This window comes from Gossypium raimondii, unplaced genomic scaffold (genome assembly GCF_025698545.1).
Source record: "Gossypium raimondii isolate GPD5lz unplaced genomic scaffold, ASM2569854v1 Contig00284, whole genome shotgun sequence".
NCBI lineage: Eukaryota > Viridiplantae > Streptophyta > Magnoliopsida > Malvales > Malvaceae > Gossypium > Gossypium raimondii.
The window spans coordinates 1-65,025 of NW_026291384.1; the positions used below are offsets into that span (position 1 = coordinate 1).

Sequence of the window (65,025 nt, forward strand, 5' to 3'; positions counted from 1 at the left end):
CATTCATATAAGTCAATTTCAGACATACATATATATAAAGCGTATAACCAATTAACTCAACAGCATTATTTTTCATATTACAAATACGAACCATGCATCAAATTCATACAACACATGCTTTATAAATCCAACAGCCGAATCATGTGATCAACTATCAAGGCATTCGAATTATAAAATTATAAATAGGCTTATTACATTGTGTTTTCATATACCAAGTATAAATATATATCGCAACGCTTAATCTAAGTCAAGCTGTCCCAAACGACTTAATAGGCATACGTATATTAAACATTTTAAATGGCAATTTCGAACAACAACATTTCCATTTAATTAACTTATTAATGCAGCACATATTAAATTTCCAATTACCTTCTTGCTAAATTGTCAATCAATCAAATTCAAGTGCATCATTTATACAATATCCAATTTTACGAAATTCAATACTCAAGTTAATGCCAAATACCTATTCAAAACTTATATCATTAAGCATCTATTCACAAGAGCATGGCTTCTCTAATTACCAACTTCAGTCACACCATATAGATCATTTACCAAACTCAAAATATAACCATTTGAACAACTATAATACCTTAGCCACATTTATACCAAAACATACCAAAATAAGCCATCATTCATGGCTATATCTATACTAAGCAAACATATTCGTTTACAAGCTAATTCTCATGACTATATTCACAACCAAAGTACTACAACTAGTCTATACATGCCATATACCATATACCATATATACATGATTCAAATGTACCAACTTAGATGTCTGATAGTGTGATGATATTCCTGACGACTATTGGATCAGAGATAGCCTTAATTCTCTATAAAATATAAGAAAATAACACAAAGTAAGCTTCATAGCTTAGTAAGCTCGTAAGTGAATAATTTAATACATCACATAAATACAATTCAACTAATTATACATAACATCACCATATATACTATTACAATAAACCTTTCTCATGTCTTAAAACATGATCAAATACCATTTCATCATCTTTCTTTATTAAATACTTGAATAGGTCCTGTTCGTACCTGTATCGTCTCGTACTAACCTCTTTCTAAATCATCTCATGCATTTACCCGTTGAACCATTCGGAACAAAATTTGGATATTCGAATATCTCAATCGATAAGTACCTATACCATGGCCTGTAGCCAAATCAAGGTATTACTCGCACTCGTAGTGCCGATATCATTGCCCGAAGCCAACACATAACGTAATGACATGTCACTATTATCCTAAACTATTCCTAAGGTTCAACTGGAAAGTTACACTTGTCGATTTCATCGTCGAACACATTCATAGAGTCATATTCACAATTCAAACAATATCCATAATCTCTTAATCACAGTTTATGCAATATCAAAGCATTTAACATGCATTTATAATGAAATTACCACATGCGAACTTACCATGAGTCGCTCGGATAGAAATTATCGCCTATTCGTCAACTTTACGTTTTCCCCGATCCAATTTCGGTATTTGCTTATCTTGATCTATATAATATCAATTTAACACATTCAATCTTCTATTCAATTCAATTAAGCTCAATTTCATAATTTTGGCAAATTACAGATTTCCCCTAGACTTTTGACTACTTTTCAATTTAGTCCTTATCACATAAAATGACAAATTTATGCAATTAGACCTTAACCCATGCCTAGCCAAATTTATCACACACTACTAGCAGCCCGTAATTTCTCTTTATTCACACTTTTAACCACAACATTTCACAATTTCTCAATTTAATCCCTAATTGACATTTTTGCCAAAATGGAAAGAAGCAATTGAGGTGGAATTAAAATCTCTTACGAAGAGACAAGTATTTGGACATGTAGTTCGTACACCTAAAGGTGTAAAACCTGTGGGATATAAATGAGTTTTTGTGAGAAAGATAAATGAAAAGGAGAAACTATGAGATATAAAGTGCACTTAGTTGCATAAAGATTTTCAAAAATACCTGATATTTATTATGAAGAGACATACTTTCTTGTGGTAAATGTAACTACTTTAGGTTCTTGATTAGATTGGCAATAAGAGAAGGGCTTGATGATGCGATCCCAGCCGCATCATGTTTCGATACAACTCGACGACCTCAAAATTGGCCTAAGCTCGAGGGGCCCAAGTGCAAAATGAAGCTTAATTTTAGCTCAATGAGCTCAATTCTAGCTTTTTCAAGCTTGTCTAGTTCAACCCAAGCTCATTTAGCTTAACTTCAACACATTTTTAATTTGCTGGAATAAGTATTTAGCTATTGGAATAAATTACTCATCTTAGTTAATTGAGTTTATCTTAGTTAATTAAGTTGCTGGTAGTTAATTAAGTTGCTGGAATAAATTACTCATACTAGTTAATTAAGTTCATCTTAGTTAATTTAGTTGCTGGAATAATTTATTATTGCATGTGTTTTTAGTTTATTAAATTAAGTTAAGTGTTAAATGTGTTTATTTACAGTTTATTGATTAAACTTATTAAGTCTAATATGTGTTTAAATGTGTTTAATGTGTTTAAATGTGTTTGTTAATAAATGCTTACAGGTGACTATTTAGTTGCTTATTAAGTTTAGTGTGTTTAAATGTGTTTGTTAATAAATGTTTGGAGGTGACTTTTTAGTTGGAATCAGTTAAGTACAAGGGTTGTTACAAAGTGTTAATTGTGACTATTCAGTTAGAATCGATTACATACAAGGGGCTGTTACATCAATTAAAGGAGAGCATTATACATTATTCAAATGTGTTGTTACATTATTTAAAGGAAAGCATTATACATCCTTTAAATTTTGCAGCCTATTCTTCTTCTCCATGGTGTCTATTTGGCTATCCAAGGGAGAATTTAAAGCTCTTCCTAAACTCTTTGGCTGCTCAAGAATGAAACCTAAGCATTCAAGATCATTTAATCAGCTGAATTGGAATATTAAAGTTGTTGTTAGTTAGGCCTGGAACTTCAAGAGTTTGTGTTTAATCATTAAGTTAATTTCAGCTCATTATTAGCTCATTTAAGCTGAATAACTGTGACTTTTTAGCTAGGCCTTATTTAGCATTATAAATTCTTGTAATTAGCTCATTGTAAGGCACTTTTGCTGAATTTATGTTAAAATTGAAACTTGTGAGATTTCCAATTCTCCTTGTTCTTTTCGGGACTGAATTGACTTATCAAGTTATCTTGTGGCATCATTCCTTCCTTTGCTAAACTGAACTTTTCACCTTTTGTGTGGCGTTCATTATACCTTTGGTTCCTATCACATTTAATAGTGGGTCAAGGTTCCTTACTAATTTTTTCTAAACCAACATTCACCTAAGAGCTAATTTGAGATTCGGGTCAACAATCTCTACTTTTGGTTCATTCTCTGCCCTTAGCCGATCTTTCCATTCATTGTTAATCCTTCTTCCTTTTAAAACCTTTGTTTAGAGCCTTTCATCTATTCTGTTGAAATGAACTTAGCTTTACTCAAATTCATGATTGGGCACACACATACGACTTGAATCATTTCGTAATGAGTTTGTATTTGATTTACACCTAATGGATGTAGTTAGAACCTATTGATATGACCCACTTGATAATGACATTTACATGAAACTCCCAGAAGTTTTTAAATTTCCAAAAGAAACTAATTAATGTTCTCGAGAAAATTACTCAATCAAATTAAAGAAATCTCTTTATGGATTGTAACTATTTGGGTGGACATGGTATCACCTTAGTGAGTACTTATTGAGAGAAGGCTATAAGAATGATCTTATTTCCCAATGCATTTTTATAAAGAGGTTTGACTTAGGATTTTTCATAATTGTTGTGTATATTGATGATTTAACTATCATTGGGACTATTGAAGAGATTTTAGTGACAATGGAGTCTTTAAAGAAAGAATTTGAAATGGAAGACATTAGAAAGACAATATTTTGTCTAAGGTTAGAAGTTGAGCATCTAAAGAATAGAATCTTTGTGCATCAAACAACATATATAGAAAAAGTGCTAAGAAAATTTTTCATGCATAAAGTACATCCGTTGAGCACTCTAATTGTTGTTAGATCACTTGATGTAAATAAAGGCCCTTTCCGTCCTCGAGAAAGTGATGAAGATTTTCTTGGTCCTAAAGTACCATATTTAAGTGTTATTGGTGCATTGATGTATCTTGCTAGTCATACACGACCTGATATATCATTTGTTATCAACTTATTAGCAAGATTTAGCTCTTGTCCAACCTGAAGACATTGGAATGAGGTTAATCATGTTCTTCGTTATCTTTAAGGTAAGAGAGATATGTGTTTGTTCTTCTTTAACCTACCCAAAATGGAATTGGTTGGTTTTGTAGATGCAGGGTACTTATTTGATCCTCACAATGCTCCATCACAAACTGGTTATGTTTTCACATATGGTGGTGCTACAATTTCTTGGTGCTATATGAAACAAACAATTGTTGCTACTTCTTTTAATCATGCTAACATTTTGGCAATCCATGATGATAGTCATGAACGTGTGTGGCTAAGGTCTGTAATTCATCATATACGAGAAGATTTTGGTTTATGCTCTGAAAAAGAAGTTCCAATAGTCTTATATGAAGATAATACAACTTGCATTGCACAACTTAAAGAATGATATATTAATGGTGATAAAATAAAACATATCTCACCAAAAGTGTTCTTCATTCATGATCTACAAAAGAATGGAGATATAAATGTTCAACATATTCGTTCAAGTGAGAATTTGACAAATGTTTTGACTAAGACACTCTATGCTGCTACATTTGAGAAGTTAATTTTCAGCATTGGATTGTGTCGTTTCAAAGATCTGAAGTGATGCTTAAATGAGGAGGAGTATATTCGCACTACATGTTTCTTTTAAGATTGTGACATATTGTGTATTAAAAATTATGTACTCTTTTTTCCTTCACTAGATTTTTGTCCCATAAGGTTTTTCCTAATTTGGTTTTGAATGAGGCATATCTTTTATAGGATGAACATCCAAGGGGGAGTTTTATGAATGTTGTTAAGTGGATTTCATTCTAATCAACCTTTCACCTTTCATCTTCCTTAACTTTTCACCTTTCATCTCCTTGTAACTCATTTTCTATTTATGTGTTAGAAAATAAGGAGCCTAATCTTCCTATATATATAGGAGTATACTACTTGTAATAATGATGAAAAAGTAGAGAAAGACAATAGAAACCTCTCTTTATTCTATTCTATTATATTTGTGTTATTTGCATTATTATTATTTTATAACAAAAATAACTTTTTATTTTTAAACTAATAGGATACAAATACTAAATCAATCTACAAATAATTCTATAAATCAATTTATTAAAAAATAAAGTTATTATTATTTAAAATAACTTTTATTTTTAAAATAATAGGATACAAATACTAAATCGATCTACAAATAATTCTATAAATCAATTTATTAAAATAATAGTTATTATTATTTAAAATAATAATTATTTAACTAAAATAAAAAATTAATAATATATTCAATAAGTTTAACAATTATTTAAATGCTTTTAATATATATTCTGTTTCAAATTTCTGTTGATACCGATCATATCAGTGTGCACGAATTAATTTAAATTATTTTTGTGATAATACTAGTAAAATTTAAAAAAGCTAACGTGAAAGGGCAGGGATTTCTATTCGTGTGATATCCAATATTTTATTAAAAGAGTAGAAATATGTGATAGAAACGTTTGTTTTCTCTTTATTAGGTTTTGTTGCATGAACTTAGAAAATTTAGATAATAAGGAGGTACTATCACACTTTCTATTCGTTTTGTAATATTATTAAACTTTTGTAGAGGTACCCTTCAACCAATAAAAACAAAGTTTTAATTTAATCTGAATTACATATTTATTTTGATGTAATAATTGAAAAATAATGTAAAACGTAAAACATATAAATTTAATAATTTATTACATCACATCCTTTATTTCCATTGTAAATTTTTATTTATTGTTACATACTTCTTAATATTTTTTTTCTGAAGACGCAGGACGCAATTTTAACATTATCATAAGTACCAATTATTTTCTTTTCTATATTATTATTACAGTACAATCATTAATATTTGATGTAAAGTGTAAACCACTCTGATAACAGTCCCATAAATTGAAAAAGGCATACGGATAAACAAGTAGGTTTGGTGCTTACTACAAATATGTTTTCTTATTATTAAAAAGGGTTAATGACATTAATTAAACGATTAAAAGCAATCTTGTCAAGTGCACTAATTCAATCAAAATGCGTATCAGATTAATTTGTTTAAAATTATGATAATTTTATTAATAAATTATTGATTTATTGACAAACGTTTTTCTTTTGAAAATTTCAAGTCAAATTGTTGGGACCGACTCGTATAAATAACCAAATAAAAAAGGTTGAGAAAATCGAACACAAATTTTTCATGAAAAACTTCTCCGAAGAGGATAAAAACCACGAGAAAAAAATTCACTAAAAACGACAACAACTAAAAGGGGAGTATAAGATGGAGAAATAAACAAACCCAAACCTGATATAATACAAAATTTTCTCAAATTTCCCTCCAACTCTCTTACTTTCTAGGGTTGCTAAAAGGCCTATTTATAGGTTGAAATTTGTGTGAAAATATAACTAAAATATCCCTAAAATAATCAAAGTTAGATTGGGAAAAGATAACAAAGTTTAACTAGGAGAAAAAAACGTGGTTGAGTAGGGAACACGTCGCCACGTCGTGACATCTTGTTTGGCTGGTTGGGACGCCATGCATCGTATCATCGGGATGACGGGTTCTTCTCGTCAGGACGCCTACTCTTCGTTGTCATGACATCAACTCTGTATCATTCTAAATGAGAGCACACTCCACTAATCTCCATATTGACTCGTATTTTTGAAATGCCTTCTTTGTCGAGCCCCATTAGGAGCCTAACTCGATTATTGTCAAATAGTTACCAAGTCTAAGCAATGCTTGAACTTGGAAATTGGAAGACTTTTTGTCATAATGTCTGTTGGGTTGTTTTCTTTGCTGATTTTATGAATCTAAACATCTCCTTGACTAATCACCTCTCAAAGAAAGTGGTACTGGATATCTATATGCTTTGTTCTTTCATGATGCATCTAATCTTTCGTGAGATTATTACAATATACAATAGTCTTGTCATTTTTATCAATCAGCTCCCCAAATAGACCTCTAAAGTAAATGATCTCTTTCACAGCCTCTATGATAGCCATATATTTCACCTTTGTAGTTGATAATGCCACAGTGGCCTGAAGGGTGGCATTCCAACTAATTGTAAAATTACTGAAAGCGAACAGATAACCTATGAGAGATCTTCTTTTGTCCAAGTCTTTGGCATAATCTGAGTCAACATAATCGACTAAACCTTCTAAACATCTTCCGAATTCTAAACAAGTGTTGGATGTCTCCTTCAAATATATCTTAACAACTTGCCAGTGTAATTTGTTGAGTTTGGCCATATATCTACTTACTACACAAACATCACGTGAAATATTGGGATGAGTGTATACCATTGCATACATTAAACTTCTAACTGCACTAGAATAAAGAATCGAGGACATGTACATGAATCTAAAGCCAAAAGTCTGAAGTGTGTAACTAAAGGGGTACTAACTGGTTTAGAATCTTGCATTCCAAACTACTTGAGTATCATTTGATGTATCTCTGTTGTGATAGAAATAACTTCCCAGAGTGTCTTATCTTTCGAAATTTCCATCCTTAAAATTTTCTTTGCTGCACCAAGATCCTTTATCTTGAACTTAGATTTAAGCATGGTTTTAAGTTGATTTATTTATGATGGATCCTTAGTCATAATTAACATATCATCAACATAAATCACCAAGTAAATGAATGACCCATCATCGAATATTGTAGATACACACAACTATCGTACTTTCTCTGAATGAAATGATACTTACCATGAAAGAATCGAACTTCTTGTACCTCTAACAAGGGGACTACTTCAAGCCAAATAAAGATTTTTGTAGAAGGCAAACATGGTCTTTCTTGCCTTCTTTTCTAAAGCCTTCAGGTTGTTACATGTAAATGTTCTCCTCTAGGTTGCCAAGAAGGAATGCAATTTTCACATCTAACTACTCTAATTCAAGATTGTGTAATGCACCAAGAGCTAATAGTGCCTGAACGGATATATTTTTCACAATTAGAGAGAAAACATCATGAAAATTGACTCCCACCACTTGAATATAACCAGTTGCAACCAACCTCGCCTTATATCTCATGTCATCTCAACCCAATCCTTACTTCTTTTTGAACACTCACTTACAACCAATTATTTTATTTCTAGTGGGTGGTTTAACGAGTTGCCACGTCTCATTCTTTTGAAGAGACTCCATTTCTTCTTCTATAGTGACAACCCACTTGCTGGAATTAGAAGCCCAAACTACCTCTAAATTATTTGTAGCGTCGGCTGAGTCGATGCTTTTCACAGTATTTTTGTGATAGTTTGATCTCTCGCCTTTATCTGTCTCAGGCTAACTTATAATCTTGAATGGTATCTGATTGGGATGGAATGGCTTTAGAAAACTTCTATTGCATTGAAAAGACATCGGTTTCATGATTTTACGTGATGTCGTGATGTGGCGATTCTCTTTGTCAGTACGTTGCCCCTATTTGTCGTGAAGTTGTGACATCGTGACGTCATTCTCTATTTTCATTTTTGGCTCCACCTTACTTAAAACACTTGGCTTTTCGGTGTTATTTTGACTCGATGACCCCCTCTTTGATAGAATTATTGATGTTTCATCAAATGTAACATATCTATTGACGATGATCTTACTCATTTTTGGTAAAACTTATAGCCTTTTATCTTGACTACAAAACCCAGAAAAATACACTTCACCACCATTGGTTCAAGCTTTTCTGATTGACTCGAGCATAAGCAGGACAACCAAATACTCTAAGGTTAGATTAATTAGGAGGATTACATGACCAAATCTCTTCAGGAACATTTCCATCTAATGCTCATTGTGGAGACTAAATCACCAAATAGCTTGCTGGATTAACTGTTTTGGCCCAAAACTCCTTTTCAAAACCTGTGTTGGAAAGCGTGCATCAAACTTTCACAAGTAATGTTCTGTTCATTTGTTTGGCAACACCATTCTGCTATGGGTTACCAACAACTGTGAGATGTCTTTCAATTCTTTCAAATTTATAGAAATCATTAAATTCAGTTGAACAAAACTTGAGCCCATTATTCATTCTCAATCGCTTTACGGACTTCCCAATACGTTTCTCTATAGGGTCTTCCATTGCTTAGAGATCCAAAAGACTAACTCTTGTGCTTCAGAAGTATACCTAAACTTTTCTAGAGTGATCATCAATAAAAGCTAGAAGATAAATTTTTGGAGTGATCATCAATAAAAGCTAGAAGATATCTGCTACCTCATTTGGAGACAACTAGAGCCGGACCCTAGAAATTGAAATGAATGTAGTTAAGGGTCCCTTTAGTCATATGAAATTTGAAATTGAAGCTAACTAGAGTCTACTTCCCATAAATGCGATGCTCGCAGAAATCTAACTTACCAACTTTGGTGCCTGTGAGAAGACCTTGTAATAGCCCATTTTTAATGAAATTGGAATAGTGATTTTGGGACCATAAATTCAAAAAGTAAATTACTATTTTAGTATTATTTTCATGTTTATGAGATGTTAGTACAGTCGTATTAAAATTTTGTTAAGAAATTTTGATGTTTACATGATTAATTAAATGAAAAGGACTAAATCGTAAAAGGTGAGAAAGTGGAGTTGTATTTGTTAAAAGGGTCAAATGAAAACAAAAATTTAAAGTGAGTCGACTTAGATGATAATTAGATCATTTCTATACTTAGTGGATATTCATGACAAGGTTTTATTGTAAATTTTAGTAAGTAATAAGGCTAAATTAGTAAATTAATAATTAAATTGAAAATAAACAAAAGAAAAGATGAACATCGTCTTCCTTATTTCTTACTGGACACTGAAAATCACTATTAAAGAGGGGTTAGAACATTCGGCCAAGCTCTCCCATTGCATGTAAGTGATTTTTAGCCCATTTTAATATTTTTATGTTTTTGAAGTCGTTTTAGCTTAACTAGCTAGCCCGGGGATCAATTGTAAAATTGTTAAAGCTTGAGGGTTATGCCATGAATGATTTTTATGATTCTTGATGTTTAAAGAAAGATTATGAGTCCTTGTTGATAAATAAACAAGTTTTGTAAAGTGATATTTGATGAAAATGACATTTAGGGACTTGTTTGTAAAAATGGTAAAAGCTCATGGTAAATTTATGAAATGATGGTTTCTATGGATTGATTTAAGTCCCTGGAGAATTCAACTAGCTTGAGTAGAGGATTAAAATGTTTAGATTTCAATTTATGAGCTTAAAGACTAAATTCTGAAAAGTTAAAATGTTAGGGGAAAATAGTAACTTTGCATAAATATGCAATATAGACTAAATTGAATACTATGGGTATTAAATGGATTGAGTTTGTCTATTTAGATCAAGATAGACCACGTACAGATTTAGATCGGTGAAAAGCTAAAGCTCGGATTAGTCAACTTTGTTTCTCGCTTTAGTGGTCGAGGTAAGTTCGTGAGAATGATTATCGTTTTAATGTTATTTCAAATTATATGCTATTTATCATGCAAATTAATGATGTATATTCAAAACAATGATATGACGGTTAATGAGTCTCGGTTGAACCTTAGGAATTCGTAGGATACAAATGACATGTCATTAGAGATTTAATGTTTCAGGTGTTGATCTTGAATCTCCTACCGATGGCTGAGGTCATGCATTTGTTGTGGATACTCCACAGTTCGTGTGAGCAACATTGTGTAGCTTACATTCCAACTTGTGTGCAGTCCCATTTCACAATTCGTGTGAGCAATGATGTAAAGGAAAGATTACTATTATATGTTTAAGCACACTTCTTGTGAGCTTTCCTAAGTATCCGATGATATTCTAGTTAGTTCAATGGGCATAAGAAGGAATTGAAAAGGTAAGTTTCCAAATGTAATAATGCATATGTACATGAAAAGGTGAATGAATCAAATGAAGTATGTTGATGTAGAAACAACTTATCTTATGCTTAATTCATGTAAGTTATGTAATAATGCACTAACTTGTGTATTATTGATGATGATTCTTAGGCTTCTACCAAGCTTGTGGTTGGATTACATTACACTTATGCTTAATGTTATTTAGATGAAATGGTAAGTTATGTTTCATGTTCTACGAAATTTCTAAGCATTATGTGCTTACATAGTTTTCTTTCCTGTATTTTATAGATTATCGGAAGCTCGATCGGTTTGGAAGCTCGTCCAAGATCTATCACACTATCTAGCATAAATATCGCTAGTTTTTTATGTTTCACCAATGTTATAATGACATGTATAGGTGGACTTATGATGATGTTTAGTTCAATGCTTAGATGAAGATTTGGTATGTATAAGTAGTTTGGTTTGGTACATTTGATGCCTTGCTAGTTTATGTCAATGTGGTATGTTGTTGCATGTTTGAATGGCTCAAATGGTGTGTGTTAAGTTGGTTTGATTATGGATAAGATATGGCATGTTTTGAGAATGTATTAAGCTAGATGTTGATGATTAAAATATGGTAACATATACATGTTTAGATAAGTTGTGGATGAATGCATTTGAGGTGCCTTGTATGGCATATTGGTTGATTCGTTTTGGACTATTGAATTGGTCATTATATGTAACTTTTGGTCATGTTTTGATGTTCTGATTATGTTTACAAAAGACCTTTAGGTGTGTGCATGGTTTGGTGTTGGAAATGGCTTGATTTTGGGCAAATTAATGTCCACACGACTGGAGACATGGGCTTGTGACTTAGCCATGTGTAACACAAGGTCGGGCACACGGGCATAGGACACAACTGTGTGGCCCTCTTAGAGAGTTAGACGAGTGAGGACACAAGTGAGAGACGATCGTGTGTCCCTAGTTCGAACATTACATGACCTAAGACATGGGCAAGTGTCTCAGACGTATGAGGTACACGACCTAGCCTTACATCCGTTTGACCACGGTAGTTAAAATTTTCTAACTTTTTCTTAGACTTTCCAAATGTTTCCAATTTAGTCCCGAATTGTTTCTAAAGTGATTCTATGGCCTTGGGGGCTTGATTTAGGGACAATATGTATGTGAATGAATGTTTTATAATAGGTTTTAGATGATGTATGAAATGTATGTTTAATGTTCCATTTATATGGTAATGCTCCGTAACCTTATTCGATAGGTTAGGGGGTGTTACAGACCTCTTTTGCTCAAAATGGTCATACCTTTTTCATTAATATGATCGAGTAACATGTGCCACAATTGGGTTGACTAGAGTCTAAAAAGAGTAGATTTTGTCATGTCATCACGACGTCAGGAGAATCCTCATCGTGACGTAGTGACGGTTTTGCCTCTACTTCCATAATTGTTGTCAAACTAGTCACTGTTAAACCTTTCAGAATGTATAGGCTGCTGACTTTTTTCCTTTCATCAATACAAGAGCTCCACGAGATACCTTTAAGTTGTTTGACTCAATGACGATCTTTTAACCATTCGAGCCTAGAATACCCAAAGAGACGAGATTCGTTTTTAAATCAAGTACATGCTTGACATTTGACAATGTTCTGATTATCTCGTCATGCATCCTAATCCGAATGGTACCAATGCCGATTATTTTGTAGGGTGAGTTATTTCCCATAAGTACAACTCAACCTTCAATCGAACTGTATGTGGAGAACCAATCCTTATTAGGACACATATAGTAGGAACACACTGAATCAGATATCCACTTGGATGTGAACTTAGTGTTAGAGTATACCCAAATACCAATCATAAGATGATTGTAATCACATACTTGTTTTACCTTGTTTGTTAATAGAAGACATTGCCATTTTATTTCAGTTTCTTTTTCTATTTGTGTAAATAAATTGATTAATAATAAAGTTTTAAGAATAATATGATTATTTTTAAGAGGTCCTTTGTCAATTATTATTGTGGGCTTGGACAATAATAATGAATTGAGACTAATGTGTAGTTGATTGATAACAAAGTGTTGTCATTGACATAGGGATGTCAAAACCAATACATGAGTATGTGTTAGAGAACAACATATTGAACTGACCCATTGTGTGTAATACCCCGGAAATTGCTACAGTAAGAAAGTGAGATAATATCCTTGATATAGTAAAATAAGGAAATAAAGGGATAAAAAGGGTAATATTGAGCTATGTCAACATTGAGAAGTACATTATGACATATTAATTTAAGAAAGGATTAAATTGAAAAAGTGAGAAAAGTTTTGTTGCCCAAGAGTAAATACTCAAAATTTGAGGGGTTAAAGTGTATATATAAAAAATTTGAAGGACCAATGGTGTAAATATTTTAAGGGTGGAATAATCTAGAAACTAAGGAAAATGGATGAATTAGGACCAAATTGAAAAGGTCAAGAACTTTGAGGGATTAAATTGCAATTTTACCAAATTAAGTGATGACTCAAGGATGAAATTTCAAAATATTATAAAGGGCAAAATGGTCAAATAGAGAGAGAATTCCAGAAGGTAATGATGATGTTTGTGATATTTTAATTAATTAATTAATTGGATAAATGTTATTTAATTAATATCTTATTAAGATTTTAGTATTATTTTATTATTAAATGATTAATTTAAAATGGAGGAAAGATGATGATTATTATTAAATGATTAATATAAAATGGAGGAAAGATGATGAAAAAATCATCATCTTTCCATGCAACCAACGTTAGAAGAGAAGAGAAGAAAGAAAGTTTTGCTTTCTTTACAATTTGGTCCTTTCACCAGAAATTCACTATTTTCACCTAGAAATCAAAAGAATTTCCATAGCTTCCAAGAGAGAAAAAAAAATAAGGAGACAATAGGGAGCTAGAATGTCAAGTTAGATTCAAGAAATAGAAGTTGGAGGAGAGAGAAAATCAAGTTAAAGATTGAAATCAATAGCACAAGATAAAAACATCAAGATTTCAATATATTTTTAAGTTTGTTATTGTTGAAAAAGCATGGAAATGATGTTATAGTAGAGTTTTATTAAATAAAGTCTTATGTTCTTGATATATTAGTGAAGGAAATAAGTGAAAATGATGGGACATATTATAGAAAGGGAATTAGGAGTTATAAACTTAGTAATCAACATCTTACACTAAAACAGTTTTGGACAAAAAGATGAGGTTAACTTTGAAAAATCACCATAAATTGTGGAAATCAAATTAGAGGATGAAAAAAGATGGAATCAGATCTTATTAAGTGTATTTTTTCATAGAAGAAATGGTGTAAGTAATGGAATTGTAAATCATCAGATACAATAAATTTTGTGAGACAAGGTCAGAATGAATTTGGGTTACCCTGTTCTGACTTTGGAAAATCATAAAACATTGAATAAAAATAATTAGAGGCTTAAATTTATATGTTTAAAATCCTGAATGAACCTATTTTCAATAGAAACAAACAGAAACATCATCCAAATTCTGTACAAAGAGCTAATTAATTTTTAGTGAAGAGGGTCGGAATTATCAAACAGTGAAACAGGGGAAACTTTAAAGAATAAACTGTACTTATTGACTAAACCAAAAATTTCTAAAATATTATGATAAGAATAAGTGTGAGTCTAGTTTCATAATAATTTATTGGATATTAATTTGTAGTTTCAGTAGCTTAAGATATAAATAATTTAGTGACTATGACTCAAGTGGACAACTTTGAATTAATATATAAATAAATGGTGGAATTATAGATAATGTTACATATAAGCATATTATACATTAAGGATGTGGAATGGAGAAGAGGAGGAAAAGAAATGATTACTCAACTAGCATGAGTTCTCATTAAAATGACCAATTTGCATGTTTTAGGTTCAAGGACTAAATTGATTAAAAGTAATATTTTAAGGGTAAATTGGTAAAAATGTCAAAAAGTGACCAAATTGCATGAAATGAATTGTTTTATTATTTAAATTAATAAATTAATAAATTGATGAAATATTAATTTATATCAAGATTGGGTGGAAATTGAGGAAAATAAAAATTACCAAAATGTCCTTGAATTTTGGTATTTCTGCAATTTAGCCTAGTAAGTTCGTGTAACTTGAATTATATTCTTAGATGATTGAAATATATATATTCTATTGAGAAACTGATTTGAATTGTGAACATAAGAAATTGTGAATTGAATGAAATGGAAATGAAGTTTTGAATTACATGAATAAATATCGGGTCTCGTAGGCCCAATTTGTTATGAATATAATATTTCAAGGATATGTTGTAAAGAATTATAAAAGCACGTTAATAATACGTATGCAAATGTATGTCTTCTAGTAATGCCTCGTACCCTATTCCGGCGTCGAATACAGGTAAGGGGTGTTACAATGTGACATCGCCAGATTCGGTCATAACGTTTAAACCGGGTTTGGGGTGTTACATTGTGAGCATGTTTCTTAGATTATTATGTATGTATACGATCCTCTAACTTGAGATCATCATTATCCCATCATCGTGAGTTGTATATTTTGATACAATCAAATTTCTACTATAAGAGGTTGTACTATAAAGACTGATGTTGCGTATGCCATAATCTATATAGTGAGATATGATTGATCAAGATAGGATTTGTCCCTCCTACATAATGGGAGCAATATCGTAGGCCACTTGATGGAGTGAGACTAGATATGTATGACAATGCTCAAATAATTTTATATGAGATATTACACTTATTTGATTATTATAGTCTACTCAGAATATCAAGAAATATGAGATTGGAGCGTGATTATTTCATGAATTGAATCTAATCTAGATATAAATGTTATGTTGAATCACGACTTTTTGTAACTTAGGTAGCAATGATGCATCGCTAAATGTCATTCATTGCTTGTAACATTAGAAATGTTCTAGTATTACTACTAACTTCACAAGAGCCTACATGGTAACACCTTATGGTTAAAGCCGAACAGAATCGAAACATGAATTAAATTAATTATTGAATTAATTTAATTTGACAGTTAAATACTGAACACATTATATGTATAAGCTTGTTGTACGCAAGAAATATAGTTAAATTTAATATATGAATTTGATTCATATAAATATGAACAAAATATTATTCACCGAAATTCTTAGAATAAATAGATATAATAATTTGGTCAAAGTTAAAATATTTATGAAAGTTAATATTATTTTGGAAAAAAATATAACATTTTAATACCTTCCATAGTTTTCTCTAAAAATAAAAAAGGAATTCTTTTGCTTTTATTATGGGTGATTAGTAAAAAGGAATAGAATCCCTAATAATGTGTAAGTTACCAAACAAACAAAAATAATGTCTAGCAACCATTTTGAAAATTCTGTTTGAAATAGTTCAAGAGAGTTTTGGTGTTCGTTCTTGACTGGGTGGATAATATAGAGGCCAAGACGTTATTGTTGTGGCTTGAGTTCGACATCACGTAGAGGGATTAGAAAAATGAAAAGGTATATTTTTTACCCTTGTTTCAACTCGTTTCGTTCCTTGTACATAGATCCATGGTTGATGATCATTGGAATAATTTTTTCCCATTGTGCTACGGGGCACATCGATGACCAAATAGTGGTATCAGAGCCACTTTACGATACAAATTCGAGAATAAATCGATTGGTTGATGCGATTATGTGAGATACATGTTGTATAATTGAATTACTCGATCTATTTTATGTATATACGATACATGTGATTCGTTTGATAATCGTGTATGATTAGTCTGTTAAACCTATGTGATTATATAATTAAATGTTAATAATTTATTTTGATGTCTATTGGATTTTATATATTATTTGTTAAGGGTTAACAGATTTGTCTTGGGGCAATGGGGTTTCCATTATTCAAAGTTAATTGTTAACTTGTGGGTAACATTCTAAAATTAGGAACAAAAGTTGTTCTAATAAGAAATCTCATTGATTAAAATTCTAAAATATTATGTTTTTGAAAAAAATATCAAACGATGATGTTTTTTATCATAGAGATCTAAGTGTAGTTTCTTAATTTTCGCTCATTAATCCCTTTTGTAGGTGACATTAATTGTAGTGACAATTTTGTAATTCACATTAACAATCGATTGGATAAATACATATCATATCTTATTTCCTATGATTAATATGCACGGTGTTTGAAATGCATGGTTATAGCCCAGTCCATTTAATTTATAATTACAAAGGCTATAATTTTATAAATATGGCTTGCATGTCGTGCCTTTCTATTTTTCTCTTATATTTCTCTTCTCATCCTACTCCCTCATATGTAAAATGAGTTTCTATAGTTGTAAATTGTATGACCTGTTACAGACTAGAAGAGGTGAAGGTTGGGCTACTAAAAGTGAGAAAGAAGCTTGTGAAGTGACTCACACCTTTAGGATTACTATCGTTTCTTCCACTGGCTTGGGAGGGACCACCTTATTTTTATGGGTTATAACTATTGCATTTATTTAGTGCTTTATATTATTCATGTTTGTGATATAATGGATGATATGTTAGCATGTAAGTTATAGTATATTGATACAATCAACTTTAATAAATAAATAAAATAGATTAAGTTGTAAAAGGTTTGAACCAGTAACCATAAAGGTAACCCATAGTGAGGGCATCGTCTCAATAAGTCCTTGTACATCTCCCATGCATCATTTAAAGTCTCTAAATCGATTTGAATAAAGGAGGAGATACCATTCCTCAACTTGGCTGTCTTAGCCGGTGAGAAGTACTTCAGAAGGAACTTTTTGGTCATTTTGGCCCATGTAGTGATGGAACCTCGTGGTAAAGAGTTTAACCATTGTTTAGCTTTGTTCCTCAACGAGAAAGGGAATAACCGTAAATGAAGGCGTCATCAATGGCACAATTTATCTTGAAAGTTTTGTAGATTTCTAAGAAATTTGCCAAATGAGTATTTGGATCTTCGTCTTGCAAACCATTGAACTGCACAAACTGTTGTGCCATCTGAATAGTGTTCGATTTAGTTCTAAAGCATTTACAGCAATGGTGGGTCGTACAATACTTGATTTAGCCTCAGTTAGAGTGGGCTTGGCATAATCTTACATAGTATAAGGAACAAGAGCAAGAGCTATAGGAGGTAGCTAAATATTTTGATTATTGTCCATCTTCTTAGTAATAATAGTTTCCTCTTGTTCGTCTACTAAATTCTGTCGAATTTGCCTTAATTCTCTACGATTTCTACGAGCTGTACTTTTAATTTCATTATCAAATAGTAATGGTCTCGACAGGTTTCTTCTAGTAAAAAACTAAGGAACCTGCCAGAAGCAAATAAAAGAAAAAAATTAGAATGTAAAAATTAAAATAAAAAATTTATAATAAAATAAAAATGGCTAAATTAATAAAAATCAAGTTTTCCTAATATTTTAATCCCCGAAAATGACGTCAAAAACTTAATAGTCACAAAACTAACAATAAATATGTCAAAGGCAAGCTCGCCTATCAAATAGTAGTATAGCTACGATAAGTAAAGATATCGTATCCACGAGGATTAAAAGTACTAGTAATTACCATTTTTTATTATTTAGCCAACAATTTGGAGTGATGCATTTTAAAGCTAAAATTACAAAACTAATTTAACTAAAACGCAAAAAAGAATAAATCAAGAAAATAATCGAATATTAACCAATGAGAGAAACAATACCTAGAAAAGAATCCACCTAGACTTCACCTATTATTATAAATCTAAATTAAACGATTTATTCACTTGGTGTCTTGATCCGTAGAAATCCCTAAATTATGTTGATATCTCTTTTGAGAGTAAGAACAACTGACTCTAGGTTGATTAATTGAAATCTCTTTCTAATTAAAACCCCTGTCATTGCATTAAATCGATCTATGGATTCCCTTATTAGATTTGACTCTAATTCGGTAGATTTATGTCTTCCTATTTCTAGGATTGCATGCAACTCCACTCAATTATGCTAGATCTACTCTTAAAACAGGGACTTTTCCCCAATGAATTAAGTATATTACACATGAATTAATATCCCAGAAATATTAACACAAGAATTAAGTCCACATAATTGAGAACAAGAATCAAGTATTTATCATGTAAATCAAAAATCAAATAATAGAATTCGTCTTAGGTTTCATCTTCCCCTGGTATCTAGAGAATTAGTTTATAATCCTGAATGAAAACATCTCAAAGTAGAATAACCACAAGACATAAAGAAACTCATAAAAACATCAAAAGAAATTAAAAGGAGATCTTCAATATTGATGTAGATCTGCTTCTGAGTTGGCTTCGATGGTGTTCTTGAGTGTTTTCTTCGATCTTCTCTAATGGCCCTTTCTCTCTTCTTCTAATTGGTATTTATAGACTTTAGAATGCTAGAAAGCCTAAAATTGTGTTTTTCTATGTATTTGGGAAGCAGTATACGAAATCGACAAAGGTTGGTACATGGGTGTGTGTCCAGCCTGCGTGGTCACATGGTGTGTGCCCAACCCGTATGGCTCCTAAAATCTTCTCTTTTTCATTGATTTTCACTTCTTTTGCTCCTAAATGCTCACCTAAGTATAAGAACATGAATTAAAGGGATTAGGAGCATCAAATTTACCAATTTGCATAAATAATCATCCAAAAACGTATTAAGAATGGGATTAAAATATGTTAGTTTTATCATTTATCAAATATCCCCAAACTTAAGCATTTGCTCGTCCTCAAGCAAAATCCTCAACTCACATTAAAATTACTCTTTCTCAACTTGTAATTCTCATAAAAAATGTTTCGAAATAATTTGCAAATACTTATGCATTGGCAATTCAACTAAAAGAGCCATAATGATTCAAACAATCCAAGTTGAAAAATTTTAAAGCATGAAAACATAAGTATCTCCCATTATCTAAGTAATTACCTTTGATTGAAAATCAACAAGAATTGACATCCTCACTAAAGATTCACTCAAATCACTCAAAGTGTTTAAGGTTCAAGAATAAGTAGTTGGTTTAGGTGTCACCAACCCATTGCCCAATAGTATCATGGAATAGAATGAGAGCTTTGATTTAGGATATGCTCAAGCTTTGTCTTTGGTTCTTTGTAATTAGTTTTTTAGGCTGAACACCTTTCTACTTAAGGTAATTCTTCTCTGCTCATCGAAAAAAGGAACAACAAGTGGAAAATGAATAAGAAAGTTGTCACAATCATGTATTTATATTACAATTGTGTATAGATTATTGTGGTTGCAGATTTAATGATGATTATATTGTCATTCTGAAATCAAGTGAAAAGGGAAAAAAGGTCAAAGAAAGTCTTACCATACTTGTTAAACCATGTATGAATTTGACACTATAGCTTGGGAAATATATCATTTGATAAACCCAAGGGTTTTGCTTAAGGCTTCGGTAATCACTTTCAAAATCTCTTTGGTACTTCCATGGATGAATTTGTAGAAAGGGCCTTTAATTCCTAAAATTCAATAAATCTTATATTCCAAGTTTCACTCCCATACCAAATCTTCCAAGTAATTCATGTTCCACCTTGTATTTTAATACTTTGGACATGTGTTCCAACTATATAAGAAATATTCAATAAAGTACTAACATTAGTAGCAATCATATATACAATTAATTAGAATGAACCATAAAAATATGTTGATTAAGCACATTATTATTCTCTAATGCAATATTTTTTTTCTCCACAACATGGCGAACTTCTATCTAATTGGTCATGGTCACATCACCATTGTCTTCAACCTTTTTAATAGCCCATTATGTTATTCATCTTTTCTTGACTTAGAGACTTGATCTTCTGAAGAGATTTCCTCAATCAATTTCCTAGTTTGTGAACATAATTCTTTTTCATCTTCCATCATATCTCCTTTCTTCCTCTGACATTAGCACTTCATGACAATAACAACCCCATCAAATTCTTTCACCCTAACATCATATGTGTAACGTCCTCCACCCGATTCGATCAACCAGATCAAACTATTGGGTGTTACTTTCTAAAATAAAAGTAACCTAGACTCTTCTATTCGCCTATGTACTAGACCAGCAGTGACTTAATAAAAGTTTCTACTTTCATGTATTGAATTACCTCGTATATTCTTATTGCAAATGCCTTTACATATGTTGTACTTTTACATTTTGAATGACTATGAATACCATCGATTTCATTTCACTTTACTTCGTACATATATAAATTTATATAGCTTATGCACAGACATTAGTACGCCATATAATCTTTTGCATGAACGTAAACGTTATCATATCTTCATGACTTTTCATATAATTCTATTTTGGATTTCTTTGGCGTGGAATACAGTCATATGTCTTTCTCTTCTCTGTATGCATATTAGCATGGACCGCCAATCTTATGGCGTAGCCTTGGCATCATCTCTCGTCTTCCATCTTTCTAACATATCCTACAATCAGAGGCATCCATAATAACTTCACAAGAACTAAGTGAGGTATTATTATACATTTATTCATCATTTCATATTAAATGTAGAAAATGCACTTTACTCTATGGAACCAAATAGGCATTCATTTAACTTAGCAGGAACATGTATTAAATCTCTACATATCTTATACCACTTCATATTCTGTAAACATACTTACCTCAGTTGGTATTATTCAACTTATTGTTTTGTACTAGTAGCTTACTTTCCATTTCACTTTCCTGCTGGTGGTCAAGGCAGATTTAGTCTGATTCTCATCATCATGCATTTCTCGCCATTCTTTTATTGTCTCAAGCAAAGCAATTGCTCTTTACTTAGAGTCCGCTACTTTGGCATGGCCACTATATCTTTGTCCCGAGGTCATTTAACAGACTATGCCACTAAGACATCTTCTTGACTTCAGATTTCTTTTCTTGTCTCCGGAAGCATTCGACACTCGCTTGATCATCAAACAACCATGAAGGCATCCACTTGAATTAGATAGCCACAGAGGTGTCCACACATCACTAGAAAGCCACAAGGGTGTCCACAAATCATTAAATAGCAATAAAGACGTCCATATAGTTAGATGGCCACAAAGGCATCCATTTTGACATCAAATAGCCATAATGGCATCCTCAAATAACAAAACCAAGCACAAAGGCTCACATATAACAAAATCACCCACAAAGGCATCCACTTTAACATACTTTGCCATTAAGGCGCATTCACAGAGTCGACCACTAAGGCTCCATATAACAAATTTCATCATAAAGGCTCACGTATAACATAAAACAGTCACAAAGGCTTCCACTTATTAGAGAACAACCACAAAGGATTCCACATTTTGGTAAATTGCATTTTCGATGATAAGGATTTGCCTAAAATCAACGTATTGAGGTTTGCCCCTCATCTCTGGTACTCGCCTAGCCGTTCTTTATCTTCTTTCCTCACATGATACCATAGTCCTAAATTAGGTCTTACACTATGTGGTCTTCGTATCCCCATATGATGCCATAGTCTTAGATTAGGTCTTACATTATATGGTCTTCTTATCTTCATATGATGTTTAGTCCTCGACTAGGTCTTACACTATATGGTCTTCTTATCTTCATATGATGTCTAGTCCTAGACTAGGTCTTACACTATATGATCTTCTTACCATGGCCATGGTTGTAACACCCAAACCCGGCCTAGACGTTATGGTCGAATCTGGTGTGCCACAATGAAATGTCTTTCAAAAATTAAACTCTTTGATAAAAATATGTTTCTAAGTTTAAAATCAAACCCTTTATTATTAATTAATGAATCAACTAGTCAAAACGTTTGTCTAGTTATCCGATATTGATTTATTAAGTTGGTCTAAAATCGTGGAAGCTTTTTAAATTCTATTACTTAAAGCTCATGTCTTTGAAAATAGTAATTATTTTAAAAGTTAGTCTTCTCCTAACTAGCATTTTAAAGTATGTAAGCAAAAACCCAATTAAAATTTTAAAATCAACTCAAAGGCCTTATTACAAAAACAAAACCCAACTTATAATTTAAATTCAAATAAAAACAAGTGTGAACAGCAGCAATTGTGTAGCCACCTCCGAGTCCCATGCAGCATCGAATCGCCTATGGCTGAGGATTACCTACACAGTTCAAATAAGATGGTGAGTTTACAAAACTCAGCGTGTAATCCCTCGCAACACCGAATCGCCTATGTTTAGTCCTCGACTAGGTCTTACACTATATGGTCTTCTTATCTTCATATGATGTCTAGTTCTAGACTAGGTTTTACACTATATGGTCTTCTTATCTTCATATGATGTTAAGTCCTAGACTAGGTCTTACACTATATGATCTTCTTGCCATGGCCATGGTTGTAACACCCCAAACCCGGCCTAGACGTTATGGTCGAATCTGGTGTGCCACAATGAAGTGTCTTTCAAAAATTAAACTCATTGATAAAAATACGTTTCTAAGTTTAAAATCAACCCCTTTATTATTAATTAATGAATCAACTAGCCAAAGAGTTTGTCTAGTTATCCGATATTGATTTATTAAGTTGGTCTAAAATCACGGAAGCTTTTTAAATTCTATTGCTTAAAGCTCATGTCTTTGAAAATAGTAATTATTTTAAAAGTTAGTCTTCTCCTAACTAGCATTTTAAAGTATGTAAGCAAAAGCTCAATTAAAATTTTAAAACAAACTCAAAGGCCTTATTACAAAAACAAAACCCAACTTATAATTTAAATTAAAATAAAAGCAAGTGTGAACAGTAGCAATTGTGTTGCCACCTTCGAGTCCCTCGCAGCATTGAATCGCCTATGGCTGAGGATTACTGACATAGTTAAAAGAAGAGGGTGAGTTTACAAAACTCAGCGTGTAATCCCTTAACAATCAATCAGTAATCATGCAATAACGGTCTAGGCCTGAACCATATCTGATATGAGATAGTATGGCCTTTGGCCCAATCTGATAATGATGTGGCCTTAGCCCGATTCGATGTCGATAGTGCAATAATGCAAATCATCCCAATCTAGTCAACACACCACTCCGTACCACCAACACACCATGTGGGGATAAAATCGACTCACCAAGCCAACATACCAATATCGCAGCAAAGTCGCGGTAAGAGTAGCATCGCAATAGAGTTGCCGATGTCGATATCGCGACAAACAAAGCTATCGAATCATTATACTTCCTCCATAATAGTATCCCGACCCCATGCAATATGTCATGTCATAAATCATACGTGTATGCAAAATATCATATTTGATCATAGTCATACATATCATAGAGCAAATCGGTCATACATACATAAGGTCGTAACAGTCATTTTGACTCCTAGGGGTATAACAATCATTTTACCCTACGGGGTCATTTTATCTTTCAGGGGTATTTCGGTCATGTTACCCCTCGAGGGTATTTTGATCATTTTACCTTTTAGGGGTATTTCGATCATTTTACCCCTAAGGGGTATTCGGTCAATTTACCCTTTGAGGGTATTTCGGTCATTTTACCCTACTGGGGTATTTCGGTCATTTTACCCCTCGGGGGTATTTCGATCATTTTACCCTTCGAGGGTATTTCAGTCATTTTACCCTTCAGGGTATTTCGGTCATTTTACCCCTCGAGGGTATTTCAGTCATTTTACCCTTTAGGGGTATTTCGATGATTTTACCCCTCGAGGGTGTTTTAGTCATTTTACCCTTTAGGGGTATTTCGATCATTTTATCCTTCGAGGGTATTTCAGTCATTTGCCCACAAATCGCAAGTTGGGCTTACCACTCGAGCGATCGCATGCCCATGTGGTCTCAAATGCCACATTTACTTTTTGGCTTTTCGGCGATCTACGGTTGCAATGGGGGAGTTACACACCTGTATACAAGAAAATTGCAAATATCCACGTACACCAACCGAAATCAACCAAACCGGACCCTCAGCTCCTTGGTGAAACACCAACCAACTCTTGAACTCCACCTAGCACAAAAGCCACAAAACCCTTTTCTTTCAACCCTTAGATCACATCTCACTTAACAATTTAATTAAACCCAATAATGTATATATATCCTATCCAACAACATCTTATAGAACGAATATCAAACACTTACTCACTTACCAATCTGTTGACGGGTAGAGTGCAACTTGAAAATGCCAAAAAGAGCAAATCAAAAAGGGGATCCGAAAACTGAAAAAAGGCGAGATAGGGAAAAAGAGATCAATGGATAGGAAAGTGCAAACCGAACTAGACAAAGGGTGTCGCAAAACTTACCTATCAACATTCGACCAAGGAGATAGAGAAGCACCAAGGCCAATACTCTTTTTAAAAGGAAAACCAAAAATCTAGAGTGGAGAAGGATCAAAAACTTGACAAGGTTTAGGAAAGGTAGGGGAGAGAAAGAAGCAGTAAAGAGAATAGGAGAAAAGTGAAGACATGCTTCGGCAACAAAGAGAAGAAGGAAGGGAAAATGGATTCGACAGAGAGGAAAACCAAAGAATTATTTGGCCACAACAAACAAAAAGGAATAAAGGAAAACTAAAAAATGTAAATGAGCAAACCCGAGAGGTACCCGAAGCCTTTAGCAAAATTCAGCACCAAAAAGCAAAAGAGTGGAAAGAAAAGTGACCAAAATCAAAGCAGAAAGAAAGAAAACCCCAAACCAATTACCTTAATGCCCAAAGACCAAATTCGGTACAAACCCCTCCCCTAGTCAAATTTTCAAGGGTTGAATTACCCCAAGCGCCACAACACTCCCCAATCAAACTTCTTGATTTTCTCCTAATATCTCTCCCCTTATCCCCCTTGATTTACTATATCAATTCCTCCTCAACTCCCCAACCACTCCATTCAAAATCCCCTTAGCTGTGTTTCAGTCCAACACCATTACCTACACAACTCAAGTAGCAAAATAAATACTCCATTGTGCAACCCAGGACTTGAAACTTAGACCTCACAGTTACACAACACGCCACCTTGCCACTAGACTACAAGCTCTTTTTGTGTCATAAAACAAGCACTAATATTTATATGGCCTATATACCAATGTCCAGATTCATTTAAGAGTAAAACTAAAAATTCTGCCAAGGCCAAGACTTGAACTCAGGCTTCTCAAACACTCCCATACACACCCAAATCACTTAGCCATTAAAGCAAACAAGCAATTTGTGTCAAAACAAGCAAAGATTAAAGACTTAGATTTCGGGGAGTTACAATGGTCTTTCCTTATCAGAATTCATGTTTACTGTCCCAACGGACTCACATGCAAGCAGACTTGATATGCAGCCTTATGCAACTCATGGATAGACTTATTCATGTAGATGTATTTACATTTTTAGACATAAAACTCAATCTCATTATGCAAAGGCATTTGTTCTTCAAGCACACTCATGCGTGTGCATACTTTTCAACTAATCAGAAACATATCATCAAGCTCATTCTTTCTTCATAACAGAGGCATATAATCTTCAAGCATCACACTTGTATATTTTACGGTTTCATACTTTTTCTTTTCATAGTAGAGGCACATTGTCATTTAGGCATCAAACCACACATGCAAGCTTATCAAATACACATTTTCAGAGAATCGGCATATTAGATTTGCATGCCTTTGTTTTTCATTTCACAAAACAATAATTAACAGAGAGATTAACGTATAAACATAAAAACATACATTTATACACAAAGAGATCAGTTAGAGGTTTGTAAGGTACTCACAGAACCCTTACAATATCCTTACATAATCCTCACCTTTTGCAGCTTCAACATCAGATCTGGGTTTCCTTCGAGTAGATCAATAACCCCTAAATGTTAAACCACAGAAAACTCATCAAGATCTATCATGTGACCTAGTTTTCCTTCCACTTCGAACACTAAAATCACATAGCAAAGCTCTACCAAGTGTGCTCTATCAAGTTAAACAGATCTACTCTTGGTAGCTTAGCATGCAAGGTTGGGAAACTTACCTTACAAGGGTATCTCAGAACCGATCCTCCCATTCCCGAATCATCCTAGAGGATGAGAGGTTTTCCCCTCAGTTCATCATTATATAGATGGAGAATACTTCCTGAGGAAGTAATGAACAATTCAATCAATGTGGTCACCAGTTACATGCACGATAGCTGTAAATATTACGTATGAAAACACACACAAGGCTTACCATTGGATCTCAACTCATCCCTTATCCATAGTCATTTCATCAGAGCGTATCTAATGGCATAATAATTCACGCTTTGGTGCATCACACCTTCTTGGAGGCGACTCCATTATTTGAGTCTTCTCAATGCCTCACTAGGCATTCTCTTCTATATCAATTATGTGTCTACGTATACACTAAGATCTTTAGTGGGGCAGATAACATCTTATTACTTAGGGTTTGTCCATACGCCTCGCATCACCCTACCTCTAACTTGCCTATTTGTTGGGCCTTAGATTTATTTCAAAGTTTTCCCATCTTCCCTAGGCCTTATTCCACCGATGAAAGGAAGAGACAGAAGAAATTTCTTCGTATATTAGCTTTTAAATGCGAATTTGAAAGGGACTCTTATATTAGCCAATAAATATATCAAAACTCTTACTTTACTATTTCATTTTCTCACCCACGCATACTTCTTTCGTTTCTCTAATTTTTTACTCGCAATATAAATATCTTATTTCTCTTCCTCACTCATACCTTTACTACACCAAAATGAGGCTTATATTTGTAGCCTCTTTAACTGACTTCATATCTTTCTTCTCTTCCTCAGTCCAGCAATTTATTGTTGTCCCCTCTCTCCATTTTTATTTATATTTTATTTCTTTGTCAATAAGTCTTCAATTAGTTTCTTGTCACCTTGTTTTTTCAATTTACAAACAACCTTGTAGAGCCCTATAGAAAACTTAAATTGCCGCCAATACTTAGCCAACTTACAAAGTTGGTTTGACTCTAACAATGAATCGCTTAAGACATTGTAGTAAAGAATTGTTGTGAATTGGCCAACCATGCAACAACTCTTCATCTTGCGAGCTGTACAAAGTGTGAGCAGACTTGCGGACAACAATGGTGCGAGCTATCAGGCAAACAGACCAAAAGCGAGCAGACTCGCGGACAGCAATGGCACGAGTTGTCATGCGAACAGCCACGGTGCTGGCAGACTCGCGGACAACAATGGTGCAGGCTGTCATGCGGACAGACCATTTGCTAGCAAACTCGTGGACGAAAAAAGGTGTGAGCTATCTTGGGAACTGGCAAGCAGCGAGCTGTCTTACGAAGTTTGAGGTGCTAGCTGATTTTGTGGAGAAATAAGCTGTGAGCTATGGACTGCAAGATGATGTTTTGGTGCATGCTGACTTAGACGTGTTGCGTGCTAATTTGTTTAGTTCTGTTGTTTGTTTTTATTGTATTTGGTTGATAACGATCTTGGTAAGATTTCCGATGTGTTTAGGTGCTGAATAACATGTTTAGTTTATTCATTTTGTGTACAATTTATGTTTTTAAAGTTTCAAGATAACTTAGTGGGATTAGTTATGTATTTGTTGAAGCAAATGATATATATTGTAATTGCTTTCAATTAAAATATAGTAGATCGGTTTTGCTGCTTCTCTAACTCGTTTTTCTTCTCTGTTTTACTTTCTTTCTTTGTCACAAGAATATTCAAATATTTTAATGAGAATAATAGAAAGAAAGTTGCATATTATCTTAATTGGAGCATTCCATAAGGTTATATACTTTGGTTTAAGGTAACACATGACCGTGTTTCATATCTCTTTCTTGGGGCTTGCTACTTTCTTTTTCTAACTTGGACCTTCATCGCTTTGCAAAGAGTGAAGGATAACCTGAATTCCATGTTGCGGGACGAGTAAAAAATTTATAACCGGCGAATGAACATAAGTTGGGGAGAAGGTGAATCTGTAACGTTGCAGTATCATGATAAGAACAATCTTTGCTCCCAAAGTTGCAAAGTTGAAACCTACACAGGTCCGAGGACCAATCCCAAAGGGAAAATATGCGGCTACATTGTTGCTTGTAGCTTTAGCCACTCCTCCTGAAAATCTCTCTGGTTTAAACAAGTGAGCATCGTCACCCCAAATTCCAGGGTCACGATGAACTACCAAATTTGAAATGAACAACTGGATGTTAGCTGGCAAAATGAATTTCCCCAGTCTAACTTCTCTTTCACTTCTCCTGATAAAGGCGACTGTAGGAGGATATAGTCTTAAGGCCTCATTGATTATCATGCTTATCTGCAATGGTGAGGAAAATGATAAGGCGTTTGGATTATATACAATCAATGATTAGTGACTTAATTTCTTACAGTGTGTAGTTTAGACAAGTCATTTGGATGAGGATTTTGATGACCAAACAACTCGATCACTTCTTCTCTTGCTTTGTCTTGCCAATCTGTATGGATTGCTAGCAACAAGACAGTCCATGAAAGCAAGGAATTGATGGTTTCTTGTCCAGCAATGTAAAATGTCTTGCACTCGTCAATTAAATCTTGTACAAGGATTCTCTTGTTTTCATCAACATCGTGATATGCCTTTAAAAGTAATCCAAGAAAATCAGTACCATAGCAATCTATATCTCCAAGTTTCACCTTTTCTTCTCTTTTCTTGATGATTTCCATCACGGAGTTGTGCATTACACCTAAAAGCTTGTCCCCTTCAATCTCGTCAGAGGTTTTCCAAATTTTACTGCAAGTGAGAGAGAGATGACATTAAGGAACTGGGGGAATTAATGTGCACAAGTCCAAGATTAGGCTAAGGTGGAAAGTACCTGAGGCCTGGAAACCTTGGTTTAAAAATATTCCTTCGTATAATGTTGGAATATTTTGTCATCATATCGAAAATTGTTTTCCCTTCTAAGTAATTGCTACCAAAAGCTGTCCTTGATATAATATCTGAAGTCAATAACCTAAATTCTTCAGACACCTCAATCTCTTTCGCTTGATATTTTTTCCAAGATTGTAGCATCAATTCAACACTAACAATCATTTCAGGAATCATTTTCTGTCAAAAGTCAGCTTTGATGAGTTTTAGGGTTCATTTAGATGTACAGTGAGATTAATTCCAATAAGATTAAAAATAGTAGTAAAGGTAAGATTAATTATTGTAATGTGGTGAAATTAGATATAGTGAAATTAAAAAAATATTTATTTAGATTTAAACATAATAACCACAATGAAGTGAAAATAGAATTAAAAATATTAGAGTAAGCATATGAGGAGACTCGGAAAAAAAATTAATGATAAATATTTATGGTTGGAACTAGGAAGCTTACTCCCAGGTTTTCCCCTTGAAAAGCAGGGTTTATTAATTTGCGGTGCTTTACCCACTGTTCACCTTCTGATGTCGCCAATCCATTGCCCATTAGCTTCATGGAATAGAACGGGAGTGACGCTTTTAGATATGATCCGTCTCTGTTATTTAACACCTCTTTGATTAGCTCTGGTTCTGTTATAAGTAATTGAGGTTCGCCACCTCTCCAACTAAGGTGGTTCTTCCCTATTCCAAAAAAGGAAATGAATACGATTAAGGATTTAAATTATGGTCATGGATGATTTTTAAGGATGGGTATTATATGTTTTGGAACTGGAAATCAGGCAAAAATAAAGATCGAAGCAAGTCATACCATAATTATTCATCCATGTATAAACGTGAGGCAGTACCCTGGGAAATATATCATCTAATAAACCCAAGGGTTTGCTTAAGGCTTCGTTTCTCATTTTCAACATTTCTTTGGTGTTTCCATGGATGAACTTGTAAGAAGGACCTTTAATTCCTGTGAACCTAGTCGATACTGTATGTAAACTGGAGTCCACCAAAATCTGTGCAAGAATCTGAAGAGAACTAAAAGCAGGCAGAGGCAAACAAAGCTTGAGAGAATCAATATTGGATCTCCCATATTTCGCTTGATTTTCTCTTACGAACTCTCTTAATTGAAAATTTATGGAAGGTTAGTATTGCTTTGTTAATTTGATTGTATATTGGCCATTCTTTTATGGGTTGAAAGGTGAAGAGCAAACAAAAGTAGCTGCTGATTGCCTAAGGTTTTGGCTTAATTTGAATTATTATTGTGAATATTTTATCACATTCTTTCGGTTTCAGTTAACTACTTTTTTCATTAAACATATTAATAATGTCAACCTCATAACATCACACCGTTTATCTATTATTAATTTCTTCATCTTCCTAACGCCCCATATTTTATTTCCATTGTACTTTTTTATTGTGTTGATGACTATTTTGACCTCTAACTTTATAAAATAATTGTTTTAACTATTCGTTTAATTATTTATCTCTTCTACTCATAAAATTTAAATTATTTGTCAAATTACTCCAAAATAGATAGAAAAGTTAACGTTTGTTAACTTTATTGACATGGCATACATAGATTGTCACGTTAGAAATTATTTTTTAAAAATTATAAAATTAAAAATACTTTTTATAATTTTAATAATTTTAATTTTTAAAGAATTTTTGTAATTTTTAATTTTTAAAATTTTAAAATTAATTAATTATTTAGATGGCATAAATATGGATTGTCATGTGGATGTAACCTCGATAAAGTTAACATTTGTTAAAATTTTCTTATATTTTAGGGCGATTTGATAAATAACGCAATTTTATGAATAAAAAATAAAACTTAAATTGAAGGTTAAAATGATTTTTATATAAAATTAAAGGAGAAATATGTCATAATGCATTTTTATATTTTTGTTATATAATTCATAATATATTATTTCTAAGTACGTGGCTTGGCAATTAATTTTGATAGTTAATTTTTCAACATTCTAATTTGATTAACTTTCTCAATTCGATCCGATTTGGTTCTCAAAAAAAGTTTCTACAAGTGATATAATTTTAATTGGTGGATTAGATAAAATTCTCAATATCAACGCAATTCAAAAATTTGATTCGATAAATTTCAACTCACCTAAATATAAAAACGGACCAATCGTTTCATATTTTTCAATACTTTTGTAAAAATATATTTTAACCTAAACCTGAAAGGTGATGTTAGAGTATTTCCTTGCGTGAATTCTGTTAGGTTGTTGTGCAGTTAGTGAGCTGCTCATAAGTTGTCAGCAGTAGTTATTCCTATGCATTCTTGTATATAAACACACTTGATCTACTAAATCAACATATGAGCAATAATAATAATTCATTTTCTCAAAAGAATTCATCCTTTATTTCTGTTAAAGAATTTTTTTACACATACTTACATGGTATCAATCTCCTGAGTCTTGGGGACTTGCTTCTATTGTGTGTTGATGGCAACCACTGCTGATTCTGCTTCTGCTTCTCATGGTGGTATTTCCTTCACAGGTTCTTGGTTAGTTCAGTCATTTCCTAGGCATGATTTTGTCAAGTTAGATGAAACTAATTTTTTCAATGGAATCAACTATACGTTTGATTGTTAAAGGTTATGAGTTGACCAGTTTTACCAAAGGTAATTTACCTACTCCACTGCAGTTTGTGTTGTCTCTAGAAGATCCTTTGGTTCGAATCTAGAGGCTTCGCTATTTCTTCAACAAGATAAGTTACTTGCATCTTGGTTGTCCACGATTAGTGTCTTATTTTATCTTGTTTTATAGATGCCAAGACATCGTATGATGTCTGAAGCACCGCGACTCGTTTGTTCGCCCTATCTCGGAGCCAATTTGGCTCGCATAAGACATGAGTTACACTCCGTCAAGAAAGGACATATGACGATTAAAGAATATGTGGCTAAGATTTAGAATACCGTGCTTTGATTGAAGCATCTAGATCTTGGATCTCGGAGGTTGAGAAAGTGAAAATTATTCGGCAGGTTTAAGTCGAAGTACGATGTTGTGCTCACACTCAAGTCATTTTCGTCTAAACTACTTCCGGTGCAAAGACTCGTCGATGTACCGTTGGAGTATGAAAGTTGTCTGACTCGTGTGGTGCAGGAGGTGCCAATTCATGCTCATCTGGTGGAGACTACTTTGGCACCGACGATGGTGGAACTTATGCGTGGTGGCTGCCCTCCCACTGGTAGTTGTAGGAAGGGCTTTCGCTCTCGTATCCAGTGCTAGATCTATGGTTGATTTTGGCACTTGGCTCAATGCTGCTTTCTTGGTTCAATCGAGACTTTGATGGGTCCGCTCTAATAATGACGGCTCGAGCTCAGGTTGTTGGTGATGAACGGGGCTTGAATGGGGACTTGGTTTGAATGTGGTGAGTCACCACGGGAGTTCTGGTGTTTTCTCTTTTCCTTCAATAGTTCTTGGCCAGTTCGAGCCTTATTTGATGATGGCGTTACTAGTTTTCGGTCACGGTTGTGACTGGAAAGGTTCTCTCCTAATATGGTTATTCCACAAATGCCACACCCTAGGGTTTCCCTAACTATGTTGCTATTTTGGGTACTAGTACGGACCCAAATTTTGGGTCATTTGGCGGCCTTCTTAGGCCAAACAGGGCAGGCCTTAATTTTGGGCCATGCGATGGCAGTCCCAGCCGATTGCACTAGGCCTAAATTTTGGGAAATTTGAAACAAACCAGTGTTTTGGGCCATCCAATGGCCTTGCTGGGCAAACTAGTACATGCCACAATTTTGGGCTAGCTGGGTTGGCTGCAAATTGTGTTGCTTTTGAGGTTTCATCTGGTCATGGACAAGGTCTTGGGACAACCAATGGTTGTAGTAATGGGCCAAATAGTGGGTCCAGGTTACCGTGGTTAATGAAGCTAAGGGGACGTGTTTTTTGGGTCGGTTCTTAGTGTTTTTGATTCCTCGCCATGTACTAAGTTGCCCCGAATTCTTGATTTGCAAGCACCGATTTCTCCAACACTAGTGGGTTTAATGTGAATACGACCTAATATAGGTCTAATTTTGATAGTAGTGACTATTACATTCCTATACTTGTAGGGATTTCATCTTGGTATCCTGATTCAGGAGCTACGCATCATGTTTGCAAGGAGGCTTCCAGTTTGAATGAGTCCACGCCATAATCAAGTACACCTCTTCTTTTAATGGGCGATAGAACTCTTGTAAAAATTTCGTGTGTTGGAGTTTCTGTCTTGCCAACGAGAAATGAATTGCTACATCTGTCTAATATGTTGTGTGCCGAATATACAGAAGAATCTATTGTTTATTTCTCAGTTTTCTAAAGAAAATAACGTATTTTTAAATTTCATCTGACTTACTGTGTTATTAAGGACATCCAGACTCTGGAAATTTTACTGTGGAGCCATACTCGTGATAGACTCTATCATTTTTCTCCTGTCGCTACTGTTTCAGCAACTGCGGTTCCTTCTGTTCACAACACTAGGCTTTAGTCTCGCTCTGACAATTGTGATGTTTTCACGTTATGGCACCGCCGGCTTGGTCATCCCTCCGCTACTATTGTTAAATCCATTTTAGATAAATGTCAAATTGTGTCAAATAAAACTTCTTTTGATAATATGTTTGTTGCCTGTAAAAGGGTAAATTTCATAAATTTCCTTTTTCAAAATCTACTACTGAATATACTTATCCGTTTGCCTTGGTTGTCTCCGACTTATGGGGACCTGAGTCTGTTGTTTGTGGGAATAATTGGTACTATGTTTCATTTGTTGACATGTGTAGTCACTTTACTTGGATATATCTCGTTCGTCATAAATATCAGGCTATTGGCTGCTTTGTTCAGTTTCAGAAGATGGTCAAAACTCAGTTTGAAAAAGATATTAAAAAATTTTCGAGTGATTGGGGTGGTAAGGTTCGTGCTTTCATGGCAGTTCTAGTGCACCATGGGATCATTCATAGGCTCTCGTGCCCACATACATTCGAACAAAATGGCGTTGCCGAACGAAAACACAGACACATTGTTGAGGTGGGCCATACTCTTTTGGCTTAAGCGAATTTACCTTTGGAATTTTAGGGTTATGCTTTCTGCTGTGTTGTTCATCTAATAAATAGACTACCTATGTAAGTGTTGAAAGGTCAGTCTCCTTATATCGTTCTTCATAGGTAGGACCCAACGTATGATCACTTGCGAGTGTTTATGTGTTGGTGTTTTCCATATCTGTGTCCATTTAATAATCACAAACGAGAATTTCGTTCTTAGTCGTGTACATTTTTAGGGTATAATTCTCAACATAAAGGGTATTATTGTCTTACACCATCTGGTAAAGTGGTTATCTCTTGTCATGTTGTGTTTGATAAATGTCATTTCCTATTTTCTATGACTAATGTGGCTTTTCTTCATTTGGTGGGTGCATCTCCACTTATGTTCCTATCGTTCAGCCTCTCTCTGATGAGACAGCTGAGTCTTCACCTTTCCAATTTTTGTTTCGTAATGTGTCTGATAACACTGGTTCTCATCTCGCTGTAGCAATTGACTCAGAGGTTGAATTGGGTGTTGATCGTGAGCAAAACAGTTTGTCCCCATCGTCTGCTGAATCCAGTCCTCCTCTCTGACCACCATCACTCTAACTGTACCGTGTTTTCCTCCAGATGTGGGTAATACTCATCCCATGGTTACTCAATCCAAAGCAAGAGTTTTTAAACCCAAAACTTTCCTGGTTCAAGTTGGTGATTGTGATCCACGCATGATTATTGAGGCATTTACTAATAAAGAGTGGCAGCTGGCGGTATAGGCTAAGTATGATGCCTTGATAAAAAATTCCACTTGGGAACTTGTTCCCTTACCAACTGGTCAGAACGCGATTGGATGTAAGTGGTTGTTTAGAGTAAAGATAAAACCTAATGGTACTATAGCTTGTCGTAAGGATCATTTAGTGGCAAAAGGTTACTCTCAGGTGCCCAGGTGCGATTTTAAAGAAATATTTTGTCAGTGGTTAAACCTGTTACTATTCGAACTATCTTGTCAATTGCTATCTCCAAAGGCTGGTAGCTACATTAGGTTGATGTCAACAATGCTTTTCTGGATGGTGATCTTACTAAAGAGGTGTACATGCACCAGCCTGCAAGGTATGTTCAATATGGTCCGAATGGAGAACATTTGGTGTGTCATCTGGCAAAAGCCTTATATGGTCTACGCCAAGCTTCACGAGCGTGGTTTGATTCTTTTGTCCAAATCTAATGCTTCTTTGTTTGTTCGGGTTACAAATAACTCAAGTATGGATGGGTTGGTTTATGTAGATGATATTATCGTTACTGGAAGTGCCTTTGGTAGTATTGATGATTTTGTTCAATAGTTACATAATGAGTTTGTTCTTAAGGACATGGGAGATCTACATTATTTTTTGGGCATTGAGGTTACTCTATCATCTACTAGGTGTCTTCATCTTTGCCAAAGTAAGTACATTTTGAATCTGTTTGACATAAGCTCGTTAGCTAATGCTAAAAGTGTTCACACACCAATGACCAGTTCTTCTATGCTGTCTAAAGATGAGGGAGATTGTCTGGGTGATCCTACGAAATATAGAAGTCTTGCTGGTGCCTTACAATATGCAGTAATTACTCGGCCTGAGATTGCATATGCGATAAATCAAATCTATCAATTCATGCATGCACCTACCAGTGTTCATTTAGTTGCATTAAAATGAATCATACGGTACTTACGTGGCACTATCTTTGATTGGCTATGCCGATGCTAACTGAGGTTTGGGTTTTGATGATAGATGCTCAACAACTGGCTACTGTGTCTATTTTGGAAACACACCTATCTCTTAGTGTTCTAAAAAGCAACAACTAGTATCTTGCTCTACGGCTGAGGCTGGGTATAGGAGTCTGGTTGAGGCAACTAGTTATATCACATAGCTAGTTTCTTTGCTAAGAGAGTTGCAACTTAGCTCTGATGATACTCCTACTATCTGGTGTGAAAACTCCAGTGCTGTTGCAGTAGCTGCTAATCTCGTTTTACATTCTAAATTCAAGCATGTTGAGCTTGACTTATTTTTCGTTCATGACAAAGGGGCTGGTCATTCTTTCATTATTAGCGAGGTGCCGACGTGTGATCAAGTTGCTGACATCCTCACAAAGCCTCTGTCGGCTTCTGTATTTTCTTGATTTCATAGTCTTCTTCGGGTCCTACCTCTTAGGAAGATGGGTGAATGCTAAAGTATATCCTTAAGTGAATTCTGTTAGGTTGTTGTGCAATTAGTGAGCTGCTCATAAGTTGTTAGCAGCAGTTATTCCTATGCATTCTTGTATATAAACACACTTAATCTACTAAATCAACAAATGAGGAATAATAATAATTTATTTTCTCAAAAGAATTCATTAATAATAAATTTTCTCAAAAGAATTCATTCTTTATTTTTGTTAAAGCATTTTTTTACACATACTTAACATTCTTGGTTTCTCTCATTGTCAGCTCGTTGCTTCTAATTTCCACTTAATTTCTATATCTTAGTTTTCATTTGGTACATTCATTAGTGTTCACCTTTGAAGTATCAATTAGTGAAATAGTAGACCATTTCTGGAATTAAAAGTATTTCGATTATGATGAAAATTATGTAGAACACTCAGTCAGAGCATTGTTCAACCAATATTTAATCCCACCTTCTAATACTTTAAAATAAGAAAATAAAGGAGGAATTTAAAAGAATGATATAAAAAATTAATATTTGATTTTAGTGCAAATAAACTTGTAAGTTTTTACATTGACACAAGATCCTATTGCTTTTTATTTTTCTAAACAATATAAGATATAGGTTCTGTAACAGCCCAAACCCGGTCTAAACGTTATGACCGAATCTAGCGATGTCACATTATAACACCCCTTACCCGTATTTGACGCCGGAATAGGGTACGAGGCATTACTAGAAGACATACATTTGCATACGTATTAAACCGAGTTACAAAATTTCATCCGAATTAAAACTTTTAAATTATTAACGTGCTTTTATATTTCTTTATAAAATATCCTCGAAATATTATATTCATAACAAATAAGGCCTACGAGACCTGATATTTACTCATGTAATTCAAAGCTTCATCTCCATTTCATTCAATTCACAATTTCTCATGTTCACAATTCAAATCAATTTCTCAATCCAATATATATATATATTTCACTCATCTAAGAATATAATTCAAGTTACACGAACTTACTAGGCTAAATTGTAGAAATACCAAAATTTAGGGACATTTTGGTAATTTTCTATTTTCCTCAATTTCCACCCAATCTTGATATAAATTAATATTTCATTCAATTTATTAATTTAAATAATAAAACAATTCATTTCATGCAATTTGGTCACTTTTTGACATTTTACCAATTTAATCTTAAAATATTACATTTATTCAATTTAGTCCTTGAACATAAAACATGCAAATTGGTCATTTTAATGAGAACTCATGCTAGTTGAATAATCATTTATTTTCCTCCCCTCTCCATTCCACATCCTTAAGGTATAATATGCTTATATGTAACATTATCTATAATTCCACCATTTATTTATATATTAATTCAAAGCTGTCCACTTGAGTCATAGTCACTAAATTATTTATATCTTGAGCTACAGAACTCCAAATTAAGATATGCTAAGTTCCTATGAAACTAGACTCACATATCTTTTTACCAAAAGATTTTTAGAATATTTGGTTTAACCAATAAGTACAGTTTATTCTTTAAAGTTTCCCCTGTTTCACTATTTGACAGTTTCGACCCCTCTTCACTAAAAATTAATTATCTTATTGTACAAAATTCGAATGATATTTCCATTTATTTCCTTGAAACAAAACTAAATATGGATTCTAAGCATATAAATTATAACTTATAATTATTTTTATTCAATTTTGATGATTTTCCAAAGTCGAATAGGGAACCCTAATTCATTCTAACCTTGTCTCACAAAATTTATTATATCTCATGATTTACAATTCCATTACTTACACCATTTCTTCTATGAGAAACTAGACTTAATAAGCTTTAATTCCATTTTTCATCCTCTAATTTGATTTCCACAATTTATGGTGATTTTTCAAAATTAACCTCTCTTCTTTGTCTAAAAGCTGTTTCAATTGCAAGATGTTGATTACTAAGTTTATAACTCCCTAATTCCCTTCTCTATAATATTTCCCATCATTTTCACTTATTTCCCTTCACTAATATATTAAGAACATAAGACTTTATTTAAGAAAAATCTACTATAACATCATTTCCATGTTTTTTTCAACAATAACAAACTTAAAAATATATTGAAATCTTGATGTTCTTACCTTGTGCTATTGATTTCAATCTTTAACTTGATTTTCTCTCTCCTCCAGCTTCTATTTCTTAAATCTAACTTGACATTCTAGCTTCCCATTGTCTCGTTATTATTTTTCTCTCTTGGAAGCTATGGAAATTATTTTGATTTCTAGGTGAAAATAGTGAATTTTTGGTGAAAGGACCAAATTGTAAAGAAAACAAAAATTTCTTTCTTCTCTTCTCTTCTAACGTTGGTTGCATGGAAAGATGATAATTTTTTCATCATCTTTCCTCCCTTTTATATTAATCATTGAATAATAAAATAATACTAAAAATCTTAATAAAATATTAATTAAATAACATTTATCTAATTAATTAATTAAAAATATCACAAACATCATCATTACCTTCTAGAATTCTCTCTCTTTCTCTATTTGACCATTTTGCCCTTTATAATCTTTTGAAATTTCATCATTGAGTCATCACATAATTTGGTGAAATTGCAATTTAGTTCCCCCAAAATTCTTCACCTTTTCAATTTGGTCCTAATTCATCCATTTTCCTTAGTTTCTAAATTATTACGCCTTAAAATATTTGCACTATTAATCCTTCAAATTCTTCATATTTACACTTTAACCCCTAAAATTTTGAGTATTTACTCTTGGGCAACAAAACTTTTCTCACTTTTTCAATTTAATCCTTTCTTGAATTAATTTGTCATAATATACTTCCCAATGTTGACGTAACTCAATATTACCCTTTTATCACTTTATTTCCTTATTTTACTATATTAAGGATATTATCTTACTTTCTTCTTGTAGTAATTTTCGAGGTATTACATTTCTCTCCCCTTAAAATAAATTTCGTCCTCGAAATTTCCTTATTTTATTTTGATCATGAAGTTCATCATTTCTTTATTCTTTCAATTATCATTTTCTATCCATTCTTATCACTAACATTTCTAATTTTTATATCATTTTGTACTCCTTTTCAATAATATTATTCTTTTACTTAATCAAGTTCTTATTTCCTCTCTTTTTCATAACTAGAAGTCATTTCTTCATTTAGTTTTCTTAAAGTCATCTCTATCATTCTATAGTTCCCTTCGTACATATTTACCTAGCTTAGTATTTGTATTCATTTTCTATCCTTTCATTTCACAATTTATTTTTAATTCAATATTTCAAACATGAATCGAGGTAAATATTTACCTTGTAATGAAAATTATTTATCTTTTTTAGCAGAGGCCCAATAGATTAAATAGAATAGTTAGGATATACGGAACTGATACAGAGGTGCATTATTATGCACTATTAAACAGAAAGCACTAAAGTATTATACAGAGAACATAAATGTGCTAATAAACAGAGAGCACACTAAACTCCCTTAATATCCTAATAGTTCTAAACTCGTCGACTTGGGCAAGTTATTTCATGCATGCATATCACTTTTACACTTTTCTCATAATGCTTTTACATGCTTTACAATTTAATTCTTGTATCAATAATCCGTATATTTATATCTTCTCTACCTTTAATACATGTATTATATTTCAAAATTCATTATTCATCCGTAATTTACTAATAATCCATATCATGTACTTCACATATCACATTTACATGTTTTGCAAATTAGTCAGCATCACAATATTTCTTATAGCAAAACAAAACACTTTCTAAATATGCATGCAAATCAGAACAATAACCGGTCATAAACCAACCAGACCAACAGGCCTTTCATCTAACATTATAATTAGGTAACATTCTCACAACATAAGAACTCTATCAGAACTGAACAATTACACATACATATCTCTGAGAATAAAATAATATATATAATATCCAGAAAAGATCATCATGTTCATTTCGACTATAACCTTCACACACATACATCTTTACCACTTAATTATCATTTCTCTGACTAATTCTGTTATCACGAACCTCATTTTATTCCATTCATTAAAAAAAACTTCCAATTAATACATACATTATTTTAGGTATCGTACTTGAATATTTTGTCTCATCAAATTTAACTTCTTCTTTATTTACTCTCTTACTTGTTTATTTACTTGCTTGCTTAAACAACTCATGATTATAACTTACTCCTTCCTTATTGAAATTCTTTTTTCAACTAATAACTGAAATATTTTTAATCCTTATACTCACCCGAATCTATTTATCATACTTTTACCTGAACTTTCATGTAACATAATTTCTTTACTAGCCCGTTGAATTACTTGGAATACTAAGGATACTCAGGTCTGTTATCTGAATATAACATGCCAAAGCTATGTCCCAGACATAGTCTTACATGGGATGTTTCTTGTACTGCCAATGCCATATCCCAGATATGGTCTTACATGAGAGTTCTCATATCGATGCCCATGCCCCGTCCCAGACATGGTCTTACGGGGGACCTCTCATCTCGGTGCCAACGCCATGTCCCAGACATGGTCTTACATGGGACCTCTCATCTCGGTGCCAACGTCATGTCCCAAACATGGTCTTACATGGGACCTCTCATAATTTCAATAATGCCAATCCCATGTCCCAGACATGGTCTTACATTGGCTCACATATCGATGTCGATGCCATGTCCTAGACATGGTCTTATACGAGATCGCACGCCGATGCCATATCCCAGATATGGTCTTATACAGAAATCACATATCACATGTTGCCACGGTCCAACTATGGTCTTTTCCATCAATTCATCACATATCATTAAACAAAAATACTCATTCCTGTGTTCTACTTAATTTAATCTTTCAATTCAATTTTCATACTATTATAATATTCATGGTTCAATAGCAAATACATAAAACAAAATCATATTATTTCTAATTTAACAATTAAACATAGGATTCTATTATATAAACATACTGATTACACTTATTCAAGCAAGTGTACATAAACATACATTCCATCTATTTTTGTATATTTACTTACCATATTTACTTAATCAAAAATATGTTGAGCACATAACATCGTATGCGCGCCAAGCAAACGCGGATGAGCATATCACCATATAAACTTTCATTTTATTCTATGTTTCTACATTTCTCAACTCATGGTTGTCTTACTTCATACATTAACACATACTTATCATGAATTTTCTTTTCATATATTTCTAAATTTTGTTTCATCATAAACACATTTCAATCACCTCAACATAAATTTTTTTTAGCATTATTGGAAACAATTCGGCTAGAAGTCATCTCTGTCTTACAAAATAATTTCATTGGAGTAAGAAGAGATTACATTATCACGAGTAATAATATGGCATGTATAGCTAAACTCACATACGCTATGTTAATCTGAGAACCGACTAAACCATAGCTCTGATACCACTAAATGTAACACCCCAAACTCGGTCTAAACATTATGACCGAATCTGGTGATGTCACATTGTAACACCCCTTACCCGTATTCGACGCCGGAATAGGGTACTAGGCATTACTAGAAGACATACATTTGCATACGTATTAAATTGAGTTACAAAATTTCATCCAAATTAAAACTTTTAAATTATTAACGTACTTTTATAATTCTTTACAACATATCCTCGAAATATTATATTCATAACAAATAGGGCCTACAAGACCCGATATTTAGTCATGTAATTCAAAGCTTCATTTTCATTTCATTCAAGTCACAATTTCTCATGTTCACAATTTAAATCAATTTCTCAATCTAATATATATATATATATTTCAATCATCTATGAATATAATTCAAGTTTACGAACTTACCAAGCTATATTGTAGAAATACCAAAATTTAGGGACATTTTGGTAATTTTCTATTTTCCTCAATTTCCACCCAATCTTGATGTAAATTAATATTTCATTCAATTTATTAATTTAAATAATAAAACAATTCATTTCATGCAATTTGGTCACTTTTTGACATTTTACCAATTTACCCTTAAAATATTACTTTTATTCAATTTAGTCCTTGAACCTAAAATATGCAAATTGGTCATTTTAATGAGAACACATGCTAGTTGAATAATCATTTATTTTCTCCTCCTCTCCGTCTGCTGAATCAGTCCTCCTACTCGACCACTATCACTCTAACTGCACCGTGTTTTCCTCCAGATGTGGGTAATACTCATCCCATGGTTACTCGATCCAAAGTAAGAGTTTTTAAACCCAAAACTTTCCCGGTTCAAGTTGGTGATTGTGAGCCACGCATGATTATTAAGGCATTTACTAATAAAGAGTGGCAGCTGGCGGCACAGGCTAAGTATGATGCATTGATAAAAAATTCCACTTGGGAACTTGTTCCCTTACCAACTGGTCAAAAGGCGACTGGATGTAAGTGGTTGTTCAAAGTAAAGACAAAACCTGATGGTACTATAGCTTGTCGTAAGAATCGTTTAGTGGCAAAAGGTTGCTCTCAGGTGCCCGTGTGCGATTTTAAAGAAACATTGAGTCAGTGGTTAAACTTGCTACAATTTGAACTATCTTGTCAATTGCTATCACTAAAGGCTGGTAGATACATTAGGTTGATGTCAACAATGCTTTCTGGATGGTGATCTTACTGAAGAGGTGTACATACACCAGCCTGCAAGGTATGTGCAATATGGTCCGAATGGAGAACATTTGGTGTGTCATCTGGCAAAAGCCTTATATGGTCTACGCCAAGCTTCACGAGCGTGGTTTGATAAATTGAAAAACTTTCTTGGTTCCGCAGGTTTTCTTTTGTCCAAATTTGATGCTTCTTTTTTTGTTCAGGTTACAAATAACTCAAGTATGGATGGTTGGTTTATGTGGATGATATTATCGTTACTGGAAGTGCCTTTGGAAGTATTGATAATTTTGTTCAATAGTTACGTAATGAGTTTGTTCCTAAGGACATAGGAGATCTACATTATTTTTTGGGCATTGAGGTTACTCGATCATCTGCTGGGTGTCTTCATCTTTGCCAAAGTAAGTACATTTTGAATCTGCTTGACATAAGCTTGTTAGCTAATGCTAAAAGTGTTCACACACCAATGACCAGTTCTTCTATGCCGTCTAAAGATGAGGGAGATTGTCTGGGTGATCCTACAGAATATAGAAGTCTTACTGGCACCTTACAATATGCGGTACTTACTCGGCCTGACATTGCATATGCGATAAATCAAATCTGTCAATTCATGCATGCACCTACCAGTGTTCATTTAGTTGTGTTAAAATGAATCATATGGTACTTACGTGACACTATTGATTATGGATTAGTTTTCCGCCTGTCTGACAGACTATCTTTGATTGGCTATGCCGATGCTAACTTAGGTTTGGGTTTTGATGATAGGTGCTCGACAACTGGCTACTGTGTCTATTTTGGAAACACACCTATCTCTTAGTGTTCTAAAAAGCAACAACTAGTATCTCCCTCTACGGCTGAGGCTGAGTATAGGAGTCTGGTTGCGGCTACTAGTGATATCTCATAGCTGGTTTCTTTGCTGAGAGAGTTGCAACTTAGCTCTGATGATACTCCTACTATCTGGTGTGAAAACTCCAATGCTGTTGCAGTAGCTGCTGATCTCGTCTTACATTTTAAATTCAAGCATGTTGAGCTTGACTTATTTTTCATTGATGAGAAAGTGGCTGGTCATTCTTTCATTGTTAGCGAGGTGCTGGTGTGTGATCAACTTGCTAACATCCTCACAAAGCCTCTGTCGGCTTCTGTCTTTTCTTGATTTCGTAGTCTTCTTTGGGTCCTACCTCTCGGGAAGATGGGTGAATGCTAAAGTATATCCTTAAGTGAATTCTGTTAGGTTGTTGTGCAATTAGTGAGCTGCTCATAAGTTGTTAGCAGCAGTTATTCCTGTGCATTCTTGTATATAAACACACTTGATCTACTAAATCAACAAATGAGGAATAATAATAATTTATTTTCTCAAAAGAATTCATTCTTGATTTATGTGAAAGCATTTTTTACACATACTTAACATTCTTGGTTTCTCTCATTTTCAGCCCGTTGTTTCTAATTTCAACTTAATTTCTATATCTTAGTTTTCATTTGGTACATTCGTTAGTGTTTGCCTTTGAAGTATCGATTAGTGAAATAGTAGACCATTTCTGGAATTAAAAGTATTTCGATGATGAATTCCACATCCTTAATGTATAATATGCTTATATGTAACATTATCTATAATTCCACCATTTATTTATATATTAATTCAAAGCTATCCACTTGAGTCATAGTTACTAAATTATTTATATCTTGAGCTACGGAACTACAAATTAAGATCCGCTAAATTACTATAAAACTAGACTCACATATATTCTTATCATAAGATTTTTAGAGTTTTGGTTTAGCCAATAAGTACAATTTATTCTTTAAAATTTCTCCTGTTTCTTTGTTTGAGAGTTCAAAGTCCTCTTCACTAAAATTAATTATCTCATTGTACAGAATTTGGATGATATTTCCGTTTGTTTCCTTTGAAAATAGACTCAATAAGGATTCTAAGCATATAAAGTGTAACTCGTAATTATTTTTATTCAATTTTTGATGATTTTCCAAAATCAGAATAGGGGAACCCGAATTCATTCTGACCTTGTCTCACAAAATTTATTATATCTCATGATTTACAATTCCATTACTTAGACCGTTTCTTCTATGAGAAACTAGACTTAATAAGCTTGAATTCCATTTTTTCATCCTCTAATTCGATTTCCACAATTTATGGTGATTTTTCAAAATTAAGCAACTGTTGTTGTCTAAAACTATTTTAGTGCAAGATGTTGATTACTAAGTTTATAACTCCCTATTTCCCTTTCTCTATAATATTTCCCATCATTTTCACTTATTTCCCTTCACTAATATATCAAGAACGTAAGACTTTATTTAAGAAAACTCTACTATAACTTCATTTCCATGCTTTTTTCAACAATAATAAACTTAAAAAGATATTGGAATCTTGATGTTCTTACCTTGTGCTATTGATTTCAATCTTTAACTTGATTTTCTCTCTCCTCCAGCTTCTATTTCTTAAATCTAACTTCACATTCTAGCTCCCCATTATCTCTTTATTATTTTTCTCTCTTGGAAGCTATGGAAATTCTTTTGATTTCTAGGTGAAAAAAGTGAATTTTTGGTGAAAGGACCAAATTGTAAAGAAAACAAAAATTTCTTTCTTCTCTTCTCTTCTAACGTTGGTTGCATGGAAAGATGATAATTTTTTCATCATATTTCCTCCCTTTTATATTAATAATTGAATAATAAAATAATACTAAAATCTTAATAAAATATTAATTAAATAACATTTATCTAATTAATTAATTAAAATATCACAAACATCATCATTGCCTTCTAGAATTCTCTCTTTCTCTATTTGACCATTTTTCCTTTATAATCTTTTGAAATTCCATCATTGAGTCATCACTTAATTTGGTAAAATTATAATTTAGTCCCCTAAAATTCTCCACCTTTTCAATTTGGTCCTAATTCATCCATTTTCCTTAGTTTCTAAATTATTACACCCTTAAAATATTTACACTATTGGTCCTTCAACTTTTTCATATTTATAGTTTAACCCTAAAATTTTGAGTATTTACTCTTGGGCAACAAAACTTTTCTCGCTTTTGCAATTTAATCATTTTCTTGAATTAATATGTCATAATATACTTCCAATGTTGACATAACTCAATATTACCCTTTTATCATTTTATTTCCTTATTTTCTTGTATCAAGGATATTATCGTACTTTCGCATCTTGTAGTAATTTTGGGGTATTACATTTTTAAAATAAACTCCTAACCCTTGCTTTTCTTCTTATGTAATGTGAAATTCCTTACATTTTAAATAACATAACAAAAATTAAATTTAATTCGAAGATTAAATATAAGCTAAACGTTGTACAAGAAAAACACTAATAAACTATAATTTCCAATAAAATAGTCCTCTTATTCAACAAATGATAATACCTTTAATGAATTTTGATGTAGTAATAAATAATTAATCGATACTTCAACAAAATATAATTTTATATTTAATTTAAAATTTAATAAGTAATTTATATTAATTATTCAAAAGGTATTTATATTTATATTTAATGTATGATCATATTAAATTATTTAAATATCATTTAAAGTAATTAATTAATTTTTTTACTTTTAAACATCATGTCTAAAATAAAACATTTTAACTTTCCACTGCAACTTTTGCAACAATGCTAAACACTTGAAATAAACAAACTACACTTTTCAAAAAACACATTTTAATTGCAAGTTATCGACAACCTAAGCAAATTTGTGACACCCCGCACCTGACCTGGTCGTCGAATCCGAGTGTGTGACATCATATTACGTTGCCAAAGCAACTCAAGCTAACTTATTAGTTAATCACTTCATTCAATGAACAATTTATCATATCAATCCATTTATTCATAAAACATATTTATACACATCCATACTTAATGTATAAGATGTTAATTTGTCAAGTTAAGGGTCATGCTATGTCAATTTAAGAGTTAGGAATCAAATCCAAACTCAATTATCAAATTTCAGTGTTATGTCTCGAGACAGGTCTTATTTTATTTTTGAAAATTTTGGTTTTGATTTCAACATGTTCGGAGACAATAGAAGTTGTGTCTCGTGGAAATGTCCTTTTATGTCTCGAGACTAGGTCTTAAGACAAACCTCCCTATTTAATTAATTTAGCTTCGATATTGGGATGTCTCAAGATAAGGGTTTTGTTGTCTCGACTCGAGACTTAGAACAGGCCAAAACCAATTTAGCTTTGATGTTTCTGTCTCAAGGAAAATGCCACTTGTCTTGGGGCTTCAATGGAATTGTCTTAAGGCTAGCTTGTAAAGTCTCGAGAGACTAAGAATGTATGTTGAATTATAAGGTAAACTTTGTTCTTATGGTACCAAGACATGTTCATGCTATCTTGAGACTCAATGGTAAAATGACCTTAAATGCACATTCTCAACTATCCAAACCATGTCAAATGTTACCTTAAACTTACTTAAACCTTACATCAATGTAAAACCATCAAATTACTCACGTGCAAACACAACCATACATAATCAAATCATAACCATCAATGCTTCAATATCTAACCATCTAATTCATATAGTCAAACTCATATAAACTAGCATAATTATTTACTAATTAAAGGATGAAATTCACAAATATAACCTTTTTAGGCCAACTACCAAATATACCAAAATGCAAACTCAACACCAAGTCACAAATACCTTAAGCTACATGCCATATAACCCAAATTCATACATACAAAAAATGTAATAAGGTGCATCTTGTTTGTAACACCTATTGGTCGACCTGATCATTGGATTTGAGCTATAGAATGCTACATCCGTTGTCGGAACAACTACGATCAAATATATTCAATTTATGTCATCATAAATTTAAATGTGAGCAACACATGTATATGGTATGATATATAATTATTTTGCGTCTCATGTGAGCTTGCGAAAGCTCTTATACTAACTTGAGGTTGAATTAGGATCAAATTGTAAATTTTTAAAAGTTTTGGATCAACTTCATAACTTCATAACCTCCACATTGTGACATTTTCAAATAGTGAGTCTCATCGCGACTTCAAGCATTTTGACGTCACAATGTAACTCACTGTCAGTCCATATTGCGACGTCAACATTTCCAAGTCGCAATGTTAACCCTATATTGGCAACATAACACTTTGGTACTTATTTTTTCTTTCAAAACAACATCCAAATGAATTCTTTCAACCTATCACAAATATGATGCTTTTAAACCATGTTAATTTAAACCAATTTAAGCATGTAATCATCTAAATCAACCACACAACATTATACAATTCAAGATTTCAACATTAAGGCATAATCAATTCCATATCAAATATCCATATCTAAAACAAATCATTTGCTAATTCAAACATGCCATATTTGTAAAACTTGGAAGTTTAGCACTTGAATGGCTCCAACATGAAGAACACAAAACATGCATCCTATTATCTCATATACTTATCTTTCAATTATACCATTTCTCAAGTAATTTAATAACTTAGCCACTCTAACCATCTTACTTACAATCTTAAACATGGCAAACTATAAAATTTAAAATCATTCACATTCTAGCATCACATAAGATCAAACTATGCCTCGATTAGATCACATACCAAACTTAATCCATAAGTTCAACCATTATCACAATACCACATGACCATTAACTCTAAATTAACCATTTGTACAACAAAAGGTCATATGTACATGCCGCAATTTCTAGATGCAAAATGAAAATAATTTTACTATCTTTGGATAGTGTGCACTTGTCCCTGACCTAGCTCGATAAGTTTCCCGGTAGAAATCTACAAGAGAAACAACTAGTGTAAGTATTAAGAGTGCTTAGTAAGTTCAAATGGAAATACTATACTTACCTTAATCACTTATAAGTATAACAATGAACTATCACTTTTTAACACCCCTCACCTAGTCCTGTAGCTGAACCCAAGTTGTAAGGTGCTACCATAATCGACAGAATGGTTGAATGAAACCAAGTTCAGGCTTGATCAACTTCGCATTTTGTGTTTACTGAAGATTTACAATATATATTCAACATATTTCTAGAAAATACCATGACTTCATAGAATTTGATAATTTAACTCCATACATTCAAATTAATAGTTATCCCAAAGTTTAACATGAGTTATTATTAAAAATATGATACTAGAGTTTAAACCCATCAGTGCCTTGATATCTATACATGTTACAAACAAAAGGTGTCAAGCTCACACTAGGCTTGAAGACCTAGGCTTAGTCCCTCTTATCATCATACAATAGTTTAAATTACATGAAATAAAAATAGGAAAACATGGTAAATTTATAAGGAACTTAGTGAGCTAAAAAATAAGCTATTTTCTTTTTTTGTGGCTAGCTAAAAAGCTTGCCATGAGTCATACTTAGAAAATATTTTGTGCATTCATATGATGTACAAGGAAATAAAGCATGTAAAACCAAGTTTTTTTTGCAATTTATACTTGGGCTTGAATTCTTCAATGGTGCAATACATAGCGCATGAAGGTTCCTCATATAGATGATCCTAATGCTTACAGTATCTATATATAGACTTGTTGCGAGTAAAATTGGTAGATAACCCACCATGTAGATAGATACATTATGGATTTACTTGGTGAATAGTCCTACAAACATTTACATGCGGATTCATACACATGGATTCATAGATGCAGATTTGATAGATGCTAAAAGTAAAATATTTTTAGCCTCATTCTTAATACGTTTTTAGGTTATTAATCGATGTTAATTGTGAATTTTATGTTCCTAATCCTTTAAATACATGTTTTTATACTTTGGAAACCATTTTGGAGCAACAAGAGTGAAAAATGAGTGAAAACTAGAAAATCGAAGCAAGTTATAGGAGCCATACAGCCTGAACATACAACCATTTGAGCCACACGAGCTACCACATGGCTATGTGGCAGGCCATGTTGATTTCATGAATTGCACTCCAAATAATGGGAAAACGAGATTTTTAGGGTTTTTGGGCATTCTGAGATCTATATATGACAAAAATAAGAAGATAGAAGTGAGTCGTCATAGAATACTCAAGAAAACAACTCGAAAAACACGATTGAAGCCAATTTTGAAGCATATTTCCATCAAGATTGAAGATTCCCTTTTGATTCCTTTAGGGATTATTTTGAGTTTCTTTATTTCTTGTGGTTATACTATATCTTGAATGTTTTTATTTTCAAGTAGAAACTAATTTTCTAAATATCTAGGGAGATGAATCCTATGGTAGATTTCGTTGTTTGATTTTTTATTTTACGCAATAAAGACTTAGTTTCTTATTCTTAACTACGTGTGCTTAATTCTTGGTTTGATATTTTAGATTATTAATCCATGTTTGATGTGCTTAAATCAAAGGAGGAATAGGCCCTATTTAAGAGTAGATCTAGTGTAATTGAGCGGAGTTGCATGCAATCCTAGAAATAAGATGACATAAATCTATCATATTAGAGTAAAATCTAACAGGGGAATTCATAGATTGAGTTAATGCGATAATAGGGGTTTTAATTATAAAAAATTTCATTTAATCAACTTAGAGTCAGTTGCTCTTATTGTTGAAGAGAGATATTAGCATAATTTAGGGATTTCTACGGATGAAGATACTAAGTGAAGAAATTGTGTAATTTAGATTGATAATGATAGATGAAATCTAGGTGAATTCTTTCATGTGTGTTGTTTCGCTTCTTGGTTGTTTGCTCTATTATTTTCCTAATTTTTTCTTTGTCACGTTCGTAGTTAATTAACTTAATGGATTTTAGTTATCAATCAATCACTCCAATTATTCATTTAAATAATAGAAAGATAGTAATTACTAGTCCTTTTAGTGTTCGTGGGAATGATATCTTTGCTCACCGTAGGTATACTATTAATTGATAGGTGCTCTTGCCTTTGTTAAATATTTAGTTGGTTTTATGGACATCAAGTTTTTGGAGTCGTTCCTAGGGACTAAAGTATGAGGAAAATTTTATTTATATTAATTTAGCCATTTTATATTAATTTTAATATTTTTTAATTTAACTTTTACATTATAATTTTTTGTTTCTTTGATTCTGACAGGTTCTTTTGGTTTATGACTAGAGGAAACCCGTTGGAACCGTTAGTGTTTAATAGTGAAATTGAAAAGTCTACTCGCAGAAATTGTAGAGAGGTTAGAGAAGTAAATCAAGTTCAACCGATTTTAATAGATGGTCAAGAGGAAAAGGATATTACTGTGGAGATAGATGACAATCAAAATAATCAACAGCCTCCTACACCTCCTGCTCCTCGTACTATGTTTGATTATGCTAAGCCTACTCTGATTGGGGTTGAATCGAGTATCGTTAGACTAACTATTGCTGTAAATAATTTTGAGCTCAAGCTGAACACAATTCAAATGGTACAACAATATGTTCAATTTGATGGGCTAGAAGATAAAGATCCGAATGCTCATTTGGCTAACTTTCTAAAGAATTGTGACACATTAAAGATTAATGGCATTTTTTATGATGCCATACGCTTATGGTTGTTCCCATTCTCTTTAAGGAGCAAGAAAATATAGTGGTTGAATTCACTTCACGAGGTTCTATCATGACATGGGATTAGATGACTAAATAGTTTCTGTTGAAGTACTTCCCATAAGCTAAAACAAGTAAGTTGAGAAAAGACATCTCTTCTATTTCTCAAATTGATTTGGAGACATTATATGATGTATGAGAGAGATTTAATGATCTTTTGACAAGGTGCCCTCATCAAGGGTTACTGACCACCTCTGGACGTACTAATGTCCAGAGTGTGAATATTGCACTAAAATATATAATTATAAGTCGATATCCATAAGTATACGGGTCTAGTTATAATATAGTTTTACAACAGAATGGGTGGGTACTCCGAAAATCGTACCAAGAGAGGCGAGCGCTAGATCAATTCTAACCTAAACATTGAAAGGTCTAATTAGTACTTTCCATTTAGTTATAGTACAAAAATATAAAAAGATATAAAAAGATAAGATTCAGGAGATTAAAAAGGAAGAATAAATCAAATATGATTATGGGTGATTAGCTCACTTCGGTAATCTCCACCAACTATCGTCTGGGGTTCCTCGTCAATCAACTAGTCATTACCCTAGCAGGATCTTCCAATCTTCCACTAACATAATGAGTTAGCAAGAACTACTTATCTCCTAACCTCACGGTCCAGACTAGTTTAGGAGTAAGGTGTTCACAGATGAGCACCAATTTTGGGTTAATTCCCACCTTGATGACTTTCCGAGGTTGTCAAGCCTAGGGTTTGTTTCACTTTCTCCCTTTCCCAAACAGTTGATCCGTTGAGTAACCCTACAAAATAGTTAACAAATCATACCTCCACTCGCTAATCCCTCATAGAAGGATTAGTTCCTCATGGCATTCATAAATAATATATAATCGATGTAAAGAGAAAGCAGTCTAATTAAATCGATAAGATAGAGCAAATGGATGAGCCTGATTGTATTGATATTAAGCGTAAATCCACAAAGTTGAATGGTTCCACAATCTAGATCTCTTGAAAGAAAACAACGAACAAATAAACTAAACTCTAGAAACCTAAGAAAGACAAATCTAAATCTAAAGAAAGAAACTAGGTTAATGAAATGTGTCTTTAACATATGCCAAAAGGAGCCTATTTATAGCCTTTAGGTGGTCGTTGTCCTTAACCGTAGGTCATCTAACGTTCTCGAGCTTTAAGTTCAATTATGCAGACTAAAATGCCCTTATTTTGTGTTTAATTTCTGTCCCATAGTCGATGTCGCGACACACTAGGACCTGTGTCACGACATAGCAACCAGTATGCTCCTCTATAGCCATCTGCAGGAGTATGTCATGACATCAAAGGAAGACTTGATTTTTCTTCATTTTGTTCCCTTTGTTGTGACATCAGACATATCATGTTGCGACATAACATCTAGTATCAACCTAAAATGCCTTATAATGGTCTCCTGGACACTTACAAAGTACATTAGCTCTCCCTTAGGCCTCATTTGGCCCTTAAAGTCAATAAAAGACTCAATTTGCACATTTTATTGAATGTAAGTAAAACTAAAGAAACTTAACTAAAATGTAATGAAAACGCTTGTATTTAGGCTTCTTAAGTGTGAAAACTAGTTTAATCTACTACACTGAATTACGGAGATCAAAATTCCCCACACTTAAGTCATTGCTTGTCCTCAAGCAACATAAAGAAAAATGGAAAATAAACATGACAACCCTTGATCAAATATGTTACAAATATTGACTTCAGAGTATATGACTTAGGCATTTCATGCTTACTAACAACTTGAACATGATGAATAGTTAACTTACCACCTTTGAATTCAAACATCTAAGTTCAGTATGTTACAAAATATACAAGTATTAATAGTCTCATCTATAGAAATCCATTAACAAATCATACAAGTACTTTGATTATCTAAGCAGAATACAAATAGTCATTTATGCGCATATCTAATATGATGTCCATTCATGTATAAGGATATTTAGGTCACAAGACTTTTTGGCTTGTAATGTTCTGAAGCTTAGGATAAGTAATCAATTAAAAATAGTAAGCATAAAAAAGGGTTTCAAACACGAAAATAGTTTGGCACATTATATTGATCCCTATTTCTTCCCCCTTAATGACCCTTTCTCACTCACCGCCTTATTTCTACTTCTTTCACCTTTCTCATCTTTCCACATAAGAAATCATAGCATAACATAGTAACTATGACTAGCTTAAGAGTTTTTTGTGCACTAATGAATGAGTTTTTTTTCTATTATTGTGCACTTTAAGGTTAACAAATAATTCTCATATCACATTAATCTTCACTATTTCACTTTATTTTTACAAACTCTGCCATGATTTATCTACTAAACCTTCAATACGTATGCCCAAACATCTATAATCATGTAGTGCAGGACCAAAGAACAAGGGTAAATACAAATTGATGTGTTTAGGCTCAAGCTTGTAATGTGGTTCATCAAGAAGTGACAGCAGGCTCAAAAATTGGTACTAAAGGTGAAATATAATTAGGCAGGTTTTTGGTTCTGGATGTGTTCCAAACAATTTCTTAGGTCATCCCTAAATATCTCAACATGCACAAATTTAATCAACCAAACAAATACAAATTCAACTATTTATCATTCGTACTAGCATGCTCATTCCCTTGTATTTTCTATATCACTGGGTACAGTTGATTCCTTACTACCTATTTATAGTGTGAAATATAGAACTTAGTAGTCTAATGGTCAAAATTTTAAAATCACCTTTCCTTATGCAAACTTTATTCATAAACACAGAAAACTATGTAAATTCTGCTCACCAATCACTTATATTTCTACAAGCCCAAGCACATGAAAGACAACAAAAATCAAAGAAAATGTAAAAATTTGAAGCAAGTTGACACATTTTCATCAATGTGTAGCCCATAAATAGATAAGGAAGGAGTTACCCGATTGATTATGGTCACTCTGATTACTAATGGTAGGTGCTTCCTTCTTTGATCGTGTTAGCTTGAATTGCTTGTCCCTTTAGTGTTAGGTTCTTATAGAGAAAATTTAACAAAGTGCAACAAAACAAAAATTTCTTTTTTATTCCTACTTCAACAAAGTCTAAATTAAAATCATCCAAATATTAATACAAGTAATTTAAAAACGAGAAAAAGAAATGTTCAATCCTCCTCCGAATCATCAAGGGGATGAGAATGTCTCTTCTCCATAGGGGCTTTGCCCTTTTCTTTGACATATATTTTGTGGGAGCTCCCACCCATTGAAGGCACATGGTGTGTTGGGCTTCGTATGGCAGGCACTTTTGGTGTAGAAAATTGCGGCTGAAATGCCGCTTCATACTCGTCCTCTGTTCCAGGGTATCCCTGAACATAACCTATCTCTTTAAGATTAACCCCTTTATCCAGATGAGTCAAAGTCAGCTTGAACATATATGGGTGATAAATTGGAGTGCGTAAACTGTCCATCCTTGTGAATTCTTGAATTATTGGTCCTTTTTTCTGCATCCATCGAATCATTCCGTCAAGTTTTGCATCTATGTCTTCGTGAGCTCTCTTTCTAACCTTTAGGTGATCTTTCTATTTGAGTGATGCTGGTATGTCCATTTTTATCTTCCTTTTATTCCATTCAGTTATTTTCTTTCGCTGAAGGTCGACATATTGGGTATATAATGTATCTCCGACGATACTCCTCATTGGTTTTATAAATTGATTGTTTTCGCTCATTAGCACCCCAGCTTGGCGGCATAGAGCTGTTACAATTTGAAGGAAGAAGAGTCTAGCTTTTTGGCTCTGTACACACCATTTTATTTCTCAAAAGATCGAGTGCCTTACATAGATTTGTTTTCACTGTAGGATACCATATAACAAGACATCTCGAAACACGTTAACATTAGAAACATTCATTGTGGGTGCAATTCTAGTGCCAATGAATTACATCCATATTTTAGCAACAGGAAACATAATAGCTTGATTAAAATTCGTGGGAAGCTAGTGTCTAGCCTGTGGTTTCAACTACCCTTACCTTGTGTTAAATATTTTATAACATGTTTCATGTCAATGTTTTGAAATCCTATTAGATTCGCATTATTAATAAAATATTTTTCATAAAATGGGATGTTATAAAATTCACAAATATCATTAGGAGAAATTGCAACGTCTTCTCCACGCACTTTAGCATTAGTTATTTCGTGGAAGTAACACAAAACTGCTCCAATTGAGGATAAAAGACCAAAGTCTAGATTTCTTTGTAGTGGATCATTGAGGGTTCAAACCCTCATAGCTGAACTAGTGGTCTCCATTGTGACTCTAAAAAATATTTCTTCATATTGGTATTATGCAATCGAATAGCATAAAAAACAAGTGGGGTTTCCGGAATAAGAGTTCTTTTGTTCTTATACGAGGGCACCTTTCTAGATTCTATTAGCAAAATAATAAAGATATTCGATAGAACAGCAAGAGAAGGTTGAGAATACTTAAACATTAACTTTTGTTGAACTCGTTTGTGTTTCCTCTTGGTGTTTTTTATGTTGATTTCCTCCAATGTAGTTTCTCAAATTTGGAATGAGGGATTAGGAACTTAGGTTTTTGAGGAGAAGATGGGTTTTTGAGGGTAAGGGTTTTGAGAGGTTTTAGAGGAGTAAATGTTTATAATAAAGTTAGATTAAGTTAGAAGGGTATTTTTATGTTTAAAAGGTGTTTCTAGGGTTAAAAATTGGGTAAAATAAGGATTATTTTGTTGGGTTACACAATCAGGTCGCGTCAACCCTGTAAAAAATTGTAGGAATGTCGTGACACAGGGGTTCTGTGTCACAACATTCCTGATAGACTACCTATGTCACGACATCTGGGTTCGATGTCGCGACACACCTTGTAGCTTTAGAATTCAGAGTAACTATCTTCAATATCGCGACACAGGTTAGTGATGTCACGAAATTGGGTCGATTTTTGAACTTCTTTGTTATTGCCCTTGCTGTTGCGACATAGAATTATCTTTGTGATGATAGTGACATTATTTTTTGAATTTTTGATCACTGAAATTTTTAAAGTGCTTGTTAAACCTATCTTTGACCTATATTAATAACTAGGTTTGCGGGATATACCATAAGTACAATTAGTAATATTCAAATAAGAAGAAAGTGTTAGGTCTTGTTGTCGGACTCATCCGTCAGCTCAATCAATATGCACCGATGGGCTCCCTGTAATTTGTTTATATCTATATTATGCCAACACCCATTGTAACGCGGTTTGTTCAAGTGTACACATTTGTTCAAGTAATAAGTAAGTAAAATGAGTTATCGTCTCCATAGGGACTGTATAAGCTTAACTGATTAATTGGAAAATTATAATTAACAATTTGATGTAAAAACTCAATAATTTGGATGGTGATTATTAAACTAAGTAAAATTAATTAGATGCAAAGATTGATCCCTATGGAATTTACCTAAATGTATGAATGAATGGTTTTAGCAACAACAAAAATTAACATTAAATAGGCTAGGATAATTAAATTAATCAATTCAATTTACTTTATCATGGTTAACAATGTTTGGAAATACTTCCACGGTAACTCATTCTTTCATGAGGTTGGAAACCAAATTAAGTCTTTTCGAAGTCTTTTACTAAGTTAAATATGCATTTTACTAATCATATTAACTAAAGATTTCTTAGTATTTATGTAGAGTCATAGGAACATTTACGTTTGCAACAGTTTAATTACACAAATCTAAAATCTATGCAAGATAATAGAGATAACTAAAGATATTATGAACCTCAACTTAGTCAGGTTTAAGGATCTAAATTAAGCACTTTACTTTTCAATTATGTGTCTACTAGTCGTCGTCTGGTTAGGATTGCTCAGCTAATTTGAGTGCACCTAATCACGTATGAGTGAAATGCATCATGATATTAATTGAAAACATGATTGACTGAGGCCTAACCATGTTAAACATGAATAAAATAAATCTTATTGAATTAACATAATCATCCTAGAAAATAAGATTTAAAATATCATCGTTGATGTCAAAAAAAAAATAAACTCAAAGCAAAATGATTAAAATAAATAACAAGAGGCAAGAGTAAACTCTATTTAGTGCAATAGCCTTTTAAATTTATTCTGACTAATTCACTTCAGTAGCCTTTCAAGGCCTCCATTTTGCTCAATGCTTCTTTTCTAAGGAGTTCCTAATTTGGCCGACAAAAGAATGCTTTTGACAAAGCTTTTATGGTAAAGGATGAAAAGGAGATGGGCGTTTATGCAATGGAAGGAAAAGGGAAATGGAATATATAGAAAATGCTAATGAGAAAAGAGAAATGAGTGGTTAGAGATGAGGGATTAAGGAATTGATGCATGCTATTTATAAGTGAAGGTAAGGGTTAGAGTTTGCTAAAAATAAAATTCAAATTCCTTTCTTTTCTCTCACATATGGTTGATCGCAATTCATGGAAAAGGGGATGACTTAGTCTCCTCATTTTAAATTCAAACCAAGGCTATTAATAGTCATAGGGTGGACAGTTTCAACAGCAAAGTTGTTGGGTTGATTTCTGATTATTTTCCAACTATAAGGACCTTCAATTAAATACCCGAATCTTGCTTTTGGGTAGCCATCTACTTGTGCTGAAACTTAGCTTTAATTCCCCCTTGTTGGATGGTTTCTCGTTCTAATAATTTAGCAAACATATCTATCTTTTAGCACATCTTTTACTAGGTCAAATTATCAACCCCATGACCCAAGTTGCATTGCCTTGCCATCCACATGAAATTTGTTCATGTCCATGTTTCATTCATATTAATCACATATTCAATAGTCCTCCTACATAGTGAAATTTAGCATATTAATAAATTAACATGAAATAATATAAAATATGTTCAAAAAATAATGTAATTAAGCACAGGTTCACATACTTTATAAATTCATGCCCAATATTACTAATTAAGTAAAATTCACTTATTTTAATAACAATTACTCAAGATAAAGATATTTATTAAGTAAAAAGGTGGTAAAAATATGTAGAAAACCCTATATTATTTCAAGTTTACACACCCCCAAACTTAAACCATTGCTCATCCCGAGTAATGTTCATACACAACACAACTTATGCTAAGCAATTTTGCAAAATGATAAAGTAGCATCAATCTTCGCACATAATTATGCATCAACAAAATCATGCTCAAAAATACTTTTTATTGATAAGTAGCTAGATGGAAAATATTATTTCCAACTTTATACTGAGTATATCATAATGTCAACATGAATCATAGTTTGCATGCATTTTCAAAGTCATACATAACATTCACCAATCAATATGATTTCTTTATCAACTAATCCCAAGGTTTAATTAGTGGTCTTCATAATTTGAGCTTGAAAGGGTTAATTTTATAAGGTTGGCTTGAAATGCTCAAACAATCCAAATAAAGTGTGCATATATCATATTAGATTCTTATACCTCCTAGGATTTTGCCTCAAGAAAGTTACTAAGTCAATTCTAAAGACTTAAACCTTCATACATGTCCATTTCTAAAGAAATCAAATTTTCATCGCAAATACTACATAAGACTAAAGATCATACAAGCATTCCATCACTCAAAATAACATACGAATATGTTAGATAAATCATAAATCATGCTTGCATTTGAGCATACTTATGAACAAAAATTCTTTCTGAACATTCATTTATTTCAGCATACTTAAGTAAAAAGATTGAAACATACTTTAAAATTCATGCAAAATGCCTTATTCAAATTTCATGTGAAATGCCTTACCCCCTTTTAAAAAGAAACAATGTCCTCATTGTGAAAACAAAGTTATGAATGAAAACTGAATACCAGGTAGAGTTGCAAGAAAAGAGAGGTGAGTCATAAAAACTACTTAAGTACCAAGTCTTTCTCTAGAATCTAATCCTAGGCATGTTCATTCCCATTACTAGATCACTTTATTTTCATTTTATTTAAGAGGAATTGAGCTTATATTATTCATGCTTGCTATTTTATTATGTGAAAGTAAAATTCTAACTAAGAAATAAAAAAAACCTAAAAAGAAATAAAACTAAATACAACAAATTCCTTCATTTTATTTATTTGGCTTATCCACCTCACCTTCCTCCTTTGATGTTTCATCCTCACTTGCATTTTTATCTTCCTTCCATGACTCGAAGGTGAAATCTAGAAACTCTGGAACAAAATTGTGAGAGATATTTTTCAAACTATTTCTTCCAAAATCATCTCTAACTTTTGCACATCTCTAATAAGCCTGCTTTTGGTTATGCATAAATTTCATAATATCCATCATAATTGACAATTCTAATTTCTTCAAAGTATTTTAAGAAGTGGGCCTAGGAATAGCCAACTCAGGATCAATACTTGGTTCAACTGGCTCATCAGCATTTAGCTCATCTTTTGGTTCAGAGACTTATGGTTCCTTTATCAGTTTAGGATTATTCGGTTCTTCCTCAAATTCTACTTCTTTTGTCTCAATAATTGAGTTAGCTTCCGTTTCAGAATTGTTCAATAACTTATAGTTTTTGGTTCTATTGGTTCACTCAGTTTTGTTGGGTTTAGCTCATGGACATTCTCCACTAACCTTTCAAGATCATGGGTTGTGATGCTATCTTAAACATACGAGCCCTTCAGGTTTGCATTTTTTTTAGCATGGGCCCTTAAGTAAAGTGAAGTTAAAAATGATGGAAAATAAGCACTTCCGATCTTCTTTCTAGGACAATCATGGATCTCCTTAAGAATAATCTTCCTTCTCCTAAAGAATAATCTTCCTAACACTGATAGACCTTTCTATCATAATTCTATCAAGATGGTAGAACTGTGTGAGATAGGCATGAAACTATATTAAAGAAAGTAAAATCATACCATATCTAACGGGTTTAAATATTCCCTTGATAAGAATTACTACCATACTTTCTTATAATCTATGGGGATCCCAGATTTGTCACAACATTAAACACTTGTTGAAGAAAATCCCAATTTATGTTTGTCATGGCAAAATATTCATCTTTTTAATATCAGGTAGGTTAAGCAAATCATTAATGGGCTTAGAAGTTAAGGATATCTTCTTCTTGTGAACAAGAATTTCAGTAGCTTTGGCTTAGCCAAAGTGGCATAGAAATCTTGAACTAACTCCTCATCAAGTAATGATCGTGCATCACAAAAATAATTCCAATTGAGGGCATCAATTGTCTTTCGAATTGGCGAAGGCACAACCATCTTATCATTACTTTCCAAGTTGAAACCTTTTTCTGGCATCATAGGTTGATTCTTGAAGATTGAATCAAACCTTTCTTTTACCTCCACATCCTGAATCACAATGGGATTTTCGGCAGAGGTCTTAGAATATCTAGTTCTTTTCGAGAAATGGTGGTTTTCCCAAAAATAGATAAAATTTTAGCAAAAGGAAGGGAGAAGAATTGAAAATGGATGAAGAAAGGGATTTGTGGTGGTGATCGGCTTGTAGAGGCGGTAGGCATGCGATAGTGTAATAGCCCGATTTTGGGCCTAGTCAGAATAGTGGTTTCGGGACCAGTAATTCGACGAGAAAAAAATTAATATTCTTATATTTTTATGATCTACAGATGTACGAAATGATTTTGTGAAAATTTCGTTCAAAAATTTTGACGTTTGGGCACTCAATTTAGTCGAAAGGATTAAATTGTAAAAAAGGTGCAAAACTTGAGTTCTAGAAGCTAGAGGTGTCTAATTGCTATGAAATTTTAAATTGGAGGTCCTTAAAAGGTAATTAGACCATTTTTTAATTTTTTGGACAAAAATAGACATGAAATAGGTGAAATAGAATATTTTTAAGTTAAGGGCATTTTAGTAATTTGGTGATTAAATGAATTAAAAAGCCAAATTAAAAGCCAAATTTGCACATCTTCAACCCCTTGGCCAAATTTCACATGAAGAAGACATAGCTGGGGTTTTTCAAGCTTTCAAGCTCGATTTTAAGTCTGTTTTAGCCCCGTTTTTAATGTTCTTTACATTTTTGAGATCCTTGTAGCTCGGTTTAGCTATTTCTACCATTATTTTGAGCTAGGGTTTATGTTTAAAAATTTACCCATGGATGACTTGCATGTTTTTTGATGTTTTATGGTAGAATATGAAAGTTTAAAGTGTAAAAAACAACTTTTACTAAGTGAGTTTTTAGTGAAATTGCATAAAAGGACTTATTTGTAAAAGTTGTAAAATATGTGTAAAAAAATGTGATTTAGTGAAAATTGTGGGATGCTATAAGACGGAATATGCTATAATGAGAAAAATGAGTAGTTTTCATTTTACGAGCCTAAGGGCAAAATTATAAATATGTGAAAAGTTAGGGGTAAAAATGTAATTTTTGCCATAAGGTGCTTTTGGGGCTGAATTGAAATTGTGTGTATTAAATGAGATAAATGTGTTATTATAGATCAAGAAACACGAGGAATTGACCTTAACCGGGGAAAAGGCAACGTTGTGGACTAAGACGTAAACATTTGATATTTTGGACCGAGGTAAGTTTGTATGTAAATAATGCATCGTTTTTACTTATGCTTTCATATTTTGATATATTTTGTGAAATGTGGCTGAATATTTGATGTATTTGACAAAATATCAACTAGTAAGAAATTTCTCGGTTGAACCTTAAGAATAGAATAGGATACAAGTGACATGTCATTAGGAACCTATGTGAAAATCATGTGAAATTGTGACTAAGTGAATCCGGGTGCTGGTCTTATAAGTTCTACCAGTGACTGGGTAATCCAACATGTGTTGCGGATACCTATTAGCTTGTGTGAGCAGACCCGCGAATGTAAATAGCTCGAGAACGAGCTTATGTGTGATAAGTGATGTGAAGTAGCTTTAGGTACAAATGTGGCATTATGTGCAATATGTAACACCCCTAACCCGTATCCGTCGCCGAATTAAGGTTACGAGGCATTACCGAACAAAACACAACCAACTCAAAAACAATACATATATATACTATATATATTATTGTTATATAATAAAATTAGTCTAATATAAAACAAAATGCAAAATATTAAACTTCTCTTCTAACCATTTTTAATAAACAAAGACATTAAAATCTAACTAATAGAGACATTACAAACTAGCAAATCCATAAGGAAATAAACCATTTTAGTATGGTTATTATAATCATATACAATACAACAAAGTACAATCTTCAAAACATTTATCTAGTCTATACATGCCATAGTTAGAATTTAAATGTTTTAAATACCGAGATAATAGATAGGGTGATGAACTTGTCGACAATCCCGAGCTTGAAGCTTGATCTTTAAGTCTATAAAATAGAAAGACATAAGTAAAAAAGTAAGCTTTTATAGCTTAGTATGTCTATAGCATAACAACAAATATATTTATAAAAATTATAAAATTTCTGGTACATTTAATGAATTCACAAACATTGTATATATTAACAAATACTTATAGATAAATGCATACATATTTATCAACAATTAAAACCTAGTGTATATACACTTTAACGTAAATAGCCGATTGCATATATATACATATGTTTAACACATTTTATAACCAAATGTGTATACATCTTTATTACTGTGATACACCGAATGCACATATGTGCTTATCATAGGTATATAATTGATCATACACATATATACCAATCACATTTTATATTCGTTTGTATATATATACACATATTCTTCATATACATATAAATGATAACATTATATATATATATATATATATATATATATATATCTCAAATGCATACATAAATAATTATCAAACACATAGGCTTAACATATATATATATTTAACAACCACATATCACCATATGCATTTATAAATTCAACAATTGCATAAACCTAATGTACATATGCCTTTATTAGTTGTATATACCGAATGCATTCAATTATATTTAACCAATGAAAAACCGAATATAGGTGTATACTCACCGAGCATGTAAAAAAAATCGAATGTTTATGTATTCATCGATTTCATATAATCAAAATCATAGATATATCAATTGCATATTCTCACATAATTCAAACAGATTCACTAAGCACTTAGCTCGCTAGGTTTTAAAACCGATTCGCATTAATCGCCTTTAGCCTGCTAGACCTATAGTCTGAAATGTATCACCGGCATTAAGCCTGCTAGACGTAAAGTCTGAATTATTTCACCGGTATCAAGCCTACTAGACGAAGTTCAGATTACATTCGATCACTTTATAATGATCTAAACTAATAATTTCATATCTTCACTTCCATTCAAGAACTTTTACATGAATATACATACATAATCGAAACTTTCACATACATATATAAATTTCATACTTAAATTCATTACAAAAACATATGCGCATAATCTTGCATAATCAAACCTCATATATAAATGTTATACGTGCCTTTGATTTATACCAAGAATTTATACATATACAACATTTGTACTTTAACTGAACTCAAAACTTATATATATACATATATATATTCGAGTATTATACATACATATATATATACATATCTTTGACTAAATTCAAGACTTGTTCATGTATTCACATATATATATTTGATCTATCGTATGTATATATATATTTATATAACTTTCCTACCTAATTTCAAGAAAAGAAATTCACATATATATATTCATGCTTATTCGAACATCACCTATTCTTGATTACGTTTCATATCTTCATTTCAAACCATGAATTTATACAAGATCATACTTGTATATTCGAACATGTTATATATATATCCACACTTCAAAATTTATTCAACTAATATACTTTAAATTATAGTTCAACATAAAATACAATTAGTATTAACTTAATAACTTTTAGTTGCTAATAGACTTACCTCTGACGGTGAAAAGTCGAAACCGGATGATTAATCGACAACTTTAGTTTTTCCCCGATCCAACTCTGATTTCTTCGGTTCTCGATCTAATTATATTCAAAATAAGCTAGTTTAAATATAATTACATTCAATTTAATCCAAGAAAAAACACATAAATGGGTAAATTACCATTTTTCCCTAACATTTACACTTTTTACA

The 65,025-nt window shown here is 32.8% G+C and overlaps 1 protein-coding gene and 2 non-coding genes across 3 annotated transcripts; 1 reads left to right on the forward strand and 2 right to left on the reverse strand.

The window, feature by feature from the left end:
- The first annotated feature begins 17,628 nt into the window (after window positions 1–17,628).
- On the forward strand, window positions 17,629–17,735 carry LOC128038433 (small nucleolar RNA R71). Its single transcript, XR_008193598.1, has one exon. It is a non-coding gene; the product is annotated as a small nucleolar RNA R71 (small nucleolar RNA).
- A 10,816-nt stretch (window positions 17,736–28,551) lies between these two features.
- On the reverse strand, window positions 28,552–30,917 carry LOC105802558 (cytochrome P450 CYP749A22). Its single transcript, XM_012634266.2, is given in 6 exon segments — window positions 28,552–29,134; window positions 29,206–29,584; window positions 29,667–29,899; window positions 30,171–30,394; window positions 30,522–30,674; window positions 30,677–30,917. Coding segments are annotated over 6 exon segments (1,557 nt in total). The 5' UTR covers window positions 30,795–30,917; the 3' UTR covers window positions 28,552–28,684.
- A 21,225-nt stretch (window positions 30,918–52,142) lies between these two features.
- Window positions 52,143–52,249, reverse strand: LOC128038434 (small nucleolar RNA R71). The gene has a single exon (XR_008193599.1). It is a non-coding gene; the product is annotated as a small nucleolar RNA R71 (small nucleolar RNA).
- Between the last annotated feature and the right edge of the window lie 12,776 nt (window positions 52,250–65,025).